The sequence below is a fragment of the Cajanus cajan genome, chromosome 4 (assembly GCF_000230855.2).
Source record: "Cajanus cajan strain Asha chromosome 4, NIPB_CcT2T_4, whole genome shotgun sequence".
Classification (NCBI taxonomy): Eukaryota; Viridiplantae; Streptophyta; class Magnoliopsida; order Fabales; family Fabaceae; genus Cajanus; species Cajanus cajan.
In genome coordinates, this window is record NC_138520.1 from 15,053,648 (window position 1) to 15,125,736 (window position 72,089).

The 72,089-nt window shown below is 31.8% G+C and overlaps 3 protein-coding genes across 3 annotated transcripts; 2 read left to right on the forward strand and 1 right to left on the reverse strand.

Moving 5' to 3' along the window:
* Window positions 1-15,580: 15,580 nt before the first annotated feature.
* On the forward strand, window positions 15,581-18,190 carry LOC109795445 (F-box/kelch-repeat protein At3g27150). The gene is made up of 2 exons (XM_020354950.3): window positions 15,581-16,221; window positions 16,529-18,190. Exon 2 carries the CDS (start codon window positions 16,626-16,628, stop codon window positions 17,832-17,834), a length of 1,209 nt encoding a protein of 402 aa, XP_020210539.1. The 5' UTR covers window positions 15,581-16,221; window positions 16,529-16,625; the 3' UTR covers window positions 17,835-18,190.
* Window positions 18,191-35,399: 17,209 nt separating this feature from the next.
* LOC109816416 (SWI/SNF complex component SNF12 homolog) lies at window positions 35,400-37,787 on the forward strand. Its single transcript, XM_020381432.3, has 2 exons — window positions 35,400-36,968; window positions 37,481-37,787. Exons 1-2 carry the CDS (start codon window positions 35,635-35,637, stop codon window positions 37,551-37,553), a joined length of 1,407 nt encoding a protein of 468 aa, XP_020237021.2. The 5' UTR covers window positions 35,400-35,634; the 3' UTR covers window positions 37,554-37,787.
* Window positions 37,788-41,887: 4,100 nt separating this feature from the next.
* Window positions 41,888-43,704, reverse strand: LOC109809705 (cytochrome P450 94B3). The gene has a single exon (XM_083072314.1). The coding sequence runs from the start codon at window positions 43,642-43,644 to the stop codon at window positions 42,124-42,126; it is 1,521 nt and encodes a 506-aa protein (XP_082928440.1). The 5' UTR covers window positions 43,645-43,704; the 3' UTR covers window positions 41,888-42,123.
* Between the last annotated feature and the right edge of the window lie 28,385 nt (window positions 43,705-72,089).

A 72,089-nucleotide genomic window follows, 5' to 3' on the forward strand; every position in this document is an offset into this window, starting at 1 on the left:
ATTCTTAATGCTTGCTTTGGATTGATCACCCTTTGCATGATTTAAGGTTCCATGGGTATTGGAAAATAACCTTTGAAACTAGTTCTGAAACATATGCCTAGTGGTGATTGTATCTAGGGATAGAGCTTGACCCATTAGTAGTCTTAAACCCTAGCCCGTAATGCGGGTGTAGATATTGGGTACTCAAGGGATTGATATTCAATATCCGCACCTAGGCTCTTTCTCTAAGGGATTAGGTTTGAGTAAACTCTTGGGTTGACTAAGCAATGAATTCAACAAGAGATTAAGGATACATTAGTGTTACGTTTGGTGAAATCTGACCCCCACAACCTCACAATACCACAATACCATTCCTTACCTTTTCCACTCACAAAACAATATTTATTTACAGCTTTCATTCCAATAGTCACAACTTTGCATTCACTGCACAAACTATGAAATTGGAATTATTCTTTAGTCACGAATAGTCAATAAATGCTTATATTACCTTCTAATCCCTGTGGATACGATATTTTTACTACTTGAACGGCCGGTATACTTGTCGTGTTTGAGACCGTTGATAGAATTAAACGAATTTACAAATATTAACAAAAGTGTTTCAACGGAATTCTCAACAAGTTTTTGGCGCCGTTGCCGGGGATTAGAATGGCGATTTAGTATTTATAGCTATTTGTGATTTAATCCTTTATTGTTTTTGTTATTTTTTGTTAGCAATGAATTGATGAAGCTAACTTGTGTACTCTAGTCTTCAGCTTTCTCTTGTATGCAAGGTACTGTTCAAATTAGAATGACCAATCGTTCTGAGCCGTTGTTGAGTAATCATGAGGTTGAACACAGGGCAAAGGGGAACAAGAGCAACAGGAGGAGAAGGAGAATCAGAGCACTTCAAGTTGGTCACCGTCAGGCTTGGGACAGTAAACAAGCGCTTCCTGGGAGGCAACCCAGAGATCTGAACTGTGTTTTAGATTTTTGTTGCATGTTGTCCTGTGTTATAAGTGTTGTTTTGTATTATGTGTTGTGTTTTGTTTTATATGTTTTGTGGTATATGTTGTTTGTGTTATGTGTTAGTTGTTAGAATCATGTTTGAATGGGTAAATATAGGGTACATCTTGTTTGGAATGTGAGGAATGAGGCAATTCTGTGTCTAGGTGGAAATAAGGCCTGATCCTAATTTAAAACCTGGGCAAATTGACCTTTTAAAGTGACTACGTGCCGGGCGTGACTCTTTTTGCGCCCGGCTCAAAACATTCCTGATACCTTGTATTTAACTATTTTTCATTCATGTTTCTTTGTGTTCTGTTTGTGTTGCATTGTCTTAGTCCATTTCCGTGTACATGCATTTTGTGCTTAATTTTGGTCTAAGGATATTCTCCATTGTGTTATAGTTGCTTGGTCATCACTATGTATACATTTTTGTGCTCACCATTCTTTTTCATGCTTATACTCCGCGACCACTCTTGGTTTCTAGGACTTTCAGGAATATATTGGTTGGCCTGGAGACCAGGCTCCTAAGTTTGGGGGAGTGGAGCTGCTGATGCAGACGGAGGCGTTGATGGTGGAGCAGCCCCTAAAGATGATGATGACCAGACCCCATAGAGGGAAGTATAGGGAGCCTACCTTAGTTTACCTTTGTCTATTGCAAATTATTTTTTGTCTTTTAATTTCAGTATTTTAACTGTTTTTATATTTAGTTCTTTTTTGGTGATTACTTTGTTGGTTCTTTTGTGAATAGTCTGCCTTAGCATGGTTTTTAATCTTGTTGATACTTGTTCTGCTTGTGATCGATTCTGGATTATAGTTTGCTTGATGTTTAGGGTGTGTGTACCTTAGACATTTTCAAGTCACATTAGATCTTTAGTTCATGACTAGTTGCATACGGGTTTCAATGTTGATCATAGAACTGAGCTGAGTTTGATAATTTGTGGATGCATAGCCGGGTGAGGTTTGAGCCTAAAACACTTATGAGTGAACTACGCTTAAGTTGCATGATAGACTTTGCTTGAATTTCCCTGGTGGTTTGCTTATGTTGTGCACTTATATGATCAAGGCATTCATACTCCTCTATTTTGTAACCATCTAAGCCAAAAAGCCATCTCCACTCTTCACTTGACCCATACCTTTCTAAGCCTAAACACCACACCTTCCACTTGTCCCAAACCATGAAAAATTAACCATAACCCTTGCTTTGGTTAAGAGAGCAAACTGATGACATCAAATAAGTTTGGGGGAGTTGAAGAATGGGGAATTTTGGGAAGAAGAAAGTATGTGGTCAGCCATTACAATGTAGTCCGTGTCCATACATGTGCATTTTAATGTTATATGAAGAATTGATATGTCTTGTTATTTTTCTCGTGTTATTTTTCTTTGACTGTTATACAGGTAATCATCAGCGTGAGGCTAATGATGTTGGTGATGAAGCTTAGGCTTCTATGTTAGGCTTTGCTCTGATAGGACATGTGACATCGGGGCATAGATAGGATTAGTTTAAGATGTTCTTATTAAATTATTTTGGAAAACTCAGTTTTATTTCTTTGTAATTTTACCGGCATGTTATTTGGATTAAGTTTATGAATGTGAGCTCTTTATCCTTACGTGATTGGAAATTTGGTTTTTAATGATGAAAAATTTTATTTTTTTATAATTACTGTATATGTATGTTGGGTAAAGAGTGTCACAATTGTTGGGTTATAAAGTCGTGTTCTCACTTGAGATCGGTCTAGGGACGATCTCCTCATGAGGTTGGGAGAGCCTCCTCTACTTCGTACGCTTGTCACTCTAAGATGGGGGAGGTACCTGCAAAAGAGACTCCAATGCTTAAGTTAGTCCTTGTAGGTGTGTGGGTCTCGTATATATAATGCACGTACCTTAGTGTAAATTAGGGTTTCTCCCTTAGGCAAAAGTGGAATCGGTTATGATCCGATAAGATTATGGACTTATCTTTTTTATCTTGTTAGTTGGGGAATAGTTTTATCTTCTCAACCAATGTGGCTTGGTGTTCATGTGCCGATTGAGTATCGACACTAATGTCGATGTGCGGTGATATTGGGCCGAGGTGGCCGAGGTACCGATGTAGGTGGTATAAGTAGACATTTAAAGTTACAATTTAGACTCAAGAATCATATAAAATGTTAAGGAATAACTGAGTTATGTGAGTTAAAAGATGAATCTCATATTCTATGCATGAAATGTAATATGCATATGTTGTAAGCCTTTCGAGTAGACTTAAATGATAGAATTATGTTTTGTAATCTTCATAAATGTTTTTTCTATATATAGGCTTGTATCCAATTTTAATCATGCAAATATTTTTCTGTAAATAACTATTTTTCTTATTTTTCTTTATGTGAATTTTACTTTATAGAGGAACATGAAGTGACTATTTTTTCCTAATTAGAATATTTATCTTGAAAAGGAGTATTATTAGGAAGTTATTCTTTAACAAAATTATTTTTAGCTAATTTTCTTTAATTGTAGAATTTTTGGAGATTTCCTTAATATCTCATCTCTTTTGATTTTACTTTAAATTTTAATGTTGAATTAGATTTCAATGCTCTATAGAAAATTATTAGTTGTTAAGAAAATTATCAGTTGTGAAGATTAAATTTGTATTATAATATAAATTATTTATTATAAATATAAAATATTTATTTATTATGAATTTTAATTGTAATATAATTTATAAGTAAAATAATTACTTATTAAAGTTATAATTAAATCAAATAAACATATATTTTATAAATTTTATTTAATAGTTTTAATTATAATATAATTTATAAATTATAAATTATTATTTTTGAAAATTATAATTAAATCAAATAAACATGTATTTTATAAATTTTGTTTAATAGTAGTAAATAAGTGTGAAATTTTATTCCATGTTTAAGATATATATTATTACTTTCATATAATATCAATGAACTTTAATAACTTAGTGGTATAATATTATTATTAGAGTTAAGGGATTAAGGATTAAAGTCTCATTTTTTAACATTTTTACGATTTTTTATCTTATTTAAAATATTTTATCTTCATATTTTTCTCAAAAATGTCATTCCTAAAATCTTTAAATATTTAGATAAATTTTCATCTTGTTTCAAATATTTTATGTGTCATTTTTCCTAACAACTTGAAACTTGTTGACATAAGATTACACCTTTTCTTAGCGACTATTGATATTATTGACATAAAATAGTTTATTTCCCAACAGCACATAGTTTTCGCAACAATATTAATTTTGTTAACAAAAAGAAAATCCTAAGGTAACAAAATTTTTTATTTTGTTGCCAAATGACTGTCTTTACCAACAACTCATTTATTGTTGTAAAAAGTCATTGCAAATAACCTATTTTCTTTTAGTGATGCTCCAACATTCAAATTCAAAAAAATGTCAACAATATTTCACATTCTACTATATAAAATAAAAATATATAGACTCATGAATACAATACCTACATGTACAGCTTTGATGCCATGGTCCCTATAATAAGGCTTGAATTGACCCCTTTATTCACTACCATTATCTTCTCTAATACACTTCTACATTTTGCTTGTTTCTCTTTCAACACTTGCTCGAAAGTGTTTGAATACATCAAGTACCTGATCTTTGAATTTCAAAACAAAATCTCACATTTTTCTAGAATTATCATTAATAAAAGTGACAAAATAACAATAACCATAAAGGTTTTTACATCTATGGTGCAAATATTAGTGTGAACTAAATCCAAGATATATGGCATTCTACGTGGATGATAAGTGCAAAAAGTAATTCTATGTTGCTTACCAACAAGATAATCTGAACAAGTTTCAAGAGATACACTTCTAATGGGATGCAACCCTTGTCTTGCAAGAGTATCAAGACCCTTCTCTCTCAAGTGACCAAGACCTTTATGACATAACTTTGTAGAATAATCTGCAATTGCATTCACTTCCAATGTAGATAGATAACTTTGTTGATATCCAATAAAGAGTATTTTACTTCTTTCCCTTTGCTACCACCAAAGTCCCTATGGTGCACCTCCATTTACGATTACCAAAGGAATTATGGTATCCATCTTCATGAAGTTCTTGTACTAAATTCAAGCTAAGGCATATGTTAGGAATGTTAATGACATTCTTCAAGTGTACCTTGCATCCGATATTAGTCTCCAATTAGATTTCTCCAACACCAGCAACATTGCTTACCCCTTGATTTCCAATCTTCACTTACCTAAAATCAACAAAGTGTAAAATGTAAAGTAATCAATAACCCATTCACGCTCCTGGCATGCAAGATTAATAGAATTATCATCATAAATAAGACAAATTCATCATCGGATACTAGAGCTAATCCAACAAATTATCAGGCCTAAAGAAAATTTTAAAGAGAAGTTTTTTTTTTAAAATTAATAATAGTACCTTTTGATAAAAAAGATAAAAATATTTTAGAGATTGGTCTTAAAAAATAATTATATTTGTATATCTTTTATATATAAGCCTCTTAAAGTGAATTTTTAAGAATACAAAAAATGACTTTTAAGTTATGAAACCTTAAATAAGTTATAAAAATATTAATATTTTTTTTGAAGGGGCCTAAAGCAAGGATTTTGTTGACTTCACCCTTGGATCAGCCCTGTCAGATACAATTATAGTAGTGTTTTTGTCTTTATCTTCTCTCTTATCATTACCTATATCCCTTGATTTATCTCGCTTAAGGAACCTGCACTTTTTTTTTTTGCAATGGAAACACTTAATGATTTTCCTTGTTCGTAACCTTCCCTTTGACTTGCTACGATCATCAAATTTATTAGAATTTCTATGTTAGTTTTTTCCCCTTGACTCCACAACCAAAGCTTCATTATGAGTCGAAGAGTTAGCCATGCCTTGTCCCTTCCTAGTTTCTTCATTACGGAGACTATCTTTGGCACATGATGATAGATACCACCAGTGTGTCCTAACTATCTAGTAATGAGCAAAGCAACAACAATGTCAACAACTCATCATCTAATACAATCTTTATAGTATTCAACAGATTCACCAAATTCTTAATATTGCTTATGTAACACTCCAATTTTTTTAAAAGGTATTTTTGTAATTAATGGAATTTTGTAATTTTAATAAAGGAATAAGGGTATTTTTGTAATTTTATTATTAATGGCATTTTCGCAATTTTATTAAAGTTTGAGGGGTAAAAGGGTAACTTGGAACGGGCTGTTCCAAAATTGGAACGGGCCGTTCCAAGCAATAAAAATATACTGAAATTTCAAGTTGAGAACGGGCCCAGAACGGGTCGTTCCAACAAGGAGAACGGGCCGTTCTGCTGAGATTGAGAACGGGCCGTTCTGGTTTCAGAACGGGCTGTTCTGCTTTTTGGAAACAGGCCGTTCTGATTTTGGAACGAGCCGTTCCAGTTGAAAATTTTGCCCACGTTTGAAGGATCCGGAACGGGCTGTTCCGAAATCAGTATGGGCCGTTCCGGGTGCGTCAGATTGCCTATAAATAGGAGGCAGGGGGCTGTGAAAAATCATACAGCCAGAAGTGGAAATTTAGAGAGAGAAAAAGAAAGAGAGAGAGAGAGAGAGAGAGAGAGAGAGAGAGAGAGAGAGAGAGAGAAAGAGAAAGAGAAAGAAAGAGGGAAAGAGAGGGAAAGAAAGAGGGAAAGAGAGGGAAAGAAAGAGGGAATCCAGAGGGGGGAGATTCTGCTCAAGTTTTAGCTCCTACTTATCCAGGTAAGGGGGAGGAGAACCTTATCTCTTTAAAATTTTATATACTACTATGTTATTTATTTATGTTATTTTCTTGATACATTTATTTAGTGGGGTGTCCCTAACCTCATTTATTTGCTTAACCTTTGATTATTTTTGTCTATAATAATTATTAAGGTGTTCATATTTTATATTGTTTTATTATTTTATAATGATCGTCATTTTTATTTATGTTATTGGTACTATTAATATATTCTTGTTACGTAAAATATATTATAAATATATTTATAATCAACTATGATATAATTGTGATATCTTGGACTCGTCTTGTTATTATTTTTCATGGATTTATAAAGATAAATATTGTTCTATGGCCATAGAAGATAAAGTTTGAATTATTTGTAGCTGGAGGTTTGACCTTGGGGATTTAAATGAGTAAAGAATGAAGGTGAAATATCCTATTGTTGGTTAAGATGAAATATCCTTTTATTGGTTGATATTTTGATGATGCTCATTTATCCTAACTAGTCACTACAAGTATAATTCAAATTTTATTGTATCATGAAAATCTAATATATGAGTTGTATATATATTTATATTTATATATATACATATATATATGTTTAATATTGATTACAAATAATTCTGTTTATTCTTTTGAATTATTGTATTTATTGGATATTGTTCTTACTCCTCTCTTTTCTTTGTTTTTATAAATTAAATATATTACAAAATAGATGGATCTACTTTGGATTTCAGATCATTTTGCAGTTGATATAGCTGTGGTATTCCTTGGAAGGAATTGGAATGTGGAGGCTATTTGATGAATCTATTACAATTTTTGTAAATTTATTTTCACAATCAATGTAAATATTGTAATAAAAGTGAAAGAAAAATATATTTTGTAAAATAATACATTATGATAAATATTTTAGAACGATATATCATGTATTAAATTCACAAAATATGATTGTTCTTTACCTTTATCTTTATTATGAAAAAAAATATTGTTAACGATATAATTGTGAAAATATTATATAAGAAAATATATAATTATTATTATATAAATTGGGCGTTACATTAAGTGGTATCAGAGCAGGTCGATCCAATCGGCCGTGAGTTATGAGTTTGCCGTGCTCATTTGGTAGAGTTTATAGTTTTAGCGAATGAATCCAAGAAGGTTTTGAATGTTTTGATAAAAGGCTCAAGTGTACATCTCTGTTATTTTATTTTACATGATTTGGAAGTTATAAATTATTCCTAACTAGGAGGCACTGCCACCTTTACTGGAATCAATTTATATTTCCTTTATTACTTTTAAAATCTTATTATATGATTTATTATATTTGATGCTTATATATTGATTTTTTTATGGGTTAGGTTGAATAAGGGTTTTATTTTAGTTTCTAAGTTCTTTGTGCTAAATATGTAAGTTATTTTGGTTTAGGATTGTAAGAAGAAGCTTAAATAATGGTTTGAAAGTGTTTTAAGGTATTTTTGTGGCTTTAGACTTTGGTGCGCTCTTTTGGCTGATCAATACAGGGAATGTCTTAGCTGCAGTTTTGTTGTGTCAGTACAAGTATTATATTGATAGAGTTGGATTTTATGATCTTCATAAAGTTGTAGTCTTGGATGTTAACTTTTCAAGGGCACCAAAATCAAGTACAATGGAGATTAGAACTTTCGTTATGACTATTTTAGTAAACAAAGGTCTAGCTGTTAGCACTGATTATATCTATTACAATTTTTGAAAATTTTAGCTAAGTATATGATCATTTTAGAATTTCAAGTCTTCATAAGAGTGATAACTTATCCTGTTAGCTTTCTTTTGGTGATAGGTTTGAGATCATTTGGATGATTATAATTTTCTATGTATCATTTTCTTTGATAGTTGTTAAAGGGATATATATGTTATCATATGATGTTTGTGAGTTATTAGGAAATCAATTTTATTCTGATATTCTGAGGTGTTGTATTGTGGATCAAAAGTTTCTTTAAGGTTGTATGATGTTATGGGGAAAAAGGTTGTTCATGTACAGGTCATACGTAGTAAACGGTAATTGATTCATATATACATGCTTAAGGATGGTATATATGAAGGATTAAAGTAAGTATTTTGATATGATTTGATATGCATGTATGTTGATATGTGGATAGATAACTTTAGGGATCAAGTAATGAATATTTGTGTGTTTAGTGAGATTGACCTTAGGATGTGATATCATCATATTGGAGTTAAGGGTGAAGATATATCCAAGACAACATTACGCTAAGTTATCTAAGTATGAATTTTTATTGTATAAAGTGAATTTCCTAGGTCTTGTAATTTCTAGTGGAGATATGATATAGATCTATCTAGAAATTGTATTTAAGTGGGAGATACCTAAGTCAATTAGTGAGGTTAAGAGCTTTCTTGCATTAACTTATTAATATAGGAGATTTATTGAGAAAATTTCTAAGATATCATTATTTTTGTCTAGATTCACCAAAAAGAGAGAGTTGACTTTATGGAATAGTAAGTGAAGGTAGTTTTCAAACTCTTAAGGAAATATTGCCTAGTGTTAAGATTATCGGATTTTAGTAAGTGTTATGTGTTATATAGTGATGCTTCGAAAACGGGTTTGAGTGGATCGTTGAGGTAAGAAGGAAAGGTAGTAGCTTATATTTCTAGGTATCTAGGTATGAAGAAAAAATTCATGAAAAAAAAATTACCTTACCCATAACCTTGAATTAGAGATTGTAATATTTACACTTAAGATTTTGGAGACATTACTGGTATGATTCTAAGTTTGAGATATTTAGTGATCATAAGAATCTTACACATCTGTTTGATCCAAAGGAGTTGAATATGAGACAAAGAGATAGTTGAAAACTGTTAATGATTAAGATTTTAATTTTAGTTGTTATTTGGAAAAAGCCAATGTGGTAATCGATACTTTGAGTACGAAAGCTCTGTATATATCTCCTCTTATGGTTAAAGGGATGTATCTTTGCTCACATTAGAAATTTAAGTTTGACTTAGGTGTAGATGGAATGGTGAAATTAGAGATCTGGTATGTGTACCTAGTGAACTTATGCTTAAGTGTTTGATCTTTGGAAAGGTTGTGGAAAGACTCACAAAATTTAAACCAATATTGTGACAGATGCCTTGATTATGATGATCACTGATATATTATTTTTGATTATTTAAGGATTGGATTTGATTGAAGAATTTAGAAACTTAAGCGTGATGTGTAAGCTCACCCTTAGGAACATTGAATTGAGTATGTTGAAAGGACTAATAGATTAATAGATGTGATTAGAGGACTCAGGAGTTAAATCCTTTTTTAGTGAGCTAAGTGGAAAAGTTTGGTAGAGGTATAAATAGCCCTTTACGCTTGAAAGTTGATGATGTTTTGAGATTCAAAGATAGAATCTATGTGCTTAGTAATCTCGAATTAAGGAAGATGATCTTAGAAGAAGGACATAAAAGTACTTTTAGTATTCACTTAGGAGATACTAAAATGTATCAGAGTTGTGCAGCGGAAGCATGGCCTAAGGAGAAAAGAGAAGTAGAGGAATTTGGATACTAGTATATAATATGCCAAAAGTTTGAGGTGAAACACTAGAGTCTTTAATATTTTACAGTCTTTAGACGTCCTAATTTGGAAATAAGATTCTGTATCCATGGACTTAGTTGTAGTTATGTATGATATTCTTAAGAAATTTGATCTTATGGATAGACTTACCGAGTTTGCGCATCTTGTACTTATGAACATTAGATAGAGAGATTGATAGATTTGTGCATCAATAAGGTAAAAAGTGCTACATGGGAATTAGAAAGCAAGATGCGAGAAGCTTATCCATTTCTGTTTTCAGGTAAATTTCGGGGACGAAATTTCTAAAAGGAGGGGAGAATTGTAACACTCCAATTTTTTTAAAAGGTATTTTTGTAATTAATGGAATTTTGTAATTTTAATAAAGGAATAAGGGTATTTTTGTAATTTTATTATTAATGGCATTTTCCCAATTTTATTAAAGTTTGAGGGGTAAAAGGGTAACTTGGAACGGGTTGTTCCAAAATTGGAACGGGCCGTTCCAAGCAATAAAAATATACTGAAATTTCAAGTTGAGAACGGGCCCAGAACGGGCCGTTCCAACAAGGAGAACGGGCCGTTCCGGAGGGAGAACGGGTCGTTCTGCTGAGATTGAGAACGGGCCGTTCTGGTTTCAGAACGGGCCGTTCTGCTTTTTGGGAACAGGCCGTTCTGATTTTGGAACGGGCCGTTCCAATTGAAAATTTTGCCCACGTTTGAAGGATCCGGAACGGGCTGTTCCGAAATCAGTACGGGTCGTTCCGGGTGCGTCAGATTGCCTATAAATAGGAGGCAGGGGGCTGTGAAAAATCATACAGCCAGAAGTGGAAATTTAGAGAGAGAAAGAGAGAGAGAGAGAGAGAGAGAGAGAAAGAGAAAGAGAAAGAGAAAGAAAGAGGGAAAGAGAGGGAAAGAAAGAGGGAATCCAGAGGGGGGAGATTCCGCTCAAGTTTTAGCTCCTACTTATCCAGGTAAGGGGGAGGAGAACCTTATCTCTTTAAAATTTTATATACTACTATGTTATTTATTTATGTTATTTTCTTGATACATTTATTTAGTGGGGTGTCCCTAACCTCATTTATTTGCTTAACCTTTGATTATTTTTGTCTATAATAATTATTAAGGTGTTCATATTTTATATTGTTTTATTATTTTATAATGATCGTCATTTTTATTTATGTTATTGGTACTATTAATATATTCTTGTTACGTAAATATATTATAAATATATTTATAATCAACTATGATATAATTGTGATATCTTGGACTCGTCTTGTTATTATTTTTCATGGATTTATAAAGATAAATATTGTTCTATGGCCATAGAAGATAAAGTTTGAATTATTTGTAGCTGGAAGTTTGACCTTGGGGATTTAAATGAGTAAAGAATGAAGGTGAAATATCCTATTGTTGGTTAAGATGAAATATCCTTTTATTGGTTGATATTTTGATGATGCTCATTTATCCTGACTAGTCACTACAAGTATAATTCAAATTTTATTGTATCATGAAAATCTAATATATGAGTTGTATATATATTTATATTTATATATATACATATATATATATATGTTTAATATTGATTACAAATAATTCTGTTTATTCTTTTGAATTATTGTATTTATTGGATATTGTTCTTACTCCTCTCTTTTCTTTGTTTTTATAAATTAAATATATTACAAAATAGATGGATCTACTTTGGATTCCAGATCATTTTGCAGTTGATATAGCTGTGGTATTCCTTGGAAGGAATTGGAATGTGGAGGCTATTTGATGAATCTATTACAATTTTTGTAAATTTATTTTCACAATCAATGTAAATATTGTAATAAAAGTGAAAGAAAAATATATTGTGTAAAATAATACATTATGATAAATATTTTAGAACGATATATCATGTATTAAATTCACAAAATATGATTGTTCTTTACCTTTATCTTTATTATGAAAAAAAATATTGTTAACGATATAATTGTGAAAATATTATATAAGAAAATATATAATTATTATTATATAAATTGGGCGTTACAGCTTAAGTGCTCTACGATCGAGGAACCATCTTTGTATTTCAAGTTTACCAACTTTCGAATAAGAAAAGCCTTCTATTATGCATTTTTAAACTCAAACAACTCGCTCAATTTCCTCAACAAGTTGAAAGCAATAGTCTCACTAGACACATGATGACAAATGCTCTAATTTATCAATTTCCTAACCATGCCAATAGTCTTCTTATTGGTCTTCTTCCATTTTTCTTCTTATTTATCTACTAGTTTGGTGCCTTTAGCCTCAATGGGATTATACAAGTCTCTACAAATAAAAAAATTTTCATTCCCGACATCCAAATAGAGTAATTGGTAGAATTAAATTTAATCATTGTACCATCAACATTGTCTTCATTCATTTTCAAAAAAGATACAACAACTCCCAATCAAATCTCTGGAGTTGTCGGAGAAAGATAATAAATAATAATAATTAAGCATAAACAAAAGTGGATCTCTTTTTTCCTTTTGCAAATAATAATAGGCTCCGAAAGCAACAAAAATAGTTTTAGGCATATAAGATGTACAAAATAGTAACTAAAAATCATGTGCCAAATTTTAATATAGGAAAACTCTCAACATGAGAAAAAAATCCACGAGACTAAACAAATACTAATATACCTTAATTTGTAAACCACAAGTCCTCCATAAGCCACCAAGAATTACTAAAAATAGCTCATTGTCGATAGATGGATAACAATACAAAAAAAAAACCTAAATTGATATCTAAACCACCACTTATGATATAATGTTAGATTTATGATATAAAAAATTTAGTTTTAATTTTATATTAATGATAAAAATTTACAAAATGATATAATATTAATTTTAAGTATTGATAATTTAAAAATATTAAAATTCAATTTAAAACTAAAAGTTAAAAAATCAAAAAAGATGAGAAGTTGAGAAAAACTTTAAAAACTCTCATTAAAAAATAAGCTAAAAATATTTTAGTTGAAAAACAGTCTTCTACAAGTATTTTTGTTCAAAATAATTATTCTAATTTATATATATAGGTTGGATAATCTTTTTAAATTAAAAAAAATGATGGAAATAGACTATTTTAAAGATTAAATTATTGAATGTATGAGAGATGAGAATAGGTCAAGCTTTAAATGGAAAATTATTGCTTGACCTATTTAATGTTTGGTTTGTCCTGATCTATTTAATAAAAATTTTAAGTATAAACTTTTAAAATAAATTATTTATTAAAAATAAAAAATTAAGTTTAGACTTATAGAAAAGTCTGTTAGGCTTGATAAACCAACCTATTTATTCATATAATACAATAAAAAATTATATTTAAATATATTTTTAGTCCTTCAAATTTAGAATAAATTTGTTTTTGGTCTCTTAAACTTAAAACTACATTTTTTTGTCATGTAATTTTTAAAAATCTTGTTTTAGTCCTCAAAGTCACTAATAAAATATTTGAAAGTGATAAATTAATACAATTATACAATATCAATTTAATGTTATGTTTATTTTGTGCAACAATATTTGAGAGATTTTCTAGAAAAAAAATGAGTATACGGGTTAAAACAAGTTTTTTTTAAAAAAAAAATTATTAAGGCTAAAAAGATTAATTTGAAATTTGAGGAACTAAAATTAAAGTTACCTTAAATTTAAAGGACTAATAATATATTTAAGTAAAAAAAGTAATATACATATTACATTATTAATAATATAATTAAATAAATAATTTGTAATACAAGAAAACAAATTATTATTATTTTTGACATTTTCACTAACTTAATTAAATGTTTTACATTCACATTCTCTATTCATACAAAATCAAAAAATAGAAAATAAAAAATCTAACAATCATATTGGTGCATGCTCTTTTTATTTATCTTCATGGATGTTTATTTAGAATATTTTAAACAAAATATAAAAAATAATTTTTAAAAAAATTATATTATCTTTTTTCATTACAATTGTGTATGAGTTATCTTTCTTATGTTATTTTTTTATTTTAAATTCTAAATATTAATGATAATAGAGTAAATTATTTTTCATCACGAAAAATTAAAAAAGAGTCTCACACATATTTAAAATAGTTTTTTTACTTATTTAAAATTAAATTTATTAATTTATTTAAAATTATTAATAAAAAAATAGACTTTAAATAGATTAATAAATCAAATTAAACTTTTAAAAAAATTAGGTTAGATCTTTTAAACTTTAATTTTATAAAACTATTTAAAATATTATTTTTGTATTTTTTTTTAAATAAATTTCTAAATATTTTTTTGATTGGACCCCTGCCTATATGTTATTTTTAATTGTTTTTCAAAGAGTTTTAAAAGCTCTCTACAAATTGTGAGTTTTAAGCGGCCAAAAATTGACATTATAGAACCGATATTTTTAGTTTGTAGACTCGGTCTCAAAAATAGTTTAACCATTTATTTAAAAAAAATTAAAGGTTAAAAGAATTATTTATTAAATAGTATTTTAGTTTATACGATATACATATTAAATATTTATTATATATAACTAAAATTTATAATAAATTATATATACAAATAAATATTATGTTTAAATATATAAATAATATTTAAAATTTATATAAATAAATATTTTAAACATTTAATTTTATTTTGAATTTATAATAATGATTCATATTATAGTACGAAATTATTTTTACTTAATGATAATTTATGTTAAAAATATAAAAATTAAATTTATAAATAATTATAATAAATAAAAATTAAATTAGATGAAACATTAAAAAAAATTTCTAAAAGTTTTTTATTTTAAAAAAATTCTAAAAATATTCTCACACTAAATAATGATTTATATTTAATACATAAGAATTGATTTAACTTTGCTTAAATTGAGATAATTTTATATTTATTAATTTAATATAATGTATTAGAATTAAAATATAAAAAAATAACTTAATTTGACGTAGTATAAAAAATTTAAAACCTAACCTAACTTAGCATTAATTAAATTTAAACAATATCATTTAGAAGAAAAGATAAACAAAACAAAACTCTTGATATAAATATTCGCAGGTGACTTAATGAAAACGCAATTATTTATTAAAATGTTTTGAAATAAAAATAAAAAAAGTAAATTTATAAGATAAGAGTGAATATAATTTTTTACCTTTTTTTTTTTCCGTTTTGTTTCCTATTCTTCCACGCCAACCGTTTCTCAAAATGAGGAAGAGAGAGAGAGCCTCCCATGTCCCTTTTTTTCTTCATAATATTATTTATTTATTTATTTTTGCATTCTTTATTCTTTCACATTGGACTGCTGTAGCAACATGAGTCACTGTGCACACCACACTTCTCTCTCTTCCTCTCTCTTCTCTTTTCCCAATTTTAAAATTCTGCTGATGATGGTGCAGTTGATGAGTACTCCATTTAAATAGTTTAATTATGGTTTTTGGGTTCCTTTTTTAATCAAAAAATATAAAGCATATACTAAATTAACCATATGTTTCCAGCAAATGGTGGGTGTCTCCATGTTGGATCTCTCTCACTTCTTCTTTTTCTTCTTCACCTTGGTGTTCTCCTTCAACACTCTAGCTAACTCACTTTCTCTTCCCTTCAACACTTCAACATCACTTGACTCTGCTGTTACTAACCTGAACTCACTCCCAACGTTTCTTTTCTCTTTGTTTTCATTGCATATTATGTAACGTTGCCACCTTTGACTTGTTTTGTGTGTTTTTTCTTCTTCCTCTTTCCTCCTTTGAGTTGTCTCATGGCTCATGTGCTTATCTCTTCTTAATGTCTGAATAAATATGCACAAACCTATGTCTCAAAATCTTCACTTTTCTTTGCTCTTTCTTCTGAAAATCAATCCTTGGTCCTTGTGTTAACTGTTCTCTATGAAGGCTGATATATCAACCAACTTCTCATGATGTGAAGCATTTTAGATTTTGTGTTGGGGGCGTCTTTATCTTTCATAAGGGTAAGCATATATTCTTAAGATGGATGTTAATACTTTAGGAAATCATTCTGGTCTGATTATAGTTTTTATATTAGCATTATCCTCGTGGCTGAAATTCACACTAATCTTCTATTTTTCGAAATTTTGTTAATCGACAAATGGAAATGCCTTGGTTAATTGGTGTCTTACACTTCTCATACAAGTCAGAAGATTTATCTGTGATTTAGTCATTTATTAGAGTTTTGATTCACTCATTTGCTAGATTTCATTTTCATTTTCAAAGAGAGTACTTGTTGCTGATACTTTTGTCTGGATTTTCATTCTGCAGTTACTGGAAATTCATTTGACTAAGGGGATTGAGGGTTTCCCTGATCAATATTCAACAGAGGACAGATAGAAGGAGCATTTCCAAGAAATGACCTATTATGATTAGTGAAAAAGCATCACCTATCCCAACCTTTGATAGTGGCTTTTGTTTCAGTTACCATAAAAAGATGAGAGTTCTGGAGTTATCACCCTCTGATGGCAATGGTTCCTCTGATAATGGAGATGAACCTTTACCTCAGGATGCAGATTATAGCAATGTTCTGAGTCTCAGCGATGAGCTAGAGACTTCAATCTTGGCAAGATTTCCAAGATCACAGCACTGGAAACTATGCTTTCTCAACAAGCGGTTCTTAACTCTAGCAAGGAGTGGTGAGATCTACAAAATCAGGAGAGAGTTAGGATTCAAAGAGCCTTCGGTTTTCATGTTAGCAAGTGGGGATTGCAATTGGTGGGGAATGGAGTGGCCTTTTAAATCAAGCAAGAAGCTCCCTCCTATTCAATCAGATTATAGTTTTGAGTTTGGAGATAAGGAGTCATTTTGTGCAGGTTCCCACTTATTAGTCTCAGGCAAGGAGATTGATGGAACTGTTATTTGGAGGTTTGATTCAATAAGAAACGAATGGCTCAAAGGGCCATCTATGATCAACCCTAGGTGTCTTTTTGCATCAGCCACAAGTGGTGCCTTGGCTTTTGTTGCTGGGGGTCTTGATGCAAGAGCTTACTCCTTCCAAATCTTGGATTCTGCTGAGAAGTACAATTCTGAAAGCCAGTGCTGGGAACCCCTCCCAAGGATGAACAAAAGGAGAAAGTTTTGTTCAGGCTGTTTCATGGATAACAAGTTCTATGTCCTTGGAGGACAAGATGAACATGGGAAGGACCTCACTTGTGGGGAATTCTTTGATGGGAAAACAAACAATTGGACCTTGATTCCTGATATGTGGAAAGATATTCCACTTTTTGTTTCACAATCTCCACCTCTTCTTGCTGTTGTGAACAATGAGTTGTACACACTGGATTCTTCTTCCAATGAGCTGAAAATGTATGAGAAGGGAAGCAACTCATGGAAGACTTTAGGAGTGGTTCCTGTGAGGGCTGATGCACAAGGAGGTTGGGGTGTGGCATTTAAGTCTCTTGGTGATGAGTTACTTGTTATTGGTGCACCTTCTGTATCCCACTCCGAGCGTGCCTTGTCTATGTACACATGTTGCCCTGATCCTGATGATGAGAAATTGAGGTGGAGGCAAATTGGATGTGGCAACATTCAGCTCAATCACTTTATCCGAAATTGTGCTGTGATGGGAACCTAAATTTTCAGCAACAAGAGCTTGGAATCAATATCAAAATAAAACTTGGAGGTTAATCTGGAGTGTTGTCTCTAATACAAGCTGCATTCATTTGATGATTTTATCTTTGTTTCTGTTATGACACATGTTGTCACTTTGAAACAACTTATTGTTAGGAAGCTTGTTGATGTATCTTCTACCTTTCATCTTTAACTTAAGTAGGAGTGAAAATGGCAAGTATTGTCCTATTATTGTGGGTGAAGAAAAACGGATTATGAGATTCAAAGCTCAAATGCTACTTTTTCCCGCTTGTTCTGATGCTGATTATGTCAAGATCTCAAATCATGTTATTCAATATCAAATTTGAATCATTTGCTTCATTGAGTGAGTTACCATATTTATTTTATGTGCTATAATAGAAATAATGTTGGAACTAAAAATCTTGAGTACATTAATCAAATCCTTTGTCACTAAGTTGAATCTTCAAAGTTGCCATACTTCAAAAAAAAAAAAAAATGCTTCCAGTTCTATGTCTCCTGTTGCCATACTAATGTATCAAGGTAATCCGATTTAGTTATGTTAAGACTCTTATCAGAAATATTTACCACTGGTATGTTTTATCTATTAGAATGCGATAGGACTTCTAATGTTTTTACTAAGTTTTGGAACCAAGAGTTGGCTTATTTTTTAATTCTTCCTTTATTCTTTAATGGGGAGAAATATCGTCTAAAATCGTGAACACAACAACAAATAATAAGCAGAAGAAAACAAATTTTCTCCGACTTACAAGAATCAATACAAACACCAACATATATATAGCAGGAAAATAGAAATCACAAATGAATAATTAACACCAAAATTCTGTTGGAAAACAATTCAAATTTCCAAATTCATATATATGAGATATTATTTAGATTTTAAAAGATATTGATTCTTTAAGAATATTATTTAGAATTGAAATATATTGTATTTATTTTAAAAAATTATTTTCTCTTTTAAGGTTATATGTAAGGTCAATAAATAAAGACTTATGAGATGAGAAGAATTACCTAACCTATAGAGGAGGTCACAACCTTAAATGAGAGACGAGGTCATATGAAGGGCGCTTTCCAAATTTCCCCAAAAAACTTGTGAACAATGATTTTCAAGTTCCACTAGAAAACTTGTGAGTAAGTGATTTTCAAGTTTTACCCACAAAATTTCAAGGGGGGATTATATATATATATATATATGTGTGTGTGTGTGTGCGTGTGTGTAATATATTTGAGATAAAAAAAATGAACATCCTTATGGACGTAGGCATGAACGACTAAATCACGTTAAATAAATTTGCATAAAAGAAAAGAATATTCTTTTGTTCCCAACAATGGTATCAGAGCTCATGATTGGTGGAACCTGGTGGCCTGTCACTTGAGTATTGAAGATTGGCATAGGACGATTCCAATACCCAAGAAATAGATACAAGAAATATTATAGAATAAAAGTATGGTTGAAGATGATTGTGACAAGCATCAATGGCAACAAAAAGGTCAAATTTGAAAATTTTAATCAAGGGAGGAATTGTTGGGAAACAATTCAAATTTCCAAATTTAAATCTGTGAGATATTATTTAGATTTTAAAAGATATTGATTCTTTTAGGATATTGTTTAGAATTGAAATATATTGTATTTATTTTAGAGATTTGTTTCTTCTTTTAAGATTATGATATAAGGTCAATAAATAGAGATTCCTGAGATGAGAATAATCACCCAACCTATAGAGGAGTCACCGCCTTAACTGAGAGAGGAGGTCATATGAATAAGGGTTTCCAAGTTTTACCAGAAAACTTGTGAATGAGGATTTTCAAGTTTCGCCAAAACACTTGTGAAGAAGGAGTTTTCAAGTTTCACCCATAAAATTTGTGAAGAAGGAGTTTCCAAGTTTCACCCATAAAATCTATGAGGAAGTAGTTTTCAAGTTTTACACACAAAACATGAAGCGAGGATTTTTAGGATATAATATATATATATATATATATATATATATATATATATATATAGTTGAGATAGAAAATGAACATCCTTGTAGATGTAGGTATGAAGGATTGAACCACGTTAAATAAATTTGTGTGATCTTTTTCTATTTTTTCTATGGTGTTATTTTAATATGTTTCTCATCATCATTATTGTGCGTAAAAAAAAAGAAGATTTTTTTGTTCCTAACAGTGGTATCAAAGCTCATGGTTCGTGAAACTTGGTGCCCTGTCACTCAAGTATTGAAGATTGACATACAAAGATTTCAAAACACAAGAAATGGAGACAAAAAATACTGTAGAGTAAAAGTATGATTGATTATAATTGTGACAAGCATCCATGGTAACAAGAAGGTGAAATTTGAAAATTTTAATTGAGGGAGGAATTGTATGGAAACAATTCAAATTTCCATATTCAAATCTCTGAGATATTATTTAGATTTTAAAAGATATTGATTCTTTTATGATATTATTTAGAATTGAAATATATTGTATTTATTTTAGATATTTATTTCCTTTTTTAAGATTATGATATAAGGTCAATAAATAAAGACTCCTGAAATGAAAAGAATCACCCGACATGTAGAGGGGTCATCGCTTTACATGAGAGAGGAGGTCATGTGAAGGAGGATTTTTAAGTTTTGCTAGAAACATTGTGAATGAGGGTTTGCAAGTTTTGCTAGAAAACTTGCAAGGGAGGGATTTTCAAGTTTCACCCATAAAATTTGTGAGGAAGGAGTTTCTAAGTTTCACCCATAAAACTCGTAAGGAAATGGTTTTCAAGCTTTATCCACAAGACTTGAGGGAGGATTTTTAGGATATATATATATATATATATATATATATATATATATATATATAATATTTGTGTGTGTATGTGTAATATATTTGATATAGAAAATGAACATCCTTATGGATGTAGACGTGTGTGATCTTTTTCTATTTCTTTTATAGTGTTATTTTAATATGTTTCTCATCACTACTATTGTGCATAAAAGTAAAGAAGATTTTTTTTGTTCCCAACAGTGGTATTAGAGTTCATGGTTCGTGGAACTTAGTGGCTTGTCACTTAAGTATTGAAGATTGACGTACAACAATTCCAATACCCAAGAAATGGAGACAAGAAATACTGTAGAGTAAAAGTATGATTGAAGATGATTGTGACAAGCATCCATGGCAATAAGAAGGTAAAATTTAAAAATTTTAATCGAGGGAGGAATTGTTGGGAAACAATTCAAATTTCCAAATTCAAATCTCCAAGATATTATTTAGGTTTTAAAAGATATTAATTCTTTTAGGATATTGTTTAGAATTGAAATATATTGTATTTATTTTAGAGATTTGTTTCCTCTTTTAAGATTATGATACAAGGTCAATAAATAGAGACACCTAAGATGAGAAGAATCATTCGACCTATGGAAGGGTTACCACCTTAAATGAGAGAAGAGGTCATATAAAGGATGGTTTCCAAGTTTTGCCAGAAAACTTGTGAATGAGGGTTTTTAAGTTTCACCAGAAAACTTGTGAGGGAGGAGTTTTCAAGTTTCACTCATAAAACTTGAAAGGAAGTAATTTTCAAGTTTTACCCACAAAACTTGAAGGGGGATTTTTAGGATACATAGACACACACACACACACACACACACACACATATATATATATATATATATATATATATATATATATATATATAATATTTGAGATAGAAAACGAACATTCTTGTGGATGTAGGTTTGAAGAGTTGAACTATGTTAAATAAATTTCTATAATCTTTTTCCTATTTATTTTATAGTGTTATTTTAATATGTTTCTCATTATTATTATTGTGTGTGAAGGAAAAGAAGATTTTTTTTTTCCCTACAGTGGTATCAAAGCTCATGGTTCATGGAACCTGGTGGCCTGTCACTTGAGTATTGAAGATTGACATACGACAATTCCAATACCCAAGAAATGGAGACAAGAAATACTACAGAGTAAAAGTATGATTGAAGATGATTGTGACAAGAAAGTCAAATTTAAAAATTTTAATTGAGGGAGGAATTGTTGGGAAATAATTCAAATTTCCAAATTCAAATCTCTGAAATATTATTTAGATTTTAAAAGATATTGATTCTTTTAGGATTTTTTTTGGAATTGAAATATATTGTATTTATTTTAGAGATTTTTTCTCCTTTTAAGATTATGATGTGAGGTCAATTAATAGAGACTATTGAGATGAGAAGAATCACCCGACCTGTAAAGGGGGTCATCGCCTTAAATGAGAGAGGAGGTTATATGAAGGAGGGTTTCCAAGTTTCGCCAAAAAACTTGTGAATGAGGTTTTCGAGTTTCACCAGAAAACTTGTGAGGGAGGGATTTTCAAGTTTTACCCATAAAATAAACATCCTTATAGACGTAGGCATGAAGGGCTGAACCACGTTAAATAAATTCGTGTGATCTTTTTTTTTTTTTTTTATGGTGTTATTTTAATATGTTTCTCATCATTATTATTGTGCGTAAAAGAAAAGAAGATTTATTTGTTCCTAACAAATTTTAATGTGGAAACCTCCATAATATGAGAATAAAAGTCACAAGTCATCCAAATGAAAGCAATAAGCTTACTAAGATTATTAAGGCTATAAGAGATTCTTTAACAACTATACAAAATAGTGATTACAATAAACCAAACAAACCATCAATGCTTATAAATGAGAAATAAGATAATAAAAAAAATCAACCCAAAATAGAGCTACTACAATGAGGAATATTTCTCAAACTCAACCTTTTTTCACTTATTTGACAGTTGAAAACCAAGAATCAAGTTTGTTGAGCTTGTTTAGAAGACAACCTAATTTAATGGTGAAAAAAACATTAATCACTATTGGATAGTGGCTATCTGGTCATTCAAAGTGAGACAAATAGAGGTATCAAAGTGAACCAATTTAGCTCACCCGAGTTACATTTAAAATGGTCTAACTTAGTTCACTTTTTGTTAAGTCAAGAAAAATTCAACTCAACTCGAATACCTAGGTTTGTGGGTTGGCATACAAATTCTTAAAAATAAAAAATATAAAAAAATTATAACACTTCAATATTTAAGTATAAAGTCATTTAATGATTTAAGTCTTTTTTAATGAGTTAAATAGGTCAATTTGACTTTAGCCAGTTTGGCTCACAAGTCAAGTGAGCTAGGTTGTTGTTGGGCTAAAACCATAATGATTTGAGTTTTTCCAGTTTGACTCGATTCAAACCCGTGGTGGGACAAGTCGACTCATCATGTTCCAACTCACTTTGGCACCTCTTTGGTGAAATGTGGGATTACTTTTTTTTCCTCTCCAATAGATGTTCTCACCTAGTATAATGAGTCTCCCTTTCCTTGATTTGCCTTTTCTCTCCTTGGATAAGGGAGAATATATGGACATGTACATTTGGGCCTTTCTCCACAAAAGAAAGAGCCCAAAATCCAACATATCTCTATCAACAAAATTAATGCCAAAAAAAAATTCTATGTGATTATATATTTATTTGTAATTATTATTCTCTTAATTAGAATAGTAATATAAATATGGCACTTTAGCTAATTTAGTGAAAAGAAAATCAAGTTAACAACTTATAATTATTTTTTACTTAAATGAAAATGCTTAAGGAGGAGAACACATAAGTTTTGCCTAATCCTCTTTGAGTTGACATGATTTCAGCCTCGGTTATGATTCCAACACTTGGTTTGCAATATTTTTTCCTTTTATTTTTCACCCCATTCAAGTTTCATGATCTTATCTTTATGTTCTTCTTGGTTATTTGTTTCTTAGTCTAAATTAACATCTTGTTTTTCTTTGATTGTTTTTCTTTATTTATGTTTTCCAAAAAGTATGATGTCTTATTGGTTCTCTTTAATCGCAAAAACTACTAAGGTTGTACATTCCAACTTCAGATATTTGTCAAAGGAAAAAAAATTGGAGTCATGTTGATGGCAACACTCCTTTTACTAACAAAGACTAAGATAATGTTGATTATGCCAAATGGGAAGTCAAAGATGCTAAAGTTATGACATGGATCCTTAGTTCCATGGATTGTAAAGGTACTTGCAAAATACTCACAAGCAAAGCAAGTATCTAACCATAATTTTGGGTCTAGATAAAAGAAGTATAGACCCACAAAATTGTGTGGGTATAGGTAGAGGTCGTCTGAGTACTATAATACTCATCCTGTCCTGCACTTATTATATATTAATATAATGAAATAAATAATATATATATTATATTATGAAAACTAGTTATATTTTTAATTTTAAGATTAATTTTACAAGTTTCTAATAATATAGAGAAATCCTAAATCTAATCATATTCCCTTCACAATTGATTCATGATTGTATGATGTCTCTCTTTGCCTCTATGTGAGTTTAAGCTTCATTGTTTGCACAACTCCACCTTGACATTAAGACCACATGACAACACCATAATGAATATGTGGCTTGCACAACTGCGACTTTGAGCTTCATCATGAGTGTGAATATAAGCCTTATCGCGAGTGCGACTTTGACCGGCCCTCACCTTGAGTAGAGCTTCATAAAAAAGGACTAGGGTTAGGAACAAAGGGGACTTGACCCTCCACTTACCTTATTAAAAAAAGTATTGTTCTACATGCTCAATGCAATATATGAAATATGTCCATTTTAAAGTTAGAATTTTTTTTAACGAGAAATAACAAGAGAACTAGGGTTAGAAACAAAGGGAGCTTGACCCTCCACTTACCTTATTAAAAAAAGTATTATTCTACATGCTCAATACAATATATATGAAATATGTCCATTTTAAAGTTAGAATTATTTTTTTATTTTTTAACGAGAAATAACAAGAGAATTTATTAACTTATTTTATTTATTTACTTATTTTATGTAATAATTTAATTCTATGCGTAAAATTTTATAAATTATGTATGGTGTTACATAATTTTTCAAATATGGATTTATATCACTCTTTTATAATATTTTTAAAACTATGCCAATTATTAGACTGGTCTAGAGACTAATTTAAGATTCAATAGTTCAATTGTAGTTTAACCATAATCAAATCAATATTAATATAATAATAATAATTAGTATTATTATCATCATCATTATTAAAAATTATATTAAATAAATATAGCATCATAATAATAATAATATAATTATTAAAAAATTATATTTAATAAATATAAAATGTTATTTGTAGGTTTTTGGCATTAAATTTATACATAAAATTTTAAACTAAATATAATATAATTTCAAAATTTTAAATTAAATTAAAAATTGGAAGTTAGTCCATAGAAATAGAATAGTCTAAATTAGTGCATCGAGTAAGGTAGTTTACATAATAGATTATGATAATTTTTTAATATTTGAATTTATTATTATAAAACAAATTGGCCTATGGATTGGCCCTAGCCCATAAGGCATTGTGGGCTTTTTGGCCTTGTGGGCCTTTTTTAAGTGGGGTTTTTGACCCATTGGGCCTTTTTTGCCTTGGCCCACGTGAGCTGGACTTTGGAGGGTGGGCTTGACAAATTTGATAAGTCGAATTGTGAGTGCGACTTCAACCTCCACCACGAGTGCAATTGTGACATCGTCATCTGAAGTTGCATGCAGTCGCAACATCTAGGTCTATCATAGCCATTTGCACACCACTATTATTCCACTCTCTCACTAAATCATCCCAATATCACTGTGAATTGTCCAACCATTAAGCTTCACTATTGTAGTTTTTTTTTTTTTCTTGTTAGATTGAATAACTGAAGTTCTTAATTTTTGTTTGGTACTATTGAAAAAGGATATTTGCTAAATTAGTTATGTTGAACAAAAAAATTATCTAATATTGGTTTTAATTCCAATATATTGTTTGGTTTCTAAATTATGAACCAAAAGTTGTTTTCTAAATTCAAGTATTTTAATGGAATTGGGGTGTGTTAAATTTTTAACTTCTTTATGCGTTTTTGGTAGTAGAGAATTAAATCATTTATTAGTTTGAAGTTGGATATAGTAATTATCTTTTAAGAGGAAGAAAATTGAATGACAAAGAATATGTTCTATAAGTTATGATTGTGTTCTTTATTGTTCATATCAGTTTTGTTTTATATAGGAAAGTTTCAAAGTATTTTTGCCACTTGCACTTTCTTGTATGTATATTGTGTTTTTGTTTTACATTGTAAAGCTTAAAAGTATTATTGTTCATGTGTTCTTGTGTGTTTGCTTTTAAGATTATGTTTAGATTACTTAAAAATGAATTTTATTATAATTGTAGTAATTGTTTTAATTAAATTTTATTAATTTATTATTATTAATATTGTATATAAGTAAAGTACGAGTTGCGAGTGTAGGTATATATCTAGGTACGAAAATAAATATTAAAATTGTTACCCATGTAAGTATTGAATTGGTTATGAGTCTTATTTTTAAAAGTGGGTACGGACGAGTACTATAGGAGATCCTACCCATTACCATTCTTAATGTTGAATCTTAGCCCTTTCTTAAGGATAAAGAGTCTATTGTCAGAATAACGCAACACATCGACTCTAACTTGAGCACGACGTAGCTATCTTTAAACATGATAGTCTCTTTGTCTTTGGTTTTTACTCTTAATCCATGAATATTTTGGTTGAATACATTAATATAGTTAGTTCCCTTTACAAACATTTGTTTGTACATCCTTAGATTTTAAAATATGTCCATGGTTGGATTTGACAAGTTCATTTGCGGGCTTTAATCATGAAAGGGGCGTTTGAACTTGTTACTTCACAACCAAGTTCTATAGCAGCTCTTGTAGTGCAATGATCAATGATTTATGCTCGTAATTGAGTGAGCAATGTCATCGTTTGATCATCCATACAATGTTCACTAAATAGATAAAGGTCATTCTGTTCTTCTACTTCTTCAATTTATGGTTTATAACAGGCAGAACATACTGGAATGAGAGGGATCCAAGATTGTACAAGTATGAGATTATACAATTGAGGATGACTTAAACAAATAAAGGGATGTTTGAACTTGTTACTTCACAATCAAGTTTTATAGTAGCTCTTCTAGTGTAATGATCAATGATTTATGCTCGTAATTGGGTGATCAATGTCATTGTCCGATCATCCAGACATTCACTAAATAGATAAAGGCCATTTTATTCTTCTACTTCTTCAATTTGTGGCTTTTATAATAGTCCGGATATATCGGAATGAGATTGTACAAGTATGAGATTATATAGTTGAGAATAACTTAAAGGAATTAATTTGTACTACCTATACCAATAAGATGCATCTATTTTTCGACAGCTTATTTTATAAGAACTCCACAGTTAAGCATATTTGACTTGGAGTAATTTAGGGATGGGTGACCTTCTGGGAAGTTTCCTAGAAAGCGTGTAAGTAGAAACGAAACACATTGAAAACTCTTGTGTTGGTTCGTGGGATTAGTTGTTGGTCCTAAAAATGGACGGAAATCTTAGAAAAGGCTATCTACGGAGGATTCTAACCAGTGAAGGGTTCTAACAAATGAGGAGTTGTGTGAAGTATCACTGTATGAAGTGTTATGGAGTGGAGCTACTGAGACGTCAAATCTAAGAGGTGTTACAAATGGTATTAGAGCAGATCCTCTCTTCTAGTACGGTGTGGTTTGGAGACAAACCAAGTAGAAGTTGGTGAACTTATAATAGCTTGAACACACATCGGAATGAGAGGGATCCAAAAATTGTACAAATATAAGATTATACAATTGAGGATGACTTAAAAAAAATTAGTTTGTACTACCTATACCAACAAAATACATATACTTTTTGGTAGCTCATCTCATAAGAACTTCATAGTTAAGCGTGTTTGACTTAGAGTAATTTAGCAAAACAAGTTGAAAAGTCGTGTGGTGATTTGTTGGATTAGTCGTTGATCCTAAAAGTAGACAAATATCTTAGCAAAGGCTACCCACGAAAGGTTCTGATCAGTGAAGGGTTCTAACCAACGAGGAGTTGTAAGAAGTGCCATGGAGTGGAGCCGTAGAGATCTTAAATATGAGGGGTGTTACATGGTTGGGTGATGATTCCCCTATTTTGTTCGTATCAAAGAAAGAGATACTCTTCAGATTAAGGAACCTTGAGCTTCTTGGAAGGTCTTATACTATAACCTAGTATAATTGTGGCTCTTCCTCTTCCTTTCTAAGTGTCTCCTCAAAACATTCCCATTCTTCGTTTGAGACATTGCTAGTGTTTGCAATGTCATATGTAGGGGGCGTCTTGGAGGGATACTCATTGGGACTTTATGGATTTTCCTCGACTGGAGATGCATTCACTTTTAGAGAGGTAACATCCATTGCAACTTTGACAATAGCAAGTGTTACAACTTCATTGTTATTTTAGAGAAATCAACCTCAGTTAATGCCTTAGATGAAGACTCAATAGATGGGTCAACCACTTATTTAACAACAAGGATTGGTTCATCTACTTAACCTATAAACATGGTTTCAAAAGGAACAAAGAAATGCTCCATATGTACAAATGGCCAGAGCTTTAGCTTCCACAACATGGTTTATAGGGGCCAATACTTCTACTTCTTAAACAAGTGGTGCTAGTAACTTTTCAATTTTTGGTGACATAGATTAATTTATATAACGTGTAGTGGTCTTATTCAACTCGAACTATTACCTTTAATGGAGGATACTTGTGATCTATCAAAATAATAATAATATATTAGCAAAATAAATTAGATATTTACAAGTATCTATAAAAAAATATAGAATATGAAAATATATATTTAAGAATTATTAAATTTAAGTTTATTTTTAATAAATATAATAATTAATGTATATAAAATATGTAGTCATTCAAAACTTTTAATTTATATAGTTACAAAAAATAATTTCCATTTATGAAATAATTATTTCTTATCTGAATATAATTTTCTATATTTAACATTAATTATAATTTTTTTAAAAGAATAAAATATCTTTGATTTTATTTGTATAATCGCTTAAAAAATCTCAATATTTTTTTTCTTATTGTTATTGGTATTCAACAAAATAAAATTATGTATTTGGATAATTAAATAATTTTTTTTAAAATAGAGTAAATTATACTTTTAGTCCTTTTATCTTATTTTTAAAAATTTATTTTAGTCTTTTTTCTATTAAAATATTCATTTTAGTCATTTATCTTTTATATGTGAATCAATCCGGTCATTTTTAAAAAATGATCACATTCAAATTCGTGACTCAATTTTGAATCCACTTTTTATTAATTCAAGATGTGAAACTTATAATATTATATTCATCTATATTAAAATTATGGAATTCAATGGATGTTCAAATCCAATAGTTATAATCATAGCGAAAATTCACATAAAAAATATATCTCATAAGCAATTAGAAAATAACATCAAATTAGATTTTTTTATAGAAATTTTCAATTGCTTTTTGAACTTATGTTTTTGTGATTTTCAACATGTTAAAAAACTTTTTAGTTTCAATTTTAGTTGCTTTTTCATATAAGTAAATCTAACAAGACAAGTTTTAAATCTTAAATTTGTTAAAAAAGATTCAAAATCATGTCTCAAAATTGAAAATAATCATTATTTTTAAAAAGGTCAAATTGATCTAAATTTAGGATATAAACAAACACAATAAACATTTTAAAAAATAAAAGATCAAAATAAATATTAAAAATAAGGTAAAATACTAAAAGTACAATTTAAAAAAGAAAAATATAAAGTTGACTTGCTTAAATTGTTTTGCAGATTCTCAAATTATAGATAATGTGATAATTTAACTTTTATTGATTAAGACAATTAAGTACAATTAAATGATTTGATTAAATGTAATTATCGCCTAATTAATTGTGAAAAAAAAAGAGAGACGAGTTGATTGGTGCCAATCATATGGACGTTCAAATCTAATAGAGTTAATTCACGTAAAAAATATATCTCACAAGCAATTAGAAAATAATCAAATTATATTTTTTTATAGGAATTTTCAATTGCTTTTTGAACTTATGTTTTTGTGATTTTCAACATGTTAAAAAAACATTTTAGTTTCAATTTTAGTTGCTTTTTTCATATAAGTAAATCTAATAAAGCAAGTTTTAAGTCTTAAATTTGTTAAAAAGGATTCAAAATCATGTCTCAAAATTGAAAATAATCATTATTTTTAAAAAGGTCAAATTGATCTAAATTTAGAAGATAAATGAATACAATAAATATTTTAAAGATAAAAGATCAAAATAAATATTAAAAATAAGGTAAAAGACTAAAACTACAACTTAAAAAAGAAAAATATAAAGTTGACTTGCATAAATTGTTTTGCGGATTCTCAAATTAAAGATAATGTGATAATTTAACTTTTATTGATTAAGACGATTAAGTGCAATTAAATGGTTTGATTAAATGTAATTATCGCCTAATTAATTGTGGGAAAAAAAAGAGACTCTAGAAGGAGTTGAATCGTGTCAATAAAAAATTCACACTCTTTGAAAATAGTGAAATAGTAACTTTACAAAGAAGTGAAAATAAAGAGTTGAGAGACTAAACATAAAGAATTTTTATACTGGTTCGTCTTAATCAACAAGATTACGTCTAGTTTTTTTATCCAACCAGCTTAAGTTTTACTATCTTATACAAAGATACAAGTTTTCTTTTCCAAAGTTACTTTTGGTTCAAACCTTGGTGTTCTTTGACTTATCGTTGCAAACAACTTCCTAAGTACTCTTTTATCACAAGGCTTTAATAACCAAATATTATTTTGGCATAAAATCTCATCAGACTTTAACAACGAGTATTATTTTACAATCAAGCCTCTCAAAGCTCATAGTAATAATACTAAGTTATAGCTATGTAAAAACTAACAATGTTATTTTTCGTCTTACTTTTAAGACTTGATACAATCAATACAACACAAAGCTATTTTAGAGAAAGAAAGAATATGGTCAATAATTGGTTTGGTTCTCTTCCTTTTTTTCTAAATCATTATGTTTCCTTATATAGGTGCTTTAATGAAGATGACCTTTACAAATCGTTGAACATCTTCCACTAGCTTACTTTGTCTATCTTCATCTTCGTTCCTTATGGAGGAAAGTATCTATTGGTGCATTAAATGTTTTCACCAAATAGTCACTTCTTGTTTGATCAAGAAAGTTACTTATCACTTATTAGGTATCAAAAGAGTGTAACCATCCATGTGTTAGGTTAAAGCAATACTTTATCTAACGTTTTCTTTGATTCAAGGAATTTGTTGTTCTTTTTCTAATGCAAAACATGTCTCGTGTTTATTTTAGTGAATGTGAGTACCAAGGAAGCTTTTTTCATTCGATCTGATAAGGAATCATACAAATAGAAACTATCAAGTTATCATACATTATGATATCAAATCAAAGCGTATGTCTTTCAGACTAAATGTTTTGCTTGACTAAATAACTCATTCGTCTTAATGCTCTTTAGTTATCATACATTATGATATAAAATCAAAGTGCGTGCCTTTTAGACTAAGTGTTTTATCTGATTAGATAGCTCATTAATTTTAATGCATGTTTATCTTAATGTTTTGTTTGCAAAACTTTCTTTTAGGAAAACGTTTATTTGTTGATATCAAAACTTGAAAACTTAAAAAGTCTATCGTCTTTTGACCTATCATTAATAATTGAATAACCATTAATTATGAATTTAGTTACATAATTTTCTAATCAATTGTTCAAATTATTGCAAATAAATTGTGCTTAATGATATATTTTAGTAAAAAAATTGTTTAAATTTTTTTGTAAAAAATAAAATATGAAAAAAAAAATTTATTTAAAATTTTAATTTATTGATATAAATATCAATTAATATAAAAAAGGTATTCGTTCAAAATTATTAATTTACAAAGTTTTAAAAATAAATTTTAATTAATGAAAGAATTAATTATGATTTGAATATATATTTCTATATTTAATATTTATTATAACACGTTTTTTTCTTTACTCATCATTATAAAATGTTAATTATTATTAAAAAATTTCAAAAATAAAATATCTATTTACTAAATATTCAATAAAAAGGTTAATATATTATTTTTCATCCTAAATGATAGTTTGCGGCAAATTGCATGAGCTCGTTTGAAGGATAGTATAGTTATTTAACTTTTATGTACTTAATCAAATAGAAAAAGAGCCATATAAAAAAAAAGTTATGTACTTAAAATAAATAATTAATTGTAATTAATGCTTAATTAATAATAAAATGACCGGCTATTGTTAATTTTGAAAGATTTTTTTTTTAGCATTTAGGTCTTTGACTTCGTTATGTAAGCTAATTATTCTCTTATACTCAATTACTTACCGTTAACAGTTAAGTGATTGGTTGATAGTTATTATTTCTCTCGGTCAAGGATGGATTTACATTGTGGATAGGGAGGCACTTGTCCACACTACCATTTGATACATACATATTTTTTTATTCAAAAAATAATATATTTTAAAAGATAAAATTATATTCTAATAAAATAAACATATATGTTTAAATTATCATATGTATAAAATATAAATTTGGAGATGTTCATTTATTTGATGTTTGTTAAACTTTTGAATGAGATTAATTATTTTATGTGATAAAGAATATTCCTTAATAACGAATCAATTTTTAAAAAAAAGTTTAATTATAATATATATATATATATATATATATATATATCTTAATACTCACATATATAATATAATATGTAAAAAAATCAATTTTTGATTCAATATTTTGTTACTTTCTAATTAACAACAATTACTTTGTCATGAGTGTTATGGTTAAAATGAAAAGTTTTTGTTGAGTTTTGTAAGGTTTCTATAGTTATTTTTTTTTGGTTTCAATCATCTTAATTTCTTTGTCTGTTGTAACTATAAATTTAGGATTGTAAACCTTAAATTGTTGAATTTTTGGGTTTAGGGTTTAGCAAAAGAAATAGTTGTTCTAAAAAATCTCAAACAATGATGTGTCAATCAAATAGATGTTTTTGTTATATTTAATGAATCACAAAATTCTTCCAATAAAAGTGGGGAAGAGCTTAGTGATAATGATCCTATGTTAACTAGGAGAGAGAATACGTGTTAATGTGACAATTAAATATTAACCGATCATGAGACTAATATATTAAATAACTGAGTATAATAAAATGACTAACTTATATAATAAAATTAAAGTTTAGGAACTCAAATGCCATCTTTTCGGGATCAAATTGATGTTTACTCAAAATTAATTGTTTGTTATTGTTCTAGATATATATGTCCAACTCCTTAGGTTAGAGAAATCATTCTCGCGATACTGTGCTTATTATTGATTTAAAAGATTTTTCACAAAAGACGGGTTGAACAGAAATTTTTTAACTAAATACATCGTTTTCATAACATGTGAATGCATGATATCTAACCAACGTGCTAACAAATTAGATTAAAAGTGATATATTTACAATTACATATAAAATATAACAATTATATTTTAAAAGTATTTAAATTTTAGTTTATTGATAATGAAAATGTAGAACAATACAATAAAATATGCAGGCATTCAAAATTTATAATATATAAAATTTAAAAAAAATTGGCTTTTGAAATATTTAATTATGATTCACTTATATTTTATAAATTCTATATATAAAATAATTCATAATTAACATTTTTTATCCAAAAAAAAAAAAAAAAAACATTTTTTATCCATTAATTAAAATATTTAGATTATTAATTACAAAAAATTTAAAAATGCAAAATCTTTCAGCAGATAATCAACTAAAAAAATTAAAATATGTCATTTTATATTTTAATTGATTGTTGGTATTAAACTATAATTTATATTATTTTTAACTATGAGAATTACAATAATAGATAAAATGATGGGTGATCTTTTTTAATGATTTATGATAAACGAGACTTGAATATTTTACAATATATCCTCTTGCGTCGAACAGATGCTTGGTACATATATCAATGATAAGAGACCTTTTTAGAGTTGATTTAAAATAATTCTAATACTATCTTAGAATAGTAAGTTATGAGTTTAATTCAATCTTACGAAACTATTTTGTATCGTAGGAGTTTTTTTCTTATTTATATACTATTTATTTATATTCTATTTCTAATCTAATCGATGTGAATTTTAAATTTTTTTTATCAATATAACATTTTTATCATTTATTTATTTTTAAGAGTCTTTTCGTTTTATAATTTGTTGTTACTGTTTTAAAAGTTATAAAAGAGTACACTTTATGTAAAAAAAAATTACACTTGTAATCAAATAACTTTATTAGTTTTTTTTATAATGATTTTATTATAATTATTGTAAAATTAAATACTATTTATTTTAATCTTTGTAAATGAAAGAAACTTATGAACATTATATAAGTGATTAGTAACTTAATCTTTGATATATACTCACCAATAAATTTTCTTTCATTTTACTTTGTATTAATTTGAAAGCAAAATCTTATTGTTAACTTCCATTATTATAAAGATATATGATTATCGGTTAACAACATAATTCATTTTTTTAATTTTTTTTATAACATAATTTATAGGACATTTTGTAAAACTCATGAATAATGTATATACCAGTTTTAATTATAAACTTGTGATGATTATTAATGATATGCGAAATTAATGATTAATTTTATATTTCATTAAATTATATATTTTAATATATGAGGAGATGACTCCCATTAGAAAGATAATTTAATTTATTCAATTTTTTTAATTATAATTTATATTTTATTTATTTATTTATTTATACTTTATTCTTATTTTTAACATAATAATATTTTTAACTATAAAATAGATAAATAATAAATAGTTAATATATTTTTTGAGTTAATATTTTTATTGATTTTATCTTTCTGTTTATATGTTTATGTACTGGGTAGGTGTTTCGGCCACTAATACTTAGATGATTTAAGATTTCTCAGCACCCTTGACCACTGAAGGCCGTTTAGCACCCTTACCTTCGACAACCACAATCTGTAGCTTGGTATCTTTAGCAGTCGAGATATGCACTATGTCGTTTAGTTAACTCTCGAGAGCCATTCGACACCTTCAACTACCAAAGTTTGTTTGACACCTTCAACAGCCGAAGATCGCTCGGTGGTCGAAATGATTAAAAGATATGGATAATCTTTTGGGATGGTTGTTAGCCAGCACTAAATAGTGATTAAGGATTAATTACGAGTACTAAGTCAATTATCGTCGTATTACCTAATTGACAACCCTAACGTAGTGTTCATCAAGAACTTTGAGCCCATTAATACTAATATAAATAATTCGTATCTCGAAGTGAAGTTACTGTTTATTTATTACTATCGAGATTCATGTTTGTGTTAGCTTGAGCGTCAAAATATCTTTTGTAGGGGTCTTTCCTCTTTGAATCTCAACTTGAAACTCGTTCGAAATTACGAAAAAATTACTAGAGTATCCTTGAACATATATAGTTTATAATATGGTTTACGTGTGAATTCGGTTATTAAACTTATGTGATAGTAATACATTTTAAATTATAAATTATAAATACTAAAAGAGATATTAAGTAAAAATTACATAAACTTAAAAATAAAATAAAAAATTTAAGAGTAACACATTATAGTGCGTGCGTGCGTGCGTTACTGTTGGGAAAGCCATATTTGCACTTTCCAATAAACAAAACGCGAAAGAGAGAAAATGAGGGATACGCAAACGTGAAGAAGTCTTCCTGAACAGTGTACACAAGCGACTGTTCTTGACTTCCGGTCGCGCGATTTCCCTAACCCTAGGCACCACCTGCCAGAACCTGGAAGCCCAATCTCTTTTCTTACAATAATCAAATTTAGCACTTGAGTAATAACAAAGTTTAAATCCATGAACAACAACAACAACAACAACAACAACACCAACCCCTCCTCCTCCTCCTTCCCCACCGGATACCCACACTCCCAGTCCCAGATGGCGCCGGCCCAGTACCCCATCTCCCAGGCCCACGCCATCGTCCAAGCCCAGTTCCAGGCTCAGCTGCAAGCCCACGGGCTCACTTTCAACCCAACCGCCAAACGCTTCCCTCCCAAACCCCCCGCCCCGTTCAAGCCAGTGGAACTCCTCCCCACAGCCCGGCGAAAGCGGCCCAAGCCCAACGAGAAACACCTTCCGGAGAAAGCCTCGGCGATTCTCCCTGAATCCGCGTTGTACACGCAGCTTCTCGACCTGGAAGCCCGTTTGGACGCCGCCCTCGCCAGAAAAAAAGTGGACATCTACGAAGCCCTCAAGAACCCACTCTGCGTCCAGAAAACCCTAAGGATCTTCGTCTTCAACACCTTCTCCAACCAGAACCGCTCCGAGCCCCCCACGTGGACGCTCAAGATCATCGGAAGGGTTTTGGACGACGGCGAAGACCCCGACCACCCAGGGTTCTTCCAGAGGCCTTCGCCGTACCCCAAATTCTCTGCTTTCTTCAAGAGAGTGACGATTTCCCTCGACAAGAGGCTTTATCCCGATAGCAACATCATCACGTGGGAGAATTCGCGCTCCTCCGCCACCCACGAGGGTTTCGAAGTGAAGAGAAAGGGGGACCAAGAATTCTCCGCGCAGATTCGCCTCGAGATGAATTACTCGCCGGAGAAGTTCATGCTCTCGCCGGCGCTGCGCGAGGTGCTTGGGGTTCAGGTGGACACGCGGGCCAGGATTGTTTCCGCGATATGGCATTATGTGAAGGCCAGGAAACTGCAGAACCAGAGTGATCCTTCGTTCTTTCACTGTGATCAGCCTCTTCAGAATGTGTTTGGGGAGGATAAGGTTAAGTTTTCCATGGTTTCGCAGAAGATTTCGCACCATTTGTTCCCTCCTCAGGTTATACTTTTGGAGCATAAGATCGTGCTCTCTGGGAGTAGCCCTGTTGGATCTGCTTGCTATGATGTTATGGTTGATGTTCCTTTTCCCATTCAGAGGGAGTTGTCTGCTTTGGTGGCTAATGTGGACAAGAACAGAGAGGTTGATGCTTGTGATGAATCCATATGTGGAATCATTAGGAAGATACATGAGCACCGAAGGAGGCGAGCGTTCTTTGTTGGGTTTAGTCAATCTCCTCTGGAGTTCATTAAGGCCTTGGTGGAATCTCAAAACAAGGATATGAAAATTTTGGTTGGAGAATCTGGCCACAATGCTGATAAAGAGAGAAAATCAGATTTCTTTAAGCAACCATGGTATGTAAGCTTAAGGGCTTAAGGGCTATCTCTTGCATTGCATTGTCAATTTGTTTGTTTAATTTCTTGCTTGTTTCTTATGCACACTTGTTAGTTGAAAACATGCCACCAGTTCGTTATGGGTGATCACGACCTTAGAGTATGTTTGGATAAATTGATCTGAAAGCACTTTTAGAAGGCAACAATTGGGAAAGTAAAATGAAATAAGTTTTTTCATAAGTTAAAACTAATTTATGTACAAGTTAAATAATAAGATTTTAGAGAAGCTGATATGATAGAATTTCTACAAACTAATTTATGCATGCGCGTCCCTTCACCTTGTAATATGAATATGATGTTTTTGATTCAATTCAAATCACTGTAAAGAGCATGATATGCCTTTTCATTTTGCTCACGTGCCTGGTGAAATTGGACTTGAGAAAGGTTCACTTTCTTTTTTCTATTGTATAAGCGTAGCTAGTTACCTTGACTGTTAAATGATATACTTATGCTCTGTTTGACAACTTGAACAGGGTTGATGATGCCATTGTTCGCTTTTTGAATCGCAAACCAGCCGTTGGAAGCAATGTTCCAGGGAGCACATGATGCATGGAGTTTTAAGTTTATAATGGGAATTTCAGATGTAGCTAGACTTCCATGCTCATGGAAGCTCTGATAGTTTGTGTTAATAGTTGTTATTTATTAATAGTTTCAGTGCTGCAACTTGCCTTGCAGTTCATATGTTAGTAAAGTGCAAGCAATATATGTAATAGTTAGGATTGGTGTACAGTAATTTCAGACTTAAGTTGTCTAAATGGAGAAAAGAGACCTTGGGCGCCATGACTGTTCGTTCATTTATATTTTGCTGAGTTTGATACCACTAAAAAATATTTAACTATTTAGACTTATGATACTCGCACGTCTCTCTTGTCAGCTTTTTATATTTAAACTATTCTTCCTAAAGTGCATGTAGTCAAATGAAATGGTCTTTGTGATGACCGAATCTATTTGTGTAGAAAATAATAGTGTTGACATTAGTAAAATTGTTTCAATGGATTGTTATATTGAAACGCAAAGACAAATAGAAAACTTTAAATCCACATTGGTTTTATATTAAAATTCAGGTATTTTATATTTCGCTATCATAACATTGGTAGGAATATACAAGCCGTGACTAGTGTTCTTTTCTCTAGTTTTGGGCCTAAAATGTCCAATAGCACGTGGGGTGGGATCTTTATGTAAAGTAAAAAGGAAGTGAGAGAATAATGTCCCTGAGGCAAAGACAAAGACACATAAACTGGTATACATGTCCTCCTCCGCTTAATTTTAATTCTCTTCTTTTCATTTATCAAATTCGCCAGGCAGCTTCCATTCAAGTTCAACCCCTCATCCCCCATTCACTTCGGTATCGTTTCCTATCAGTCTTTTTCACTTTTCCTACTTTAATTTTCTCTGTTCAAAGTCTTATTATGCATTCACTTCCTAGCAATTTTTGGAAAACTTGATTTGGGAACTGGGAGAGAGGTCCAGTGGGATGACATTTGTATTTCTTTGTTCTCTTAATAGGCAATTTGCGTGTCTGTGAAGCTCATTATACTCTGCCCATTATTGAACGACACTAGCGTTATTGGAGAGCATGCCAAGAAATGAGTCACTGAAATGATCATATTGCCTCTACTACCCTTTGGAATGTTCTGCTTCTATTTGATCCACTGGTAATTGTAAAGTTCTATCTTTTGCCTAATGGCACCGATTACAAACTCTGGTTTTCGTGCAAAATAAAAGGAAAAGGTATATACATAGCAGGGAAAGGAAAGGATAGGATTCTTTCATGTGAGATTCCCACATGTATTTTATCAAAACCTCGTACCTTCTACTTTTATTATTTAAATTTTTCTTTTCCCATTTTTATTGAAAGACTGAAGAAATTTCATGTCACGTGGAAAGATCCAAGTCTAGGAAAGGAAAGGCACCTTACATGTTGGTGCGACCAAATTGTGCTTAGTTAATTATTAATGATGGTTACCAACAAGGTCTAGTATAGTTGATAGATAACTTTGTTAAACATATTCACAAGGGGTCAAAAGTATCCTTAATGCAAACCAAAAATAAAATTGTTGAAGTCAGTATGGGCTTAACGAGCTTTGGGTCTCGTATCACCGGATTGGTTTATGCTGCATTGATGTCTGAGATACTCCAAAAAGATCATAGTCGTCATTTCGTTTGTGAAAAATTGCAGACAAATGCAACTAATGCAACATTTGTAGTCTTGTTGCAGTTATAGAGATCTAAAAGTCTCGATGTTGCGGTAGAAATTATGGCACATACCTTATTTTAAAACCTTGGGTAGCTAATACATACATGGCCATAGTTAAAGGACTATTGTCCCCTGAAAGAAAAACAGGAAAAACACGCCGGTTTCATCCTTGCAAGTTGAAATTCATATGAGCATGATACCAGCATGTTACTGTACACTGAAGCTCAAAATATGTAGCCATAGAGTGGTCCTTGTTACACTTCCTAGTACCTAATTGCCCAAGTCCTTTTAGTATATTTATATCTAGCCAGGTAATCGTGTTTCCTATAATTGTTTTTGTATTGTGCAAAGGGGAGCTTGAGCTGATGTCCTACAAATGAGGAAGTATATTGGGTTGCCATTTAGTCTGTTGGAGGTTCCATATTATTAGTGATATGGCAAAAAAATAGTGCAAATAAGAGGAAACTAACTTTCATCTCACAAGATAATTTTTGGGGTTGAATTGAATTTTAAGCTCAAATTCTGAAATGGTATGAAAGCTTATTAATTGTAGTTATTGTTTTTGGGTCTATTGGGCTACTGATATATAGTTGTTATTGAACCGGTCGCACATAATTAATTATGCAAACTTTATGTGAAGGAAATGTGTTAGAAATCTTACATAGATTAGTTTTAGGGATCGATTTTGGCTTAAAACTCAAAGAGAAACTACTATGAAAGACAAAATTTAAATATAATATTAATATCATAGGTGTTATTGATATTATTCTTTTATCAAAATTTGAATTCCATCTCAATAATATACCTAAAGATATATTATCGAAATTTGCTTTAAATATACATGTATATTATTAAAGTAAAATTTTAATTCTGATCGAGGAAAAATATCAACAACTAGATACTATAACTAAGTTTTGTCCTAGAATGAATTATAATGTGACATGGAACAAAAGTTTCATAAAATGAACATGACTTCTTATTTTAGGTCTCTAGGTTTGATAAATTAGTTGATTTGCTGCTGTATTTTTTATGTAAGTACGTGAGCTTTTGCAGCCAATAATAGTTTCTTTGGTGTTTTTAACTTGAGGGTAGTAAGCCTCTTTCACATAAACTTGTGTTTTTTTCGATTAACAGGACCTCCTAACACGGAGGGATAAACAAACTAGAAACTAAAAGCACCTATATACAATCTAGGTAAATTTTATATACAGGGGTTACAAATAATACCTGAATACTTGATGAAGCAGCTAGGAGACTAGCTAGAAGACACCTCAGGTACCGATTATGATTCCTATTTTTTCTTTCTACATACTCTTTCAGCAGTACCATGTGGCTAACTTTTTTGTATATATAGGGCCATAGAGAGACAAGAGCTAGGATACTAGGTAACATCCTAGAAGTAGTATTCAAGGTATCAGAGGAGGAAATAGACATCATTTGCATCTTAGCGGAAGGTATTAAAATTTTCCCCATGTTATTTGGATTGTTGATTGAAATAACCCTTCCTTAATTTATTTTAATGATTTACTTGGTAATTTTCTTTATAAGGTTTTTTAAGAATCTGACACGAAAATACTTGGTGAAGGATGCTTCTTTTGTCGCTTAAAAGAGGCTTTAAAATAAGGTATAGAATCTAGGAATTGAAAATGGAGGCTATGCTGTCACTTTCTCTTCAGGTATGCACCAAGCCTTATGTATAATCCAGACATGAAATTAATTTCATTTAAAGATGTTTCCTCGGCTGAACTTGCATCCAAGCAATTTGGAACCTACCTTTGTAGAGGTTCGTCTTACCATTTTATGGGGACAAAGCATGCATATAAACAATTCATTCTAAGAGTTAATGGCCAACAATAATATCAATTAGATTCTCTTCCTATGTATTGTATACATCAAGCAATGTGCTCAAGAAAATTAAATGAGTGCTTTAAGCTCTTCATACGGTAACAAGATAAAATATTTAAATCAGCATACGTTGTGCCTTACGTAGACAATCGCATATGAAATAATAATCAATTGGTCTAAGCATGTGCATTATTCTGACCAGATTTCAAAGAGAATAGGTTAAATGAAAACAAAGCACGTTTTGCAGGAATTGTGTTCACATTGATGACGGTGAACATGTAAAATGACAAAGTTTAGGCTGTTGAACACGTGTGCAAAACAAAACTTCATTGTTAGAATTAATCAATAAGGAATCCTAATGATACTCTTTTTCTAATGTTCTCTATATATATTATTAGTTAAAATTTATTTAAAATTAAAAAAATTTGTCTCCATTCATTTAGTAATATGACTTACTAAAAATTTTCAACCTACAATGAAGAGAATATTAATAAGATAATGTTACTAGACATTTCTTTTACAACCAATTATTCGCTTTACCAAGAAACAAAAAGTGGTACTTATATATTATTTTTTTTTTTGTTCATAAACATGATACACAAAGTGTCTCTAAAATTGATAATCAATGATTAATCTGCATTTGTGGAGTATGATTTCTGATAACTAAACATTATTTTAATGGTTAACACAAATGAGAATCAATAATGAAACATTGAATTGACCCTTTACTTACTATTTAACGTTGTGTGTAATTTGATAAGATTGATTTGAGAAAATATTTTTAATTTTATAAATAAATACTCATAAAACATCTCTTTGCTTCTTATTTTTGCATATTCAACTGGCAATGGTAGAAATAGGATTTTATAATTTCTTTCGGTCTTTTCTATACAATTTTTGAGAACATGAAACAAAGCTAAACTTAATTTGCTTTAAAGAGCCATTTGGTGTGGAATGTAGCAACTATTTTCCCTTGTTCAATTACCTCTCAATACAAAATAGAGTGCCTTAAAATATCTAATAAGTGCGATTGACTCAAAGGAATTTAAAAATCTGAGTCAATCTAACTCAGTTTTATACCTTTTCCCTTTTACAAACCAATACTCTCAAGCCGCCGGCCATGTGTGCCGTGAGCAGTGGCACGAATATAGGCCTCTGAGGACTAACAATTCTAAATGTGAATCTGCAAAGAACTGAAGCCACCACATACTTCATCTGAATGAAGGCCATTTCCTTCCCTGGACACACCCTTGGACCAGCCTGAAAAATTGGAAACATGAAAGGAGAAACCTCACTCAGCATTATTCCTTCACTCTTTCCACATTCCTCAAACCACCGATCTGGTCTAAACTCAAACCAGTTCTTCCCCCACAAGGCCTCCATTCTCCCCATTCCATAGGGAAAATATGTGACCCTATCTCCTGCCTTCACCTCAGTGCCATCTGGCAACACATCATCACCACAAGCATGCTTAGAGTCCCACGCCACTGGTGGATACAGCCTCATGGACTCACACAAACATGCCTTCAAGAAACTCAAACTCTTCAATGACTCATAATCCAACACCCCTTTAGCCTCTTCCACTATCTGCCTCTCCAAATGAGAATAATGTGATAGTATCCAAAAGAGCCATGTCATGGCTGATGAAGTAGTGTCCCTCCCTGCCATGATGAAACTTATCACCATGTCTCTAATCACCTCATCCTCATGACCAGCACATATAAGCCTTGACAAGAGATCCTCATCTTCCACACCATGTTCCTCCCCCTCCTGCTTCCTCTTCCTCTTCCTCTTCCTCTCATGAATCATTCTCATGACATGAGTCTTAACCTCCCCAACAGCATCCTTAAGCAATCTCTCAGATCCAGCACACAGCCATCTCTTCACCCTCCAGATCATGAACAAAGGTGCTGCCCCACGTCTCGCAGAGACTTCAGCAGCCACATCAAAAGCCCTTGCAAGGGGACAAGTGGGAACAGAAGGGTCCAAACAGCACCTATTAGTCCCTAATGTGAACTTGCAGATCACGTTGAACGAGAACCTCCCTAGAAGCTCTTGCAAGTCAACCACCTTTTTCTCATTGGACAAGGCCTCAAGCACAGGCAAAAGCCTCTCACACACTTCCCTCTCCAACGTGTGCATGAAAAACTCCCTCAAGGACTTGGTAGAGAACTCATGGCTCGCCAATTTTCTCTGAGCGAGCCATAGCTCCCCGTCCACGTTGAAAATGCCTTGGCCGAGGAAATCACCGAGGATCTCAGTGAAGGGCTTGCCTTTGGGGAAGTTGTTGAAGTTGGTCTTGAGTATGTACTCAACGTTTTGTGGGTTTGCAGTGATAATGGTTCTGCGTGCTCCTAGCCTTTGAACCACGATGGTGTTGGTGGTGGACTGAGAGAGTAACTCGGTGTACCAATCTAGCAAACGGTGCTTGTTCTTGTAGAAGGATATGAGACATCCTAGGAGGGGATAGGTTGCCGGACCGGCGCCGGAGAATTTGTCGGGTCGCCGGAGGTGGAAGAGTGTTATGTAGAAGATAATGAGGAGAAAGATGAGGCTGAGAGGTTGCAAGGAGAGGAGGATCATGAGTGATCCCATATTACCATGAGAATGAGTAATATGGAGAGCACACTGAAAATATGATATTGCCACTTATGAGTTGACTCTTATATGCTATTTAAATGTGCATTATCATAATTATGTGGTCTTTGTTTTAGAGATAGAATAGGCTAATATATTCATCATTTAGAATTAAAAGATATTTATTCTTGATTTAAACTAAAGTTGACGTGGGATTATTCCCATTTCACAAATAATTTTGGATTCAAATATATTGAGTAACCAACAATAGAGCAGAAAATTTCATTGCCAGGGTGATTTTATCTTTATCTAGCCAAATTGTCAATAATAGAAGATACTTGTGATATAAAAAAAATAAATTAATTAAAATATGTCATGAATTTAACTCACTTTCATGATGAATATATTTTTATATTTTCTCACTTTTTATCTTCTTAATGAAATATATTGATACGCGAATTCATGATATTCGAATATTTGCATATTAATTATTTGGAGCATGATTGTTTATATAATAAGGCTTTAATTTTATAAATTTCGTCCATTATATGATGTTATATCGTTAAAATACGAATTTGTTAGAATCATCATAAGGATTGTTAATATTATGTTAAATAAAAATGGAATCTTTATAAAAAAGAGTGAGATATATTGTAAATCCGAAGGAGATGACGAGTTACGCAAATTAAATTAAGGTTTATTAATTTTTTTTTTTTTTTTTGACAGAAAGGGTTACTAATTATTATAAATTAACTTTTTTTTTTCTTTCTCTAGTTTCTTCTCATTGTTATACTTAACAATTTTATTACTTTCTTTCCTTTTTATTTTTTTATTCCCTTTTCTCTCTTCCTTTATTCACACCAAAATTGGTGGACGTTTTCTCTTTAATTATTTTAGAACTTATATACCACTACAAAAAATAACAAGTTGATGGTCCGTACATTCCAAGTCAAATATGGCATATGTGGCAAAAATAAAAACAAATTAATGCTAGCTTAGTGCACCCTAGTTTTAATTTCATAATACTATATTGTTGTTGTTTTATGAAGACTAGTATATAATTTTTTATTTATTTGGAAAACTAGTGCTCCTATATTGTTGTTATTATCATTGTTTTTTAGTATCTGCATTCTTTTGTTATCTTATTTATTTGAGTAAATTATTGACTTGCTTTGTTTACGAAATACAACGTGCACTTTGATAGATGGAATACCTCACATGATGACCATTTTGAGTCAAAATAAGAAATATATAAGTAGTTAAAAAAAGAAGGGAATGAGTACTATATGGACTAGTTCCAAGAGCTGACTTTCCCACTGTAGCCACTCCTTATGTAGCATGTCTTTATCTCAATAATTAATTTTATTGGAGTAAGTGGATATATATATATATAATATATATTAATTAATTAATAAGTCAATAGTAAATTTTGATAAACTTATTTTACTAAATAATTTATGTTTTACATCAAATTTTTAAATATTTAATCATTTAATTTAAAAATTTTAATAGATAGATCAAGTTTATAAATTTTAAAAATAAATTTAAAAATCATGTAATACTTTGTTTTATAGATTCAAATCAATATAATAGAATAGACTATCACATAATTTTTAATTATTTTTAAAATTTACATACTTGATTCATACATTAAAAACTTTTAATTAAATAATTAAATATTTAAATGTGATATATAATATAAATTATTAAATCAAATAAATTTATTAAAATTTATTCTTAAAGTAAGTAGATCTTTTCTATATAAAACTTTTTTTTATATATATATATATATATATATATATATATATATATATATATATATATATATATATATATATATATATAAAAGGATTGGATAAAAATTTTACTTTTTTAATAGTTTCTATTCATTTAGGTTTTAGTCTTTTGTTTATTACTTGATGTACTAACATTTGTTTACGCATAAATTTGAAAATCAAGGTACATGTCCTTATATCGCACTCATTTGAATTGATGATGAAGAATTAGTTTAAGTTATTCGTCTTTGAGGGTTGAAATACATTTGAATAAAAATATATACATATCTAGTAGATTTTAGGAATCAAAACTCAAATGGACTAAAATTATAAATATCAAAATATTATATAATCCTTAAATGAATGAATTTATAAGAATTAATTATGAAAAGAACTACGTTAGTGCATATGTATGTTACTCTATCCTACTCTATTTATTAATATTCTACGACTAGTTACATTTCCTCAGGCTATATAGGATAGATGCATAGGAGCTGTAAATCTGTAATGGAGTGAACTGATGAGAAAGGAATTTAATATACTGTTTAAAGAGAGTTGAATTGTTAGTAAGAGTTGAATTGTTAAAGAGAGGAATTCAAACATCTTAGTAGCACTCGAACTGACAAATTTTAATATTCTCTAACGGGATTAATGAGTTATCAATTTTTTTAAATGACCATTAATATTTTAATCCATAATAATCTTTAAATTAAAACATGTAATCCATTTGCTTTATTAATTACCATAGTTATTTTCAAATAATGTTTGTATGTGTTGAGAAAAGTACTCTTTTAAGATCTTTAGTTAAAGTCTTCAATTCTTAGTCCTCGGTGTTCAAGATTGCAAATTGTGGTTGTACATGCAAAAATGACTCCAATGTTAAAGTAAACAAATATTTAGAGTGTTTGAGAATAATCTCAAGAATGAGTATAGCTTTTAAGGGTGAAATGCAGGTTATATATAGTTGAGAAAATGTTACCATTATTAGGCTGAACATTCAAGTGCATTTAAGATCTTTTATTGTCATATAACAATTGAACGTTACTTTTGATCAAGTTTGATCATAGAGAAATGTATCTGACAAGTCAAGTACTCTTTGGCCTAGAGGAATGCTCTATTTAGTCTAGACAAGCACTCTCCAGACCCTTGTTAAGTAATAAAGGTATCTTTGATATGTGAGTGAGAACCGAAAAGTCCTTAGCATGGGAGCCCAAGACCTATCTAGTACATTAGCCCCTTAAGTCTTTGACCCTTGGGAGAAAAGTTCAATTTGTTAACGTTTTGAAAATTTTGTTTTACTACCCTTAAATTTTGCAGTTGTTGCCTTCTGGATATGTCATCGTTTCAATAGTCACATTAAGTGTAATAATGACATGTTAGATACCTTAAGAAGGTTTTGGAAGTTAGGGCATGGATGTGAAATATTCTCGAGAATGCGAAGGGCTAAATCCATTCCCACCATTGATCTTGGAGAGATCTAATAGTTTAGAGAGATGCGACACTTCATCTCTTGGAGTCCTTCATATCTATAGATTGGGTCTCTTGGCCTCCGTAAGGATTCACCTATAACTTTGCCTTCCAAATACTTCGAGCACTTCCTACGCCTTCCTAAAGTACCCAAAATTCGAGTACCAATTAGGTATGTCTCCTTTCCCACATTTTATGAGTTATTCTAGTAATAGCACAAGGTCTCCTCTTCTAGGCGGGATGGAGGTTAACACTATTTCTAATTCTTCTTCTGACTCTTCTTCTTCAAGTTGCTCCTCCTAGAACTTCCATCCTTCTTCCTCTTATACTCTTACCACTCTTAGTGCTTTAATAGTTCCCTTTAGGGTAGATAGCCCTTGGCCGATTGTTGAGAAGCCCCACCCTGTAGAGGATGTTTAGGCCAAGAACAAGGCAGTTGGTCCAAATGGAGTGGCTCCTTTAGTGGATAACCTGGACTTGATGTTAGTTCCCAACTCAAGAGTTGGGTTCATCATGAAAATAGAGGAGTACTTGGACTAGATTTTTGACAAAGTCTTCAAGTATTCCTCCAAATTTATATATGAAGCTTTGTCGATCTGCTTCCTCAAGAGTACAAACATTGTACAATTCGAGTGTGGGAACCTTGTGGAAGCCCAAATACCCTTAGAGGAAGAAAAGGTATATATCGAGAGGTTGACGAAGATAAGGCATTTTTTTTATGTACGAGTGCCACTTTAAGCTTGTGAACGTCCAACTCCCCTTTGGTGATTTCACTATCGGGTGTTGTCAATCCCTGATGTAGCCCTGGCACAATTTCATCCCAACAGTTGGGTTTTTTTTACAAGTATTTCAATTCATTTGCAAAAGCTTAAGCATAGAACTGAATCTCACCATCTTCTTTTACTTCTATGAAACCAGACCTGATGCATTGTTTAGATTGTTGTCCTTGATCAATCGTGCGCATGAGGTCTTATTTGAGCCTTACAAAAACTTCAAAGATGGGTTCTTTGAGATTTTTGTCGACCTTGAAGGGGGTGTCTTGCCTTCATGGATCCAATCCTCGGGGACCAGGAGAAATTGGCCCTAAAATTCCCTTTCTATTGGACTCAAACTCCTTACCCAATACAATGTTTTGTATCTAGATTCAATGAGTTTAGAGGAGCAAGATAACTTATCAATAAGTAAACAATTACCCTTGTCCTTGAAAACAAAGGAGATCCTAAAAATCTTCATCTTACCGAGTGCTCAAGAAAAAATGGAGTGTAAGTGTTTGATCTTTAGTTATATATACTTAGATATTTTGTGTTATTTTTAACTTGTATTTTATTTTTGTAGAATTCATGATGTAAAAATTCAACTTTGACTGGAAGAATATCCGAGTTGCTATTGCTCAAGGTTCTCAGGGTGTTAGGAACCCTACTCTTGGGAACCCGACTACTGATAACCAAGCAACCACCCCCACCATAAACCCTCCTCAAGTCCAAAAGAGTTCTTAATAGTTGACTCCTACCACTATTGTTGGCCACGCTAATGTGCTGCCTCTTCACCACTCCTGCAAAGAGAAGCACAAAGAGCATAGAGAAAAAAGACCTGAGGATCCTTGTCAACATAAAAATTCAAGACCCAATGGAGATACATCTAGTGTCACTATCAACACTTTCTTCAACAAGGGTTTTGAAACCTTGTTGGTTATGGACTTGACCGCCCTTTTTTTGACCAACCAATAGGCGTCGAAGAAGACGAGTCCCAAGTTGGCTCTTGCAACCTTATGCACTTTACAAGCTCAATCTTGGGTAATTTCCCGATACCTCAAGACTAGGCTATGCAATGTTGGTGTCAACCTGGATGAAATCAACAAGTTGAAAGAAAATCTAGAGGAGAACTAAGCTAGTCTTCAAGAAACTTTGAAGGCTAATGAAGACTTGTCTCGAGAGGTTACAACATTGCAAAGTCAAATTGATGACCTTCACAATCGAGATGGCCAAGCTCAAATTCATATTCAGCGTCTTGAGGAGGCCTACAACAAACTCTCCCATGGGAAGAAAAGTTGGAAAAGTCATCTATTGTAGATGATCAAGCTCTGAGATGAGGAGAAGTCAAAAAGGGAGGCAATTGAGGTAGGGTTGGTTGAGGCGCAACTCCAAGTATACAAACAGTATGTGACAAACTTCAACAAAGCCCTTCGACAAGTTGTCCACTTCTACCATATGGAGAACCTTTATGTTTTTAACATAAACAAGGATGTCTATGAAGGAAAAATGGTGGATGTTGAAAACCTGTTGAGTAGGTATGGTATGGAAGTCATCACCATTCCAATGGAGAATGTTGAGGAATCCCTTGTCAAAGACACCCATGCTATGATGGTGAATGAGGAGGAGGAGGCGACCCAAGTTGCAAATAGGCAAACTTAGTTTGTTATAGGGGGCTAGTAGTGCCTGATGCTTACTGAATGTACTTAACTTTTCTTATAATTAATGAAGTTTCTTTTCTCATTTTCATGTACTTGCATACTTTAGTCATTATCATTGCATTGCGTTTTATTTCTTGACTGAAAACTCAAGTTTGGATATGGCTTTCTTTTTACCAAGATTTGATACTTAGTTTTATTTTACCTGACTGAGAACTCATGCTCGACCAAGGTTTTCTTACCAAGATTTTATACTTGGTTTTATTTTACTTGGTAAAACATGAGTTCTTGGCCAAGGTTTTCTTATCAAGATTTTATACTTACATTTTATTTTACTTATTGAGAGCTTGTGCTCAACCAAGGTTTTTCTTACCAAGATTTTATACTTGAGTTTTATTTTACTTGATTGAGAATTTGTGATTAACCAAGGTTTTGCTTACTAGAATTTTATACCTAGGTTTTATTTTACTTGACTGAGAACTTGTGCTTGGCCAAGGTTTTGCTTATCAAAATTTTACACTTGCCTTTTATTGTACTTGATTGAGAGGTTGTGTTTAACCAAGGTTTTCTTATCAAGATTTTATACCTGGATTTTTTCTTCACATAATCGACAACTTTTCACTAGAATTAAACATCATATAAAAGTAATGAAGACATAATTAATGGTGTTGGTGTGCTTCGTTAAAATCTCTCTAACCAGAACCCTTTCTTTTTTATTATGGGGAAAAAGACCATTGGTAGGAAAGAGTACAACACCTCATTACAATGATTAACTATAATAAAACATTAAATGGGATGCATTAAAGGTCCTCGAAATCTCTTAACTAGATAGGTATTCAAGCTTGCATGTCCCATTGTTCAAACTTTTGACAATTGTAAAAGGTTCATCCCAATTTGTCAATAACTTCCCCTAGTTCGCATCCTTACTAACTTTGTTTTGCACTCTCCATACCAAGTCTTCATCTCGAAATTCTCAATTAACTAGTCGAGAAGCATGTCATCGGCTTACTCTTTTATACTAGCTTCTTACTAGCCTATCGAGACACTAGTGTCGATGTCCTAGCCCGTCGAAATGCTTAGGTAATCCAAACCCCCTTGAGATTGACATATTGGTTGACAACATGCATGAAGGGAACGTGGAATCACCAAAAGAGTCAGATGAATTTGGTTGCCAAGTGGGGTTGTTGATGAGAGTGATGATCTTAGTGTTGGTCTGAGGTTGTTTGATCAATCATCACATCTTAGAGTTTTGTTGCCTGAGGAGTTTCATCTTTTCCTCATGTTGTTTCTACTACCATTCACTCTACTCACATCACTTTTACAACTCCTTTTACAAATTTGTCAACATGTGAGTATTGTTTGATATTTTTGTGGTTCCTACTTGGTGATCCTCATATTCCATCCATCTTTATTTCAGTCCATAGAGTTTGTAGGAATAAGTTTTCTATGGCCCTATGGTGGGTGCCAAATATACTTGCTAAGAAAAGTACTCGTCCAAGATCTTCAATCAAAGTCCTTAGTCTTCAAGATTGCACATGGTGGTTGTACTTACAAAAATGACTCTAATGCCAAAGTAAGAAAGTATTCGGATTGTTCAATTGTAATCTCAAGAATGAGTAAACCATTTAAGGGTGAATTGTATGTGTATATATAGGTGAGAAAATGTTACCGTTATTGGGATGGACATTTAAGTGCACTTAAAACCTTTTATTGTCGCATAATTTTCGAACGTTACTTTCTACAAGACTTTATCGTAGAGGAATGTATCTGGCAAGCGAAGTACTCTTCGGACTAGAAAAATGCTCTATTCGGTCTAGACGAGCATTATCCGAATCCTTGCTATGTAATAGAGGAATCTTTGATATGTGGCTGAGAACTGATATGACACCCATTCTACCCCAACACACAACATAAAATAATATAAAGAAATAATTTTATAATAAAGGTAAAATGGTTCACATAATACTTCTAAAATGTACTTCAATATCCAAATGATTCAAAACAAAGTTTAGAAAAATTAAAGTTCATAAAATGTTCCAAAGAAAGAAATGTAAACTCCAAATGAAATAAATTTCATGTCCTAAAAGTCTCTTACCCCGAGTCACACTATCAGAGCACACCTATGACTCAGCTATTGACATATTGAATGTCACTCATGTCCAAATCTTCCTCACCTAAAAACAACCACAAAATGTACGATGAGAAAAGAAAACATTTATATGTAAAGCACACTAGGAATCTCCACAAATAGTTTGAATGCCACATATTATACAATCACAGTTTTTCCAACATCCATACATGTTAAAATTTCACCAATATTTAGTCAATATATTCTACCACCACATCCCAAAAACACACATATACACAAATCATCCATATCACACAACTAGCACCATGTCATGCTCACATCACTGTTGTCGCATCACACACCCAACGTCGTGCCACACATACATCTGTGCTAATTGCCACACATCCTGCACTATGTCATGCTCACACCATAGTCGTCGCATCACATGTCCAACGTCGTGTCATGCATACATTTGTGTCAAGATATCACACCACAGTCCACAACTCAATTCCACATCACATACACAATATAGAGAAATCCACACAAAACAATGGTTCACATATCTCTCACGCAATTCACCATGAATCCACATCACATCATCATACATATATGAACTAACTCTACAACATAGTATCATAAAACTTTAAACCACTTTTCAATCCACATGATAACGCCTTAGAACATCAAAACAACATGCATCTCCCTTTGATAATTCGCAAAGAAAACAACACATAGAGAGTTATGTTCATCCAAATAAGCTCAAACCTATCTCAAAACAAATATAAGAGGATAATCTACAACTCTTATGAAGACATGAAATTCTGAAAGAAATCATCTACTTAGCTAAAAATTTCAAAAACGGAAATAGATTAATCCATGTTGACAATTTGACCTCTATTCACTAAAATAGCCATAATTTGAGTTATACACATCCTTTTTGAGTGATTACAAAGCCATTGGAAAGCTAACACCAAAATCTACAACTTTTGTGAAGAACATGAAGCCTAAAAATGTCTTTATGGTGTGTTTGGATGAGTGATTTTGCAAATTCAAGGAATTTTAAATTCCTAGTATTTGAATTACTTTGATTTCAATTTCTATCATTTTTAAAATATTTTGTTTGGATAAGTCAATTCAAATTTTTTAAATTTTAAATTGTTAAGTTGGATATAATAATTTGATTCTACCATGATAAAATTGATTTTAAAAATATATTTATATGTTTGATATTTTTGAATTAAATTTTATAAAAATAAATATTAGCTAACTTTTAAATATTTAATAATTTTAAAATTTAATATTAAATAATATTTAATAATTTTAAAAATATTTTTGAATATTCAATAATTAAAAATATGAAGAGATAAGAGATAAGATAAAATATATAAGGGAAATAAGAAGAAAAAAATATATGAGAAATTTGAAATTCTTACTTTTTTGGGAGAATTTCAAATTCTACTATTTCAAGAAATTTCACAAATGCTTAAATTTCAAATTCTTTATAAATTCTCCATCCAAACAAAGTATTTCACCTTAAAGAATTTGAAATTCTTCAAATAAATGAATTACTCCATTTAAATTCTTCATCCAAACACACAATTAAGGTCATCTCTTATGGATAAAAATGCAAAACGTAATATTTCGCGCACTAGAATGGAGACTGAACTTACAACTCTCATAACTCGATCAATTCTTAACATTTTTACACGATTCTAGAGTCTAAATTACAGCCCCAAGTGTCTTGTTTCTAACCCAACAAACGGAAATTGATTTAGTCAATCACAAAGAAAGATATTACAAAAATACTAAGGTATATCCATAAGTAAAATCTCTCAATTACTCATTAATTCATATAATTAAGGGTGTTCATTAATCTACAAGAACCCTAATTTATAAATTACACCGCAGTCAATTCAATTATCATTTAGATCATCAAATTTACCAAACAATACAACAAACACATTCATAAATTAATATAAAAGCCGATTGAATCATCAATTTCACAAAACAACATACCAATTGATAAAACCCCAATCTCTCATAAACCCTAACTCAGAGGCACATTTCAATTAATTCAATCCCTCTCCCAGAACATCAATTTTTAACATCTAATACCATAAATACAATCACCAATACAAGTATAATTTATCTGAATTACCAAATATACAAACATAAAATATTATAAAATTACTAAGAATGGGAACTCTCTCCCTCTACCCATTCCCTCAGATGACTTCACATACAAAAATCTCCTTTTTCCCTCGTACCTAGTTACGTAAATTCAAATAATCCTTATGCCAAATGATGTTGTTCTTGAGCACCTCTTGAGCACTCTTCCTCAAAGTTTTCTATTTCTCCCATCTTTCTCCTAACCCTTAAGAACGCAAAATAAAACAGATAGAGTTAACTCTGTTTGACTCTTTCTTAAAAATAATCCACTGGGCTAAGTCAACCAACTCATTTTCCTTCTCTTCCGACTCGTTTCTCTTTTTCCTAAAATAATTAAATAAATATATAATACGAAATACTTTTTTTTCAATAATAATAACATATTTCTAATCCAAAGTATAATATTATAGTTTCAATATCAAAATATTTTATAAAATCAACTTTTTAGACTTTATAATAAAATATATAATGAATTAACTTCTAAATTATTCCTTAAAATACGCAAATAATTATATAAAATACTAATAAAAATTCTTATTTAATATATATAAAATAATTATTTAAAACATAAAAATAATATTCTCTTATAATAATAAAAATTTTAACCAAATGTTATATAATAATAATAGTATTTTAAAAAATGGGATGTTACAATCGACAAGTCTCTGGCATGGAACCCATGACCTACTCCGTACAGCTCCCCCACAATATATCTTTATTCAGGCCTCTCAAATAGTAGGGGGATTTTCTTTTACCTTTACTTCATCCCATATGCACATTGAATCATTTTATTATGAATTGCTCCATTTTATTTGGAGACGTGATATCAACATCCCAGTCTTAACATTTTATGAATTCACTAATGATTAATTTTCACTAGAAAGTCTGGTACATTAAATCTTTATATCTTATTTAAGGGGGCCAAGTTTAATATCATTCAAATTAATGATTTGTTGGTATGAGTCTTTATATATAAATATTTTAAAATATAAATTATTATAAGAAAATTATTATATAATGACACACCTTATAGTGACATAATACATATCACTAAAAATTATTTTTATTCATACAATAAATATAATATATGTTGGTAAATTATTATATAATGACACACACCTTATAGTGACACACAAAATATGTTGTTAAATCTCATTCAAAATCAACACTAAAATTGTATGTAGTTATATGTTAAATATATCTACATATATTATATTTATAGTGACACTTTTTTGTATGTTACTATATGAAACATTTTTTGTAGTGAATATTTATAACATAAAAATAATGCAATATTTAATTAAAAAATGACATGTATTATTACATAAAAATAACATAATGTTAGCAAATCTAAAAAAATATACTATATTTTCATTCAAATTACTTTTACACTATCGTTGATTATAAGATGTTATATAAATAATTTTGAGGTCTAAATGTGGTATATCTCCAAATTAAAAGACTAAAATAAGACAAAAAAAAATTTGAAGGACTAAAATTATACTTGAAAAATACTAAAGAGACAAAAAAACATATTTTACACTTTTATATATAAATATAATACTTAGATAAACTAATAATAAAAATAACATAACTTTATAATTATATCACAATTATATATATATATATATATATATATATATAATTAAAAGATAATTTATTCTTAAAATCAATATAAAATATTATAAAAAATTTATTTAACAATTATATAATTTTTATAAAAAACAACTAATCGAGCTCCTCTTAGTCGTGTGTATGGGGCAGTTGCACCTCCCAACGAGTCTCAAGGCCAGCTCAACATATTAATCAATGATATGATTAATAGAAAAAAAATTATTATTTTATAGATTGATTTTATAAAATTGAATTAAGTTCACACTTACATTTTTAAGAAAATATTGAGCTTATTCTAGTAATTGTTGCTGGAAACCTATCATTGTGATTATTCCTATCAAGTCACCCTTTTTCGGATTATTATTGCATTATCCATAAATGTTCAGTCATATAAATTTTATGCCTACAATGTTCAATTGTTGGTATAAAGGGTGTGTTGGACTCATATCAACTAGATACGATCAAAACAGATTATTTAAGTGGAGACAATTTATAGGGTTAAATTTAAATTAATATTTTAAAATATTGTATTTATTTCAAAGTAATCATATTTTTTATAACTATGATATTGACATGAAATATCTATCAATTTTATCGATAACTAATCTTTGTAAAAAAAAAAATTGGCCAATATATGTAGAACTTTATAGGCCTTATGCAAAATTTTTCATTTACATTTTACACTAATATAATTAATCAAAATTTGTTTTATTTTTTTGAATTCTTTGAAGAACAAAATTAAAATTTAATAATTAATAAAATTAACAGTTAACTCAATGATAATTCATTCAATTACTACTTTGTAACATAGTTAATCTCAAATTAAATTAAAATAAGTTAATTTTTATAAATTATAATGACAATAATTAAAATGTTTACTTATATTATCATGTAAATATTGCATTAAGCAAGGTTAGGAATTCGAATCTTGTCTTGTGTATGCAGTCGCGTTAAATCTTGGAGCCAGTTATCATACCCTTTGAGGTGCCTCTAACGTAGCGAGGAGATTAATCACTGCTATCGACGGTGGATACTCCATGGACGAATCAAAAAAAATGTAAATATTGCATTTATTTTGAAATATATTTTTAATAGTATAAATTTATTTATTAAATATTTTAGTTTATTTATATAAATTACACAAATTTATATATATATATATATATATATATATATATATATATATATATATATATTGTGATTTGCATATAAGTGTGAAAACAAGTTTGATAAGACTTTGGTTGACTTAAGTCTAATCTATTTAGTTGTCATATGTCTTTAAAAGTTTGATTAAACTAAAAAACCATGTTTCAAAGTCTATTCGGTGTAAGACCTATAAAATGGCTAGTAAGCCTATTGGCCCATTTGACACTTAACTAACATAATATAATTAAAAGGAATTTTGTAATCAAAGCAAAAAATATAATTTTCACAATTTATTTAAAACATTTCGCAAATGGTAAAGGATTCACATAAATAATTAGTTAAAATTTTAAACTTAAAATCATTTACAAATATAAACACTAAATAAAAATGTTGGCACTCCATAATGTCATACATCAATTTAAAACTAAACAATAACTGAAAAGATAAAGAGAAATAACAAAGATAAAATCAAATAACGTTCAAGTGTTGATGTTATATCCTATCACAGCGAAACAACCCAAAAGTAAAGTATAACTCTAAGTCTTTCCTCTGGTGTCAACCTAGGACTAATCCTCACTTACAAAAGACATTCAACCCAAACACAAATAAGGCTCTGATACCACTTGATGGGTTCCTCCTCCATGCTTGACGTAGGGAATGTAGAGAGGAAGCCTTGGCCCTTGATCTAGGTTCAACAAGGTAGACAAAAGGTAGGTACTTGGTGAAGGAAAGGAAGTTGGCGTGAGAAGGGAGGAGTTTGGCGGAAGCTATTTAGGAGAAGGTGTTTGGTGGCTCAAAGTTGGCTCACTCCAAAGTAGTTGGAGGCCACTCTAGGTTTCACTCTCCAAGGGTGGAGAATGAAGGAAGGCTAGCCGAAGTAACCCTAGGGACTAAGGATAAGGACTTGAGGCATAAAAGCTCACTCAAATTCTATATAATCCAAAGTATTTACAAGTGGTGGGGTGTGGGGTATTTATAAGAGGGGAGGCATCTAGGGTTGCATTTGGAGCAATGCATGGCCGAAATTCACAAGGCAAATGAACTCCAAATGCAATGCCAAATGAACCCTAGATGCTACTTGGTGGCCAAGGATGGAATCTAAGGGGTTAGATTGGCTACAACTAGGTGCATGATAAGTCCATGCAACCTTTGCCCTCCACTTGGGCCTAAGCCTTTCTAACACCAAAAATATGTCCAAGACTCACCAAAAATGCGTCACCTCCTCACTAAAACACCCTAGCCCAAAATTAAAACCCTAATCATCTAAAGCACCCCATAATACAAGGGTAAAATGGGAAATACAAAGAAAATAAATCCTATGACTAAAATACCCCAAAATACAAGGGTAAAATTGGAAAATAAAATAATCCTATACTAATCAAATTGGCCATAGCCATGAACCATGTGATGGGTCTCACATGAAGTGAAGTACCAAGGATGGTCCTCCATCATACCCTCCTTCTTGAGAAGGATTTGACCTCAAATCTTTAAGTTCTTCCATTCCATTGATCCTTCAAAAAAATGTGAAACCACAATTAGGGAAGTAAAAAAATACTAAAACTTTAGTGATGCAATCCTTAAGTACACAATTTGTTGGATGAAAGTGCTAGGGAAAGGAGAGAGCCAAAGAGGCATCACCATTTAAATTATTGGCCCCATGCAATTCATTCACCAAATCATCTATCTTAGGGATTGGGTGCCTTTTATGCAATGATGGCTTTTAAAAGGTGCTCATCCTCCATTGCCATCTTTCTTTGACACCAAAAGAAGGAGGATGGCACAAGGGTTAAGGTTCTTTTGAACCTAGCCCTTTGTCTTCAAAGGAAAAATTCTTTTTTTTTCTTTTCTTTTCTTTTTGTTTTTGTTTTTGCTTTTCTCTTCATCATCTTTCTTAGCCTTTAGTTTGAGTTGGTCCTTATTCACTTGAGAGGGTGATAGAGGACACCACACAAACTTCTTACCTAAGTGTTGGAAACTTATTTTATTGGTGAGGCCATCATGGATTATGTGCTTGTCAAATTGCCATGGCCTCCCAAGCAAGACATGACTAACCTCTAATGGCACTATGTCACACAAAACATCTTCTTTATAGTTGCCAATAGAGATTGGTATGCTTACTTGTTGGTTAACTACAACACTTCTATCCCCATTGATCCATTGCATTCTATAAGGTTTAGGATGAGGTTTTGTAGTCAAGGCTAACTTATCAACCAATCTAGTACTACAACAATTTGAAGTTGACCCACTATCTACAATGAGAGAACAAGTATTTTCTAGAATTTTGCATTTTGTTTGAAACAAGTTCTCTCTTTGAGATGGTTCAATATCACTAGGTTGATTGTTAAGAAGCCTTCTAACCAATAGTAAGTCTCCTTCACAAGGTAAAATTTCTTCCTCGGAGTCTATGGCTTCTTCTTCACTAGAGGAAGATGAAGTAGCTTCATCAAGGCTACTATAGTGATCTTGGGCTTTTAAAACCATGGTTTTCTTTGTAGGACATTGAGAAGCAATATGTCCTCTTCCAAGACACTTAAAGCACTTGATTTCACTTGACTTAGACTCTTTGGAAGGTGCTTTAAAAGATGAATTTTCTTTTTCTTTTCCTTTTTCTTTTTCTTCTTTGGGATAAGGTAGGGAAGAATGACCCTCCTTCTTAAAACTCTTGGAATAAGAGGGAGTGGAGTCTTTTCGAAAAGGTTTTCTTGTAAGTTGATGCTCCACTCTTGAGCAAAGTTGAACAAGTTCATTCAAATCCCTATAAGGTAGAAGTTCAACTTTGTCTCTTATCTCAAGATTAAGACCACTTTGAAATCTAGAGATTGTGGTCCTCTCTTCCTCCCTAATCCCAGCCCTCATCATGAGTAACTCCAAAGATTGCCTATATTCTTCCACACTAGATGACCCTTGTTTCAATCTTTGTAGCTTATCCATAAGCTCACGGTCATAGTATGGAGGAATATGCCTCCTTCTCAAGGCACTACGGAGCTCATTCCAATATTGAATTGGAGGCTCATGGTTTATTCTTCTTTCTTTTTCTAAGGAGGTCCACCAATACATGGCATGCCCTTGGAAGCTAAGGGTTGCCAAAGAAACCTTTCTCTCTTCACTCACTCCATGGCAAGAAAATAGTTGTTCAACTTTCATTTCCCAATCTAAATAACTTTCAACATTATCTTTGCCATGAAATGGGGGAAGAGTGATGTTAGGTTCCCTATTGGAAGACTCCCTATGTCTATGATGCCTTGGGGGTCTTTGATAGTAATCATCATTGTGATGACTACTAAAGAAGATATCACTTGGAGGTTGGGTATGATGCCCTTCCTCCTCATGAACACTTGCATGCATATGCCCCTTTCCTCTTGAGGGTTGAGGAGAAGTGACTCTTGGTCTTGAACCACTAGCCTCTCCTCCCACAACTAGCCTAGCAAGCAATCTTTTTATTTCTTCATTATTTTTTTCAAACTCTTTTTCTTTTCTTCTCAACTCTTCCTCTCTTTTTATATTTTCCTCTTCTTTTTTTCTTAGGTACTCTTTGAGTTGCCTAAGTTCATCCCTAACACTAGACCTAGTACTACAAGAGTTATGACCATGGACACTAGAATGATCACTCATCTTTGATCAAGAAAATGTTTTCACAAATTGTTTTCAAAAAGGTTTGAAAAGGTTTTCACAAAGAGTGAGTGATAAAAGAGTTTTCACAAAAGGTTTTCAAGGTGCAAGATAGGTAGGAAAAAGGCCTAAGTGTACAAAATGAACTTTCAAGGGGAGGTGGACTACGATGAATCACTTAATAACCAAACCCTATCAAGTAAAAATCACTAAGCCTTTTGCTACTTTTCTTACAAAACAATTAGCACAATCAATAAGTGAGTGTGTGCACGTTACCCCTAGTAGGCAAAACAAGCCTTCTAAACGTAATTGCACAAAGATAAAGTCCTAAGCAATTATACTACTAAAAGCTTTAAAACATGCAAAAGGAAAGCACTTAAAACATGTTCTAGTCGAGGTCCTAGGTGAAGGTTTTCAAATCACCTTCAACTACACGAACTAAAACCAAGTTGAAGAGGTTTAGAAATGGCCAAATTACAAACCAAAAGAATGAAACTAAGGCCAAAAACAACAAAGAGGCCGAGAGAGAAAAGTAAGCAAAAAATTAGACAAAAACAAGAATTTAAGTCTTCAAACTCCTCCAATTGGGTTCCTTCACAATGAACAAACGTGTTAGACCTCTCCAAGTGTTTGTTCACTCCTTTATGTGTGGTGTAAGTCCCTCCAAAGGCTAGGCTTGGATTCGGTTCACCCCTCCACTCAAATCCACCAAAGGTGTGAAAATTGACTAGAGTGGTTTTTCACCTACAATCAAAATGAAACCAACCCAAAGCAAGAGTCCAAGAAATAAAACTGAAAAGCACAATTAGGAAAGGCTAAACTCAGAGAGAATTTATGGAGACAAAACAAAAGAGGCCAAGAAAGACAAGCAAAAAAAATTAAGACTCAATCAAAGAAAGGAAGCACACAAAGAGTAATCCTAGAAAGGCACTAGAATTAGGTTAGTGTTTAGTCCACTTGATTAGGTCCTTTATATGTTTCGGTCCAGCCAAAGGTAAGGTCCCAAATTAAGGTCAAAATGTCATAAGTCCAACTCCCAAATGCATAGGTATTGGTCCAAGTCCACAAGTCTAGCAACAAGTCCTTTTTGGTCCAAGATTTTTTTTTTTTTTGTTCTAGTCTTTTTCTTTCTTTTCACGGCAATGTTTTCTTTTATATGTCTTGGGTCTGAAATTTTTTTGTTAAATTAAGCCCAAATGTTGCTTAGGTTTTGCACTTGTGGATGGTCAAAAATTAGGTTAAACTTTAGGAGAGGAAGTGATGACAAGTGGCGGTTTCTTAGAGGTACCTTAAGGAATCTTTTTAGTGGAAATTATTTTGTACAAGTTAGTACAAGTTGTTTGCACAATTTTTTTTTTCAGCCACCTCTTAGATTCTTTTAGGGTTCCTTTAAGCATACAAAATTAACCAAAACAAGTGGAATGCAAAGGAAAAGTGGGCAGCAAGTTATATGCATGTGCAAGGAAGCATTTCACACATGGAAACTCAAAATTACAAGGAACATGCTAGGACTATTTAGCATGCATGAATGACCTCTAAAAAGCTTCTAAATGTCACGCCCACTATCATGCAACATGGCATATATTTTGATCATGTAGTCATGCAAAGTGTTTGGGCACATACATGGAAATTTTTGTTGACAAATTATAGGAAACATACAAAGACAAAACTTTTAGGTGGATTCAAAAATAAAAAGCATATTCATGGCATTTTCATGTGAGACTCAACCTAAAATTTAGAAAAGCATGGTAAACCTAACAATGGAACCTAAAATTGCAAGGAAGGCTCACAAAGAACAAGGTGTGAACCCCAAAGCTATTCGGCCACACAAAGAAAACAAGAAGAAAGAAAGTGACCGAAAGCAAAAGACTCAAAAGAGACACAAAAAGATTAGATGTTACCCTTGTAGAACCTTGGCTCTTGATACCACTTGATGGGTTCCTCCTCCATGCTTGACGTAGGGAATGTAGAGAGGAAGCCTTGGCCCTTGATCTAGGTTCAACAAGGTAGACAAAAGGTAGGTACTTGGTGAAGGAAAGGAAGTTGGCGTGAGAAGGGAGGAGTTTGGCGGAAGCTATTTAGGAGAAGGTGTTTGGTGGCTCAAAGTTGGCTCACTCCAAAGTAGTTGGAGGCCACTCTAGGTTTCACTCTCCAAGGGTGGAGAATGAAGGAAGGCTAGCCGAAGTAACCCTAGGGACTAAGGATAAGGACTTGAGGCATAAAAGCTCACTCAAATTCTATATAATCCAAAGTATTTACAAGTGGTGGGGTGTGGGGTATTTATAGGAGGGGAGGCATCTAGGGTTGCATTTGGAGCAATGCATGGCCGAAATTCACAAGGCAAATGCACTCCAAATGCAATTCCAAATGAACCCTAGATGCTACTTGGTGGCCAAGGATGGAATCTAAGGGGTTAGATTGGCTACAACTAGGTGCATGATAAGTCCATGCAACCTTTGCCCTCCACTTGGGCTTAAGCCTTTCTAACACCAAAAATATGTCCAAGACTCACCAAAAATGCGTCACCTCCTCACTAAAACACCCTAGCCCAAAATTAAAACCCTAATCATCTAAAGCACCCCATAATACAAGGGTAAAATGGGAAATACAAAGAAAATAAATCCTATGACTAAAATACCCCAAAATACAAGGGTAAAATTGGAAAATAAAATAATCCTATACTAATCAAATTGGCCATAGCCATGAACCATGTGATGGGTCTCACATGAAGTGAAGTACCAAGGATGGTCCTCCATCACTTTCCTCTGGTGTCAACCTAGGACTAATCCTCACTTACAAAAGACATTCAACCCAAACACAAATAAGGCACACAAAGGAAAAGATACGAGATATTTTTAACTTATATATTCTTCACAGCGTGAACCAAGACCAGGCAACACGAACAAAACAAAATATATAAGGAGAAACACAACATACAATATATCTCAAATACACTTAAGAATAATATTTATTTTATCCAATGCTCTAATATTCTAATGCAATTATGCATGTGACATCATTTCAAAAATACGTATTAGAACATAGTTTACAAGTACATGTTGATAGGGATGGAAATATGTCAAACCGATCAATAGGAGACTATCACTTAACTTAGCCTACATCAAGCCCAAGCTAGGCCAAGGTTTTATTTTAGGTCAATAGGTCAGACCAAAACTTTTATTAAAGCTTATTTAATTAAAAAGGCTAAGCTTTAATCCATTTAAAAAGACTATTAAGCCTACTAGGTTGACCAATTTATATAAAATAAATTAACATTTATTATTATACTATCAAATTTGTAATAATGTATTAAAATCATATATTTATTTATCTTCTTTAAATATTAAGCATGTTAGTTCAAAGTATGAATTGGTATCTCTCTATCTTATAAATGTTTTGATGATAACAAAAGTTATACATTTTAATCATTTGTAGGGCATTTTAGTATTATATTATCTAAACAGCATCATATCAAGGTATGATCTAATCAGAGAAACCCATCAGACTATGCTCATATTGTCTTAAATGAAGTAACTATGTCATAGTCTGAATGTTTTCTATAGTTTATAATGATGCATAACATCTTTAGGATCAATGAAGAGAGAAAAGAATGTGTTTGTCTTGCTAATTGGAGACATTCACTAATCGTCAGTCAAAAAGTTGGTCTTTGCTTTGACTTGGTCTATGTGGAGAAAAGATAAACACTAAAAAAAGGTTGAATAGTGTGTATCAAAAGCTCAGACAATTTTTGTAGTGAAGTAGTAACTCTAGTCAGATGAAGTACGAAGAGAAGTAAGATGGAACACTGGATATTTTTATATTAGTTCGTCTCAACCATCGAGACTACGCAATTCTTAATCCGATCAGATTGAGTTTCACTATCTTTAAACAATGATACAAGTATTATTTCAACAAGCACTTTCGGCTCAACCCTAAATATTCTTTGACTTGTCTCTTTAAGAAATTACCTAAGTAGTCTTTTAACAACAAGCCTCTCGAGGCTTGACAACCAAGTATTTTTACAGTTAAGTCTCTCTAGGCTCAAAACGAGTATCCTTTTTCATAAAAATCTCTTTAGGCTCAACCTTATAAAAATGGTTATAAAGGTTACACAATTATTGTGTTCGTCTCACTTAGACATTATACAATCAGTACAAAGCAATGAGTGTTTACAAGAAAGAATAAATTTACAAAGAGTATGTTTCTATACAAAGATGTATCTTTAATGTAAATGTATATCTCTTATGTAAATGTTGTTTGTTTCTTCTTATATAGTAGCTCGAAGAAGATGACCGTTGCAATACTTTGAGTCCAACTCACAAGTTTGTTTTGTCTGTCTTTATCATTTTTCCTTTTGATGACAGGTAACTGATAGACTCATTCAATGCAAGCCTTAATTGTATTTCACTAAATGGTACCTCTTATCTGATCAAGGAGACTACTTATCATCTTTTCATACCAAACAAAGCCTGTAGAGGTGATGTCAACGTAGTCCAACAACGACAATGACTTTATTTGCTTTTCTTTGTGATTTTAGAGATTTTTGTCTTTTGTCTTGACAAAAAGTATGATCTTTGTTCTCTTTAACAAATTTGTGAGTTCCAAGATAATCTTTTAGTTTAACCTGTTAAAGAATAAAACATTCAAGAAGCTTTTGTCATTAGTCTCAATAAATAATAAGCATTTAATCTATATGAGATAGACTATATACTTCATCTGATTTATAACGTCTTACAAATGATCTACGTCTTACACTTTGTCTAATAAGTGTTTTGAAAGATATTTTTTGAAAACATTTTTGAAGACATTTTCTCTTATAAAAATGTTTGTTTGTTAGCATTAAAACTCTAAGTTCAAGGGATCCAAGATCATCTTTTGACTTAACAATCTACTTCTCTATTATTATGCCCCACCAACATTTAGAAAATTTATTTTTAACCTGGAGAAAAGCCATAAAGATTTTATTCTTTCAATAAGGATATGACTTGACAAGGAGGTCCATTTAATGTAACAGTGAAGTGCTCAAATAGACATAAACACTATTTATTAGAGGAAGAGCAAAGGTAGAAACTTAAAGCAAATAGAGAATAAAGACTTTGAAGCTCTAATGGTCATTTATCCATGAAAGTTATATATCATAGATCATCCAAGAGAGACAAAGAACTTTTATACTAAGTGAAATAAACTCACTTCTCTTATATTCTCTATGTGAAGTCCCACATCGGTTAGGAAGGAGAACGAAGCATGCCATATATATGGGTGTGGATACCTTCCTTGTGTGGACGCGTTTTGGGGTGGCATGCGTGCCATTGCTAGAAGCAAAACCGTGAGGGCTGCGGCCAAAGCGGACAATATCCACATGCGGGTTGCTGGGCTGTTACATTTGGTATCAGAGCCGGGACCCGGGCCGGTGTGCCAGCGAGGGCGCTGGACTCCCTTGAGGGGGGTGGATTGTGAAGTCCCACATCAGTTAGGAAGGAGAACAAAGCATGCCATATATATGGGTGTGGATACCTTCCTTGTGTGGACGCGTTTTGGGGTGGCATGCGTGCCATTGCCAGAAGCAAAACCGTGAGGGCTGCGGCCAAAGCGGACAATATCCACATGCGGGTTGCTGGGCTGTTACATTTGGTATCAGAGCCTGGACCCGGGCCGGTGTGCCAGCGAGGGCGCTGGACTCCCTTGAGGGGGGTGGATTGTGAAGTCCCACATCGGTTAGGAAGGAGAACGAAGCATGCCATATATATGGGTGTGGATACCTTCCTTGTGTGGACGCGTTTTGGGGTGGCATGCGTGCCATTGCCAGAAGCAAAACCGTGAGGGCTGCGGCCAAAGCGGACAATATCCACATGCGGGTTGCTGGGCTGTTACATTTGGTATCAGAGCAGGTCGATCCAATCGGCCGTGAGTTATGAGTCTACTATGCTTGTTTGGTAGATGAATGATGGAATATGTTTTGCTTTATGATGAGGATAATGATGATGATGATGATGTTTCCCTTGTGTTGTTAGTGTTGTGCTTACACTTATATTGTTTTCTCAGAATTTGGCTGAAAGACATGATATAGCTTAGTTGAGGCTATTCATGATTGCTTATTTGTTTTGATACTTCTTGCTTACGTAAGAAGTAGTGGTTGAGTGGTATCGCTCGTATTGCAAGCATATGTGCCAGTAGTAGTGGACGAAGCCTTGCTAATCAACTAGAAATTATTAGGACCTTAGATTTGGGTGAGACATTGATTTGTCGAGAGTTTACGGTTAATGGAGTTTCTAGAATCTATAGTTGTAGCGATTGAATCCAAGGAGGTTGTATATGAGAATTGGAGTTTTGGTATCCTTGATGAGAGATTGAAATGTTGGTAATTCCCTTGAGTGTTGGTGTTGGCATGTTTACCGTTTATGGTTTAGGTAGCATGTGAGTTTTATTTTCTAAGTCTGTTGTGCTAAATATGTGAGTTGTTTGGTTTAGGATTGTTGTGGGAAGCTTGAATATGAAGTTGAGGTGTGAGTTTGGAAGGGTTGATGTATTTTTGTGGCCTTAGATATATTGATATACTATTGCTGTTTGGTGTAGAGGATATTTTCGCTGCAGTTTTGTTGTGCCATTATGACTACCATATTGACAGATTTAGATTTTATGATCTTCATAAAAGTTGTAGCCTTAGACGTTATCTTTCCAATGGAATTGGAATCAGGTAAAACGGAGGTCTAGAACTCCAGTTATAGCTACTTTGGTGATCAAAGGTCTAGCTGTAAGCGCCGAATATATCTGCTACGGTTATTGAAATTTTTAGCTAAGAAGAGGATCTTTTAGAATTTTATGTCTTCATAAGAGTTTTAGCTTATTCTCTTAGCTTTCTTTTGAGATAGGTTTGAGATCATTTGGATGAGTATAACTCTCTAGGTATCATTTTCTTTGATCATTGTTGAAGGGATATGTATGGTGTCATGATATTTTTGAATCGTTAGACAATGCAAGGATAAAAATTGATTTTTGTCATGATTCTAAGATGTTAGGTGGATTGAGAGGTTGTTTAAGATTGTATGATGTTATGTGGTAAAGTTGATTCATGCTTTATGGTGTAAACGATGATTGATTCGTATATGCTTAGGGATAATATATATGAAGATTTTAAAGTAGGTATTCTAATATGATTTGATATGCATGTATGTATATATGAGGATAGATGACTTTATGGATCCATTAGTGGATGTTTGTGTATTAATGAGATTGATCTTAGGATGTGATATCACCATATTAAGAGTTAAGTGTGAAGATATATCCAAGATAAATTTAGGATAGATTATCTAAGTATGATTTTTGACTGTATGAGATGAGTGTTCTAGGCCATGTAATTTTCTTGCGGAGGTATAACGTAGATCTATCTAAGATAGAAATTGTGCTTAAGTGAGAGATACATGAGTCTATTAGCGAGGTTATGAGTTTCTTGGATTAGCTCATTGTTGTTGGATATTTATTGAGTAACTTTCTAAGATAGCATTACCTTTGAACATATTGAGTAAGAAGAGTGTTATTTTTGTGTGAGATAGTAAGTGTGATAGTAGTTTCCAAATTCTTAAGGAAAGATCGACTAGTGCGCTAGTGTGAGCATTGGCCGATCTTAGTAAGCCTTTTGTGATATATAGTTATGCTTCTAAAGATATGTTTGGGAGGAGTATTGTGACAAGAAGGAAAGGTAGTAGGTTATGATTTTAGGCAATTGAAAATTCATGAGAGGAATTTTCTTATCTATGACCTTGAGTTAGTAGCTTTAATATTTATACTAAGATTTGGAGACATTATGTATATGATTCCAAGCTTGAAGTATTTTTTGATCGTTAGAGCCTTAATTATCTGTTGACTGAGTAGTTAATTATGTGACTAAAGAGATAGTTTAATTTCTAGAGGACTAATATTTCAAACTTAGTTGTTAATTGAGTAAAGCTATTGTGGTGACCGATGTTTTGTGTAGGAAACCTTTATATTTATCTTCCCTTATGATTAGAGAGATGAATCCTTTTGGCTCAAATTAGAGATTTAAGTTTGGCTTATAAGGTTACTCTTAGTAGTGTGAGACTAAGTATGACTTGAGTAACGAATGGATTGTTGAAGGAAATTGGAGAAGCACAATTTTGGTGACAAGATATGAGGCTATAGGATAAGGTGATGGATAAGAGTTTGACTTGGGTGTAGATGGAGTGGTGAAATTAGAGATCTGATATGTATACCTAGTGAACTTACGCTTAGGTGCTTAATCTTTAGAAATGATCATAGAAGTAAAACCAATGTTGTAGCAGATGCCTTGATTATGATAACCTCTGGTATATCGTTTATGATGATTTAAGGGTTGGATTTGATTGAAGAATTTAGAGACTTATGCTTTGTGTGTGAGATTATCCTTAGGAGCATTGAATTGATTATGTTGAAAGTGACTAGTGAATTAATGGATGAGATTAGAGAAGCCTAGGAGTTAGAGCCTTTCTTAGAGAACCAAGTGGAAAAGATTGGTAGGAGTGTAGGTAATTTTTTGAGTAGAATCGATGTTATTTTGAGGTGCAAGAACAAATTTGGGTGCTTAGTAACCTTCAATTAAGAAAGATGATTTTAGAGGAAGGACATTCATTTATGAGCTACTGAGATGTATCGGGACCTTAGGAGGATGTATCAGAGTGGTGCAGCGGAAGCATGGTGGCCTAAGGTGAAGAGAGGAGTAGAGAAATTGTATGCTCGTGTTTAGTATGCAAGAAGTCTTTTGGAATTTTGTAGCACTTAGACGTCCCATTTTGGAACTGTAATGGTGAGTGGATAGACCTTAATTGTAGGTTTGTCTGAGATACTTAAGAGATCGATTCTATTTGTGTTTTAGTGGATAGACTCGCCAAGTTTACTTGTTTTACCTTTAGATATCTTTTGGTGAAATTGATAGAGTTGTACATCAATAAGGTAGTGAGGTTGCATAAGGATTAGAAAGTAAGAAGAGAGAAGTCTACCATTACAAAAATTTCGAGGACGAAATTTCTTAAAGGAGGGGAGTATTGTAACACCCCAATTTTCAAAAAAGTTATTATTATTATTATTATTATTATTAGATGGTATTTGGTCATAATTATTTTAATAATTATAGAGGAATACTATTTTGTACGTTTTAAATAATTATTATTTTGGACAATTATTTTGTACGTATTAAATAAGTATTTTTATTAGCATTTTTAAATAAATATTTATATGTTTTAAGAGAAGGTTGATTTTATATGATATTTTGTTATTGAAATTATATTATTATATTTAGGGTCAGAAATATATTATTATTATAGAGAAAAAATATTTTATAATATACATGTATTTATTTTATTTAATTATTTTGAGGAAAATTAGAAGTGGGTTAGAAGAGAAGGAAAATGGGTTGGGTTGACCCAGTCCAATGGATTAATTTTAAGAAAGGAGTCAGGTGGTGTTAACCCTATCTGCCTCATTTGCGTTCTGAAGGGTTAGGGAAAAAAAGAGGAGAAACAAAGAGCTCTAAGGAAGAGTACTCAGGAACGATCTTAGATCACACCAAGACCATTCATCTTCTGCTCATCCAGGTACGGGGGAGATGGGTTTCTTCATATGTGAATATAGGGGTGTTCGGGTAGTGAGGGCAATCCCTAAGTCCCTCTAGGAACTCTATTTAAAATTCTGAACGATTATCTGTGCAATCGATGTTCTAAATTCTTAATTCATTTGGAAGAACTTGTTTCTTGAATTGTCTTTGAATTCCATTGGGGCTTTCTTGTTAATTCTTTATCCTTAAATTTGATGACTTGAATTTTATGTATTAAGAAGAGTTTAGATTTTTTTTTTGTAAAACCAATGGAAACCAATTTTTGAGGCTTGAGATGTGTATGGATTGATTTGGAACGTATGAAGAATATAAATAGAGTTAAACTGAACCAACGGGGTGTAGAAGTAGTGAAAATTGGTAAAAACCTTGTTGGAACTCGTAAAACGCAGGTTTAATTTCACAGAGGGGAGTCTGGGCAGAGATTTGGGCGCTCAGCGCCAGTTTTGGGCGTCGGGCGTCGGGACCCCGACATACGTTTGTAATTTTGCGATATCTTTCTGTGTAGTTATCCAAATCGAGTGCCGTTTGTTTTATTAGAAACTAGACATCTGGGGCTACCATTTAGACACAAGAATCGTGTAAAAATATTAATATTTGATCAAGTTATGTGAGTTGCAATTTCAGCCTTCCAATCTGTGTGCGAACCACAACATCAATTTTTGTGACCCCTGAATGGTAACCTAAACGACTTTATTAGGATTTGTGTTCTTCATGAAAGTTGTAGATATTGATGTTAGGATTCTAATGGAGTTGGGATCACTTAGAAAGGATATGTATATCTCGAGTTATGGTTAAATTATTAACTGAATGTCATAGATATTGTGATGTGTGTGAAGAATTATGTGAAATTTGTGGTCTATGATGTTGATAACTTAATGATAGGTACCTAGCATGTGAGGATGATATTGCATGGATTGTTATTGACATGTGATGATGTTATATAATGGAGATGCATTAATTATGAGTTACGTGGGATGCATGAGTTGCATGAGACTTATGAGTTGCATGTGGTGCTTGAGAAGCCAGACGTGGCTATATTGCATTGGACCCTGGGCCCAGAGAGGGGTTGAGACAGGGGGGACCATGACGGGAGGCATTCCATGCGTGGGCCGTTGGGTGTTTAACTGTGCAGCTCACTGGCCACAGAGGGTTTAACGGTTGGTGGATTGCCTTTGCACGGGCCGCTGGGTGTTTAACCGTGCAACATACCGGCCCTGGGAGGGTGTGAGAACGGTATGCCCGCATTGGCAACAACTAAGGGAATTGACGAGGTACGCCCATTGTGCGGAGTGCCAAGTTGAGACTCTTAGGAGAGGAGATGTGTATGAGCATATAGTGAGCATGTGTATGAAAGCTTGTATGATTGAAAAAAAATGATGTTTGGTAATTATATGAGATGTATTTGTTGTTTATAGTTAATGATGATATTTTGGTGAACGGTGTGGGGTGGGAATTGGGTAGCTCTATGTTCATATATGATGTTATCTATCTCTCACCGTCCTGTTTTTATGTGGTTTTCTTTTAGGTGAAGATGAAGGCACTCATAGTGTTGAGTTCTAAAGGGAAAGGGTTCTGCTTTGATAGGATGTGACATTGGGGCATGAATTTAGGATGCTTTAGTTATGAATTGTTATTTGTCGTTTGAGGAGACTTATTTTTAGGAGTTTTATATTCACCTTATATTTGTAAATTCTGGATCCCTTTCATTTTTCTTTAGAGACCTTGATAATTTTCTTTTAAGAGTAAAACTTTATTATTATTATTATTATTATTATTTCTATTTATTTCAAGACTTGTGAACCTATGAGTTTTTATTAAAATATGTGGACCCTTCTTGATGTTATATTTATTGAATTATTCTTATTGTTGTTACTTATCTATTATGGGGTAGAAGGGTGTCACATTTAGTGGTATCAGAGCCTGGTTATGAAGTCCCACATAAACTATCCTCAATGGAAACCCAAAGCTACAACTATCTTTGAGGCTCAAAATCTTAAGACTTTTACCCTTGATGAACTTATAGGAGCTATAAGAGTTTATGGGATTCATCTATTCAGAGCATGTGAAGTCCCACATCGGTTAGGAAGGAGAACGAAGCATGCCATATATATGGGTGTGGATACCTTCCTTGTGTGGACGCGTTTTGGGGTGCCATGCGTGCCATTGCCAGAAGCAAAACCGTGAGGGCTGCGGCCAAAGCGGACAATATGCACATGCGGGTTGCTGGGCTGTTACATTTGGGGTTGCTTATTATGCAGTACTTGTCTTTAGAGAAAGATAATTTTTTGTATATCTTTTACACTTGTTACTAAGCCTAGAAAGGCTTTGTTTGTAAAGAATACTTGAGTTTTTTTAAGGAGAGTTTCCACTCTTCAAAGGCAGTATGAGCTCTTCAGTGTGAAGGAGATTGAGACAATTCATGAAATGTTTGAAAGATTCCAAACTATCCTAAATGGTTGGGACTCCTTGAAAACTGAGCTCACTAGAGTTTAGAACAACCTCAAGATCTTAAACATTCTACCTAAATTTGGAAACCCAAAGCTACAACTATCTTTGAGGCTCAAAATCTTAAGACTTTTACCCTTGATGAACTTATAGGAGCTA

Excerpts from the sequence above, each read along its gene's own strand:
- LOC109795445 (XM_020354950.3), top strand. The coding sequence starts at position 16,626 with ATGATTAGTGAAAAAGCATCACCTATCCCAACCTTTGATAGTGGCTTT.
- LOC109809705 (XM_083072314.1), bottom strand. The coding sequence starts at position 43,644 with ATGGGATCACTCATGATCCTCCTCTCCTTGCAACCTCTCAGCCTCATC.
- LOC109816416 (XM_020381432.3), top strand. The coding sequence starts at position 35,635 with ATGAACAACAACAACAACAACAACAACAACACCAACCCCTCCTCCTCC. Across the intron at positions 36,969-37,480 it reads GATTTCTTTAAGCAACCATG|GGTTGATGATGCCATTGTTC; the intron begins GTATGTAAGCTT and ends CAACTTGAACAG.